The sequence below is a fragment of the Nicotiana attenuata genome, unplaced genomic scaffold, assembly GCF_001879085.1.
Source record: "Nicotiana attenuata strain UT unplaced genomic scaffold, NIATTr2, whole genome shotgun sequence".
Lineage (NCBI taxonomy): Eukaryota > Viridiplantae > Streptophyta > Magnoliopsida > Solanales > Solanaceae > Nicotiana > Nicotiana attenuata.
The window spans coordinates 85,140-157,228 of NW_017670924.1; the positions used below are offsets into that span (position 1 = coordinate 85,140).

Here is a 72,089-nt window from a genome sequence, read left to right on the forward strand (position 1 = left end):
AGAAAAAACCAACAACCATTATTCTTCGAATACGCATTAGATAACTTGCTCACGTGGAACAACTTGCAAATTACACACGAGATATAAAACGTACTAGACAGATCCGATGCGACGAGCTTTAAATCTCAGACTAAGAAGACTGATGGTGAGGAAAATCGATATCAAATCTCACTCAACATTGAAATTGATAAAGACAATAATCTTGCGTAGGTTCGAAGATTTCAGCTTCTTTAAGTTCAGTTTTCTGTAAGGCTGTATGGTGGGCTGGGCTGGGACCGGGACCGGATCGGGCCCGCGGTCTTAACGGGCTAAACGGTCCCGGCGGGCCGGTCCTGGTGGGCCGGTCCCTGGTGGTGTAAAAAGCCCGGGGCGGGCCGGTTCCTTACATCAAGCCCACGAGCCCGGGACCGCTAAGCCCGGGACCGGCAGGCGGGCCTGGGCCGGTTCAACCGGGCCTAACGGGCTCCAACGGCTCTTTTTAAAATCTAGTCGTTGGCCTTTAATTTTCAACCGTTTGCAACTTTAAAAAATAGTCATTTGGCCCCCAAACTTTATTTTAACCCAAACTTTATATAATTATACTTTTCCCCAATTCTCAACTATAAATACCCCCTCATTCTTTCATTTTTACTCACCAATTCATCAATCTCTCTCAATCTATATCTAATTTCTCTTCTATAATTGCTTATTTTATTATTGCAATTTCGTAAAAAATTGTGAAGTTGGTGAATTGAAGTATTCAAGTCTTCAAGTCTTCAACGATTTTCAATTTTCAAGAAGTTGTTCGGCAATTCGGTAAACTCGTTCCAACTCTTAAGTTTTAAGAATATATTTTTGTGTATTTAGTTTGCATAATTGTAATTAATATGGCATTTTCTTTGGAAAAAATGTTTGGTGGTAAGGGAAAAGCTAAAATTGGTGAAAGTAGTCTCCAACCTACTACCCTTCCCCAGGCTCCCCGACCCAGACCTGTTACCCGTCCTGCTGCTCCTATTATTCTTGATAGTAATAACCCTTGTTTTCAATTTTCCGATAGTGAATTTTGCCATAATGTTGCACCAGGTGAACAATTAAATGAAGAAGTTATGAATGCTCTTTATCCTAATCAAACTATCTTAGAAAATGATGAGGAAAATGAGGATGTAGATGAAACCCAACCGGATTTAGATGATACACCTGCTAGTCCTGTTAATAACCCAACTGATGCCCCGCCCGACCCACCTGTAGAAACCCCTACTTTTAATAGACAACCTTCTAAACGCCTAGAAACATCAATAGTTTGGAATTTTTTTACTCAAGTAAGAGAACAAAATAAGGCTAAGTGTAAAACTTGTGGGAAATTGCTGGCACATAAATATACTGGAGACCGTAGCGGTACGGGTAGTTTGGCTAGGCACATACAAACACACCCTAGAGATAAAGTTAAATATTTACAAATGAAAGCGCAGCAAGAGGGGACAAGTGTAGATACTGCGGTTAACCCTAGTACAGGTTCAAATCTAGTTCAACCAGGAATTAACACTGTGACCGGTGGTATTTTATATTACGATCCTAATAAAGATCGTGAAGAATTAGCAAAGATGGTTACCGTTATGTGCTTACCCTATACTTTTCCTTCTAACCCTAATTTTGTGCATTATATTAGAAAAGTTTTTAATCCTACTTATAAAGGTTGGCCTCGCGCAACAGTTAAGAGCGATATTTATAAATATAAACATGAATAAGAACAATATTTGCGGTATTTATTTACTCATATAACTAATCGGATTTTTATACTACGGATATTGGTAGAAGTAATAATGATTGTGATTATCTAACTGTTACAAGTCATTGGATAGATGAGGAGTGGATAATGCAAAAACGCATTATTGCTTATAGAATAATTAATTCACGTCACACAGGTAAGTTTATTGCTAACACTGTTGCAGATATTTGTAGATATTTTTGCATTAGAGATAAAATAATGGCAATTTCTATGGATAATGCTTCTAGTAGCACTAGTGCTATAGGCGTACTTACAACAACACTAAATCCTGCATTTAGTAATTGTTTCCATATTTACCATTTAATCGTCGGTGATGGTATGAGAATTTTAAATTTAGAAATTGAAAAGGTTAGAATGGCTCTTAATTGGCTTTTTTATTCAAACCGTAGAAGTAGACTTAGACAGTATTTTAAAAAATATGATGAATTTGGCCTTAGAGAAAGAAAGGTTCCTAAACCTTGTCCAACTAGATGGAATTATATGTACGAAAGTTTAGTAGTTGCATATGAATATAGAAACCCAATTAATGCAACGTTTAATGCTCGTGTTGGTGGTAAGGATGATGATGAAATCCTTACAAATCAAGATTGGATGAATGTCAAAATTCTTATAGATTTTTTAGAACATTTTCAAATTGCTACAAATGCATTTTCTGGGCAATATTATCCTACTATTTCAAACTGTTTAGTTTATATTGCAGCACTATGTGATTTGTTTGTTGAATTTTCGGAGGGTGGGGAAATTTATAAACTTGCTATAAATGCAATGAAAGAAAAGTTTAAAAAATATTTTTTCTCTATCCCCCTATTTATGGTGTTGCTGTAATGTTAAATCCTACAATGAAATTAGGAGGTCCTCACTTTCGGTACTCAAATATTTATAAGGCTTTAGATCTTTCAATTGAGGAATTTTCTACACTTGCAGAGGCGAAAGCCTCAATTAAAATAAATGCTCAAACATTTTATAATGCTTATCAACTTGTGTTAGATCATGCTAGGCCAAATGTTCCAACCCCTACTTCGTCTAGTTCACAATCGTCTAAAAAAGCTGCGGGCCTAAAAGCACTTAAATCTTGGACGGAGTTTAGGGGTTCTCAAGGTGATAGTTTTGATGAGACTTCACATCTAAATGAGCTTCAGTTTATTTGTCGCATGGACTTGAAAAGGAGAATCCAGACGGCACCTTTGATCTTTTGGAATGGTGGAAGGCAAGGGAAAAATATTTTCCGGTTCTTGCAAGGATGGCTCGGGATATTTTATCTATTCAAGCTTCAACAGTTGCATCAGAGAGCGCTTTCAGTCAAGCAAGACTTCAAATAGGTGATCATAGAGCGTCTATGAGGGAGAGCTTGGAAAAATCAGTACTATTCAGAGATTGGATCCGCTCGGAAAGAAGAAACTTTGGACTTGCAGAATCACAACCGGAGATAGACGAAGCTTATGAAGAAATGATAGAGGAACTTGCGGAGGATGCTGCTTCGCCCGGAAGCGGTGATGAACAAGCTTCTTTTCCGCCACCACCAACGGAACCTCCTCCGAACCTTGAAGGATTTATGAGATTTGTTAGAGATACAATGTAGATTATGGTGTAACTTGTACTTTGGCATATCTTCTTTAGTTTTTTTTCCTTTTAATGGTGGTATTAGTACCTTGTGGTGCTCATTCCATTGGGGGGAAGAAGACTAAGAAAGATATGCCATTTTTGGTAATAAAAATTATAAGACATTCCCTTGAATATCTCTTTGCAATATTCTTTTTGCCTTTAACTTGCAATTCTTTATAAGCTGTAATATATATACATAATATACAAAATATACTACAAGAAAATATATAAGGGTGCGCTTATTTGTTTCGCAATACTATGAAGTGCTTGAAGAAAATGAAGAAGGCCAAATATTAAAGTGCAAGAACTGTGGAAGAGTCTTAAATTTTCGTTCAGGGTGTACCACAGACATTTTAAGGAGGCATATAAAGTATTGTGTTGAGGGTATTTATCCGCAAATTCGTCTTTAAGATTTTTCAATAATTTGTGTTATTTTAAAATTATTAGACGTATTTATGCTTCATGTTGTACTTTGTTATTAATTTATTATGCATGCCAATTTAGTTTTACTATTGTTTTGTTATTTTACTTTTACGTCAAACACTTTAATAATTAGATTTCTATATTATATATACTACATATATTTATATAGCCATGCATAAGAGCAATTTATATATACACATACATATATGGTTTACAAGAAATTGCCTTAAATAAAAAAAATAAAAAAAAAAGCCCGAAAATAAAAAAAGCCCGTTAGGCCCGCTAAGCCCACGAGCCCGGCCCATTTAGCCCAGGACCATATGGGCTTAGGCCCGTCACGGGCTGGTCCTACCCGTTGAGCCCACGAAGCCCGGGACCGCCAAAGCCCGGGACCGCTAAGCCCGGCCCGTTTAGCCCGGCCCGTTTAGCCCATTTAGGCTCGGACCCGGCCCACCGTACAGCCTTAGTTTCCTGACAGCAGATATGACCAGATGAATAAATAAATACATAACACAAATACACATACGCACAAGCCAATCTGTAGATTAAAATAAAAGTAGAAATAATATACCAAGTTAAAATGTGGAAAGCTTTTTCCAGGTAAGTCTGGCATTTCATTAACTCTTTTGTCCATTTTGATATTTGAACTTGAAAAGAAATTAGTACTAGGCAAAAAGGAATATAATTTTTTCTTTTTTTTGGGCCCAAGAGGTATATACAATTCACGATACTACGAAATTTACAAAATAAATAATGACCTTTGAAATTGATCGTTTTAAATATGCCATAGTATTTACGTGGCGATAAGTTTTTTGAAATATGTGATCTTAAATATACTATATAATTTGTGTAAGTATAAAAACTTGTTTTTAAAAATAAAAAGAGAATTTTAAGTTTATTTATTCTAAGATTGATAGAGGAGTAATTATTCTTTTTGCGACAAGCCAAAAAATAAATATATGTAAGTTGGAAAGGAGGAGTATAATATACTAAAGAATTTTTACTGGCTCTTTCTATTTGTTCAAATACACTTCAATTGGTATGAAGAGGGAAATTTCAATTGGCTTTTGCTGTACTCCTCATTTCAAAAGTGTAACTTGAGAGGCAAAAACTTTGAATGAATGATTGGCAACGTTCAAAATATACATTAAATCTTTGCCCCATTTACTTTTTGAGTTGTAAAATAAGTAGATATTGATACAGCTATAACATACAAATGGTCCCAAAAGCAGTTGAAGAAGAGACACTTGGATCGTAATGTAATGAAATAAAAAACCAAACCAACATACTATAACATGGCGCCAGTTGATTGCTCAGCCAAATTTCAACTTTTTTAAAAAATAAATACTATAATATTAAGAAAAATTATGACCTTTTAATACTCTAAAAAAATTGAAAACGATTTAGTAGCAGGTCATTTTAAAACTAGACCCACGAAATAATGGGGGGAAAAAGGAGCAGATATTTATGGATTCAGAAATCTTACATTAATCCAATTGCAAACTATTACATGACTAAGATGTTTTAAAAACCAAGAAAAATTGTGTCAAAAACTATGGTGAAGTATTATGTTTCTCATATTCTTGTATGCTCTATAGCAAAAATGATACAGCTAAAATATTAACTTTCACTAGCATTCTTTCAATTCTGAATGTATATAATTCCATTATTTCACCCAAAACAAACAACAACTACAACCCAGTACAATTTCACAAGCAGTGGGAAAGGTATCATGCGCGCAGACCTAATCCCTACTCTAGTGGAATAGAGAGGTAATTTCTGATAGACCCTCGGCTCAAGAATATCAGAGTCAAATACTTGTGAAGGAATTAAGGCAAAGCGACCCTTGGCAAATACTAGTTGAATTCAACGTGTTGGCAGTCTCGATGTAGGAGCGCAAGGTGTGATGGGATAAGGTCATTGATTTATAGCCCGTTTGGCCAAGCTGCAAAAATTAACTTATTTTGAGAAGTGCTCTTTTTCAAAAGTGCTTTTCTCAAAAGTACTTTTGGTGAAAAGCAGTTTGTGTTTGACTAATTAGTTTGAAAAGCACTTTTGAGCAGCAATTAGTGTTTGACCAAGCTTTAAAAAACTGCTTCTAAATGTATTTTTCTCAAAAAAGTGCTTTTGGAGAGAAGCTACTTTTTTGTGCTTCTCCAAAACTGCTTATGCTTTTCCTCAAAAGCACTTTTTTTCCTTCCAAAAGCTTGGCCAAACACCTCAATTTTTGGCCAAAAGTACTTTTGGCAAAAAAAAAAGCACTTTTGGCCAAAAATAAGCTTGGCCAAACAGGCTATTAGACTTCAGAGTTTGATTTGATGGAAACAAACCAAACCTGCTGCCAACGTTTATCAGACAACATTTCTGGAGATAAATAGAACTAACAGTTAATAGTAGTAAATTTACTAGCTCCAAATAATTACTGACAATTCTAAGATACTAACAAAAATTAAACCGTCTAATACTCTGCATCTGCAGTTGTTTCGATAGTGACAAGCGAATCCACAAGACTCTTTGGTTCGAGAATCTTTATGCTTTACGAGTATTAATTCCAAAAATAAACCTTCTAGTAACTGAAGCAAAACAACAATGCTTCAGCTCTTAATGGTTTACGAAAAATCTTGGTTATGGTTCACGGACAAACGACAAATTTGTGAAATCTGATCTGAATGTCATCAAATATAAAGAGGCTACAAAATGAAAATTTCTAAGATACATTCCATACAGCTGAGAAGATTGAAGATTCGTGCAATAAAAACCCTATAATAACAAGAGCTGAACATAGGATGAAGCATGAATTAACAGTTCAACCTGGGAACTCGAGCTAATTAATCACAACAAAATAAGACGTATCGGAATATAAGAGAGCCAAAACAAAATCACAGGGGAAATAAATAGAAGGGAGAGGACAAGCAAGCTATCAACTCTTGAGCAAAGTCTCGACGGCTTCAAAGAAGAGAGGAGCCATTTCTGGGCTTGGCGTCTTGACGGCACACTTGACACCAGGGGTTCCAATAACTGCTGTCAGTTCAATCAAGAAAGGAATTCCTCGAGGAATTTTGGCAGAAAGATACAACACCTCCTGGTTAGCATGTTTGCGCTTAGCTATAAAGAACATGTTTGATACCGCTAGTTGATCAAGGGTTACTTCAACACTATTTATAACAGCTGCGGGGAAGTCCTTTGATACTTCATTTGAATCAGGTAGTGACTTCCAAGTCTGCCAAAGAAGCAGAGGTATCGAGCGTTAAGCATCCAACTTGGTTAGGTTGTTGTCACAACAATAGGAAATACAATGAAAGAAAGCAGATGAGTAAAATATGGAGAATAAAGAAAAGAGGCAGTGAAACAAATCTATAAAGGAGTGGGAGTTGAGAGGAGTCCAGTCATTTGTTGGAAGCGGAACTCTAAAGAATGCAGATTTAAATGCAGCTAGCTTTCGCATTTACTCTGCATTCTTCTTCTTCAACAAAAAAAAAATGCAGAGTAAATGCGAAAGCTAGCTGATAATTTTTAATAAATAGGGAGCTGCGAGAGATGATAAATAATTTCTCTGAGGAGAGAAAAACAAAGCCGAGGCTTACGCATGTTATGCCCCCATTAACTTTAGTAGATGGTAGTAATACATACATCAATCAACAATCAGTATATGCCTCAATCCAAACAGTGACCAATGCATGAATCTAGATAGGAATTCAACAAGGTTTTGTTACCTCAAGAAAAGTGGAGCGCTCCATCCTCCCATCCTCAGTGAAAAGTACGTGGAAATAGATTTTATCATTGAAATACCATACTGGTTGTTGATTATTTTTTACTGCAACCTGTAAAAGGGTACTTGGAGGGCCAGGGGAAATGTTCTGGAATAAAACCATTGGCAAGAGAGTGCTTGCAGATGTCCCAGGTAGCAATTGAGGAACCTATTGAGCACAAGACAGCAATGAAAACAATCAAAGAGAAGTAGAATTCACGGGAAGGATCACTAGTCAGACCTCCTTTTACACTGGATAGTAATATAAATATTAACTGCAGACAAGTGGCAATATGATACTCACTTGGAGAGGACCACCGGCTGCAAGACCAAATGTATTTTTATTGAACTGAATCATGAAGCCATCAAGAGGAACCTGGGTATTGTTCTCGAACATCATGCTGTAAAATACCTGGCCATCTCTCCGTATCAGCTGGGCACTGATTTGTAAACCTTGACCAGTAGAGGCTGGCACTAAAACAGGTAAAGGAGGGCTGCAATAAAAGTCAACACTTCATAAGTGTTTTCACGAATGTGATCTCAAATAGTTTGAAATATAATGATCAAACAAAAAGGTGGCAAATTTTTTAACAAAAAAAATGTGTGAACTCCTTTAGCATACTTTAGATTCATAATGTAGAGAAATGGCCGCCTTCAATCATTATGCTTGTGACCTTATATAAGACATCGCAAAGACAGTCCTTATAGTACTAACGCAAACGAACTGTACATACCCGGCAGGGGTTGCAGGCTGATCAACCGACACAATAGCACTATTGCTGTTATCCATACCAAGGTCAAGTAAATCAGGCAGGGCTGCAGGAGCTGCAGGTGCAGCTGGTTGCCTTGCTGCAGGATGCTGAGCGCTAGCTGGAGGTGAGGCACCACTTTCTGCAACACGAGCAGGAGAATCAGAAAGGCCCTGTTCACCTGCATCAGCATACTCCTCCTCCTCAGTTCTCTGAGTGGTCTTCACACGAGTAACAAAAGCTTCTGGAGGCTTATGATAGACAGAGGATAAAGTAGCAATATTGGAAAGAAGTTCGTCGAGGAGAGAAGGATCGAGTTGGTTTGAATCATCACTAATCACAGGCTTTTCAGCTAGCACAACATCTTTTGCTGCCTGCAATATGGAAAGGAGTCTGTTATAACTAGATGTCCATATATTAACTCAATCACAGAACTACCTACATACTCATTTTTTCAAATTGAAATTGACATAACTAGGAGCAAAGAAAGCAGCAGCCAAGGGGAAAAAGTTATTAATCCTTATATTAACTATCACCCCCAGGACACAAAGTCTTTCTTTTAATGGAAGATAGAGCTTTTTCAAACTGAAGTCATAAAAAGGTTCTCGGGACAGCCCAAACAGAAGTGCGAGAAGTTGAATTAAACATTTGCTTGCACGTACCTCAGGATCAGTTGAGAGAAGACGCCAATATATGTATGCGCGATCTCGCAAGTCTGGATTGTCAGTCTCCACAGTGGCATTATTTAAGACCACCTATGAGCAAGGTCATATCTACTGAGTCAACTTTATAAATAAATAAGTAAACAGATAGATACTTAGCAGTTAGCATCAATTCTGTAAGAAAGATAAATGAACATGGTTGCTGCAGAAACAAACCAGTCTAGTAGCCTGTTTGGCCAAGCTTCTCCAATTCCAAAAGCACTTTTTTTGAAAAAAAGTTGCTTTTTTTTTCAAAGTTTGAAATGTTTGGCGAAGCTTTTAGAAGGAAAAAAGTGCTTTTGAGCAGAAGCAGAAGCAATTTTGGAGAAGCAGAAAAAAGTAGCTTCTCTCCGAAAGCACTTCTTTGAAAAGCACTTTTGAGAAAAATACGCTTAGAAACAGTTTTTAAAAGCTTGGCCAAACACTAATTGTTGCTCAGAAGTGCTTTTTAAATTAATTAGCCAAACACAAACTGATTCTCACCAAAAGCGTTTTTGAGAAAAAGTACTTCTCAAAATAAGGTGATTTTTGCAGCTCGGCCAAACAGGCTATAACTCCAAATTGTAGTTTGGACTAGGCAAAAGTAACATTTGAACATGAAGCTAACAAAAGAAACGAATAAAATTGCTATCCCGGTTAAATTGCATTTATCTCACTTTCTACTTTAATAATTCGACGAACTTCCCCTCCGTTAAGCTATGTCGCTCAAACTCTCCGGAAATGGCACCGTGTGTGTGTCGGATCCTCCAAAATTAGTGCATTTTTGGAGGATCCGACAATGGTGCGGCAACATTTTGGAGAGTCCATGCAACATAGCCCCTTAAGTGTCCAGAATGATTTGTTGCCTCCTTACATGTCTTCGACCGCCTCATGAGCTAGATTCAGAATCATCTCTTTTCTTGATTTACCCAGTGTTGGGCCCACACGTTGTACTGTTCACCATCTCCTAGCCGTGCAGGGAGAGAGAGTGTTAAGTATCCCACATTGGTTAAGGAATGCCTTATATGGTCTTGGGCGATCCTCATGAGCTAGGTTTTGGGGTTGAGTTAGCCCAATATCCATTTTCTTCACACCCTCAAAATTTTGAATTAAAATAATCCAACTATTAGTACTTCATGACTATCAATATCAGCTTCAAAGGAACGTTATTGAAAGCCATGAAGCAATAAAGCAAGGCAAAGTAAGGGGTTATCACATAACGTGTCAACCCATGCACTTCGCACGACGACGCACAAAGTGATCCTAAAGAGAAGGGTCGATTCTTCTTTTTTTTTTTGAAAAGCAGAGAATGGTCAATTCTTCGAATGTCAGCTATGAGACATTGGATTAATATTGACATCATGCATATTGAATGCCTGGTTGAATGGTCAAGAACTCTCATACCCAGAAGCTAAAAGTAGCTGTGATGAGGATGTTAAGGTGGATGTGTGGGCATACCTGGTTGGATAAGATTAGGAATGAAGTTATTCGGGAAAAGGTGGGAGTGGCCCCCGTGGAGGATAAAATGCGGGAGGCGAGGTTGAGATGGTTCGGGCATGTTAAGAGGAGAAGTCTAGAAGCCCCAATTAGAAGGTGCGAGCGGTTAGCCGCGGTGGGTAGCATGAGGGGTAGAGGTAGGCCTAATAAGTCTTGGGAGAGGTTATTAGGCGGGACATGGCGCAACTGGAGCTGACTGAGGACATGGCCCTAGACAGGAGGGTGTGGAGATCAAAAAAGGGTAGAAGGTTCGTAGTTAGTCAAGCGTTTCTCTTTGTCTTACTTAGTTCGCTAGCATTAGTGTTAGTATGATATCTTTTATTCATAGATGGCTATTACTACCTAGAGTTTGACTGCATTCTTGGATTCGATCTTGTTTCATCTTGCTGTTATTCTTACTTGTTACAATTACCTTTTCTTTTTCAGTCGTTCTCTAGTCGAGGGTCTATCGGAAACAGCCTCTATGCCCTTCCAGGGGTGGGGTAGGGGTAGGGGTAAGGCTGCGTACATCTTACCCTCCCCAGACCCCACTTGTGGGAAACTACTGGGTTTGTTGTTGTTGTTGTTGTTGTTGTTGTTGCTGCATATTGAATGCTTGAATTAGTTATTTTAATAGCAATTTGATTATTATAGTGCTAAATTCATATATGTTTGGTATTTTTTAATTTTCCGTAACTCGTGTGTTTCACTTCTCGATTTTTAGTTCAATCCTCATGGACCTTGTCACCTTTTTGCGTTTTTCACTTTTAAGAACATTGCTTCAAGGTGCATAACCCTTTCGCTCATTGCTTTACATTCAGAAAAACTCAATATGTCTATCTTTTTAGTAAATTGATTACTCTTATTCATGGTCTATATCGAGGAAGCATATAAAAACTCCTACACAAAGAGGATAAATTATGAATTTTTTTGGCCTTAATAAGAAAGGGAATTAAGAAAATTGGAGAACTAATTGATTAGAAAGCTAGATTGGATTCTTTTCTATCTTTAAAATTGATAGGCAGATTGCAAATTTTAACATATTGCATAATATAACAAGAGAATAGATCACTTGATGATGTGGCAACAAGAAATACCTGGATCATTTGTTGTGGTCCTTCAGTTGGCTTCTTGAGGAAGAGTTTGACTGTTGCTGTCAGCAACTGCAATTGCACTTGGGGAGGTTCCTCGGGGAAACTCTCTAGAAAGCTTTCAAGGAGCTCATCTGCATTATCAATTCTTTCAGCATACTCACCGATAATCCAGATCATTGACGCCTGTCAATGAAGAGATAGAAGCAGTTAAAAGATCTGTGAAAAGATTGTAGACCCAACAACTTCCCAGAGCCAACTCCTGGAAAGACCTTCTGTTACCTTTGCCTCTGGCTCATCCAGAGTGTCCAAACTCTCACACAGAGTAGCAATTATGGACTCGTAGCTGAAAAAGAAGACAGAAAGAAAGTTAAATAAACGACAAAGACTCAACTTTAGCATATGAGACTTCGAAGAAACTTACGTGTTAGGATATCTTCTGAAAATGTCCTTGATTACTATTATAGCTTCTTGAACAACATAATTTACTTTTATCTTAATCAATTCAAGCAAGACGCTGATACAGCGCTCAGCAGCCCTCTCTAATTTGATGGCACAGCGGCCTATAGCACGGACAGCTTTTCTGACAAAGTCGACATCCACTTCAGTAGCATATTCTTTGAATTCCAGTAGCACCTGCATACATATAAACCACACTGAATGATGCAACAAACACGAACCTACATTGAAGGAACTAAACTTAATCAAAGCAGCAAGGATTTACCTGGTCTATGTTTCTGTCTGAAGCAAGCTTTATCATGATTTCTAACTTCTCCATTTTAACATATATAGGATCATTATACTTGCAAAAGAATACCTAGCAACAGAACAATATTAGAAGCAAAGCCTACTAGTCCAGCATTAGTTACAGATAAGTCCAACAGTTCTAAGAAATAGAGGTTTTGCCGCCAATCATGCAAGTACCGAGGCAACACCACGAAAAATACCTTGATTTCATGTGCAAGGATTGTTGGACGCTTTTGTACAATGAGGTTTATGTTCCTTAATGCAACATACTGGATTTCAGGTTCTGCTGAAAGCAACGTTACAAGAGGAGGAGCCATCTTCTTACAAAGGTTCCGAACTACATCAGTGCTGGTGATTAGTTCCATCTGTTGGAGTATCATCTGCAACACCGGGAAATGACTATTAGCGGAATGTCTTATACTGGCAATGCTAATCATGCTGAAGCATTTTTAAAAAAAAATTGAGTTTGTAAGAAAGAAGGAAACAATCCCACCTTTACAGCTGAAAGAACAACAGCGCAATTTGCATGCTGTAATCGTGGAGTGACTCGCTCCACTATATTTTCAGCTTCACGAGCATCGGCTGCTTTATACTTGGAAAGAGCATCCAGTATAAAAACTTGACCCCACCTATATCCAAAGAGATCATTATCTCATTCATGAACAAAGGAGCAAACATAAACAAGTTTCGTACAAAACAGATTTAAAAGCGCAATAAGAGGAGGTAATAGAAGACAATCCGTAAAGTTGCATCTAGCAGACAACAAAGCAAATCAAACAATAACATAAAGTGAATGTAATGTCCTGTGACATGCCGACTAATGTTTACAGCAATGTTCACAATTTAGGTAATTTGCCAAACCGTAGCACATTTTACATTAAGAAAGGTAGCAGCATTTGTTTTTCACAAGCTTACTCAGTGCATTCATTCAGAGCAGTTAGAAGCTTTGAAAGTGTATGGCTGGTGATCTCAAAGATGGGTCTGCTACTGCTTTCTTGAATTTCTGCAAGAGCCGCAACAGCATTTGCAACAACCATAGGATTGTTGTCAGATATTAAGTCCTTAAGAGCATCCAGAAAACCCCTATCTTCCACAAGCTCGGCATTTATGTCATAGAGCTTAGCAACACAGATAGCTGCTGTCTTACGAACATAAGGATCATCATCCTGATGGAAAGAGAACAGACAAATTGCATTACTTAGTTAGAAAACCCCGAGTGCTGTTATGTTCCAGACCGTCGTTAATAAATCAAGAAGATCCGACTTCAAAACTAGGAGCAGACAGCGGAAGAGAAAATCTGTAAATTCACCTTAAGGCAACGTTGGAGGGGATCACACAAATACTCGGTGATCTTGTCAACACGAATGCATCCCATAGTCCGTACAGCCAAAGCACGAATTAAAGGATTTGGGTCCTGCGAATCCTGCAAAAAGTGCAAAACACATAAGACGCCATTAATAAGATATCAGAAACAACATGCTAGGGCAGCAAGGAAACCAAATCAAACGAATAAGAAACAACTGCATGATTAAGTGGTATTTGGTTTCTGCAAACCAAATGTTACCATGCAATGTTCCATCCACTAGAAGGAGATGGCAAATGGGAACTTTTTTAAATATAATATGTAAATGCAAAGCAAATGGGATGTGTTCTATAAATGTTGAGCGAACACGTGACAGAATCTGAGCATCCAAATCAAAAACCTTAAAGCAATGGATGGAATCGCGAACAACCTTCATAAAGCCAAGTAGAAGCCCTTATAAAACCCACACGAGACAACAGTATAACTCAACATCCTCCTGCATGTGATCCAATTTTGAATGTTCACACCTGAACTATATTTCAGACTTACACGTGCTAAGACGAGCTTCCCAAAGGTTGGTTCTTACCATGTGAAAGAATTTGAACATTCAACTCAAACGATAAGACAACGGGTGAAGTAGCTAACGACCTTTATAAACCCCCTTTGAATCCCTTACACAATCCATATGGGATAAATACAAGTATACAACTCAACAAAACAAGTTAATTAAACTAATCACATTATTTTTAAACCTCTAATACGCTAGGAAGCACGGACACTAGGTTGTGCAGTCCACACTCTACTGTCCAGCGATGCTCAAGTCAAATTCAAACTGGACAGGTTGGACATCAGCTGGACACCGTGTTGGACAGCCAAAAAAGTTTTTATTTTTCTAGTACTTCCTTGAAATTCAGACTGTTGAAAGACATTATTTGTCCTACTCTCTTTGAAAAAGCTTTTCTTTGGGAAAGAGGAAGGCATTAACGAGGTATTTCTAGTAAGGATGAGAAAAATGTTATAGCCCAGGGATGGCGCAGTGAGAGACAACTTTGGACCAAAGTTGTGATCTTCACAAATGAGCCATCAGGTGAATTCTTTGATCCGCCTAAACTTTGTTTGACAGAGTTATCTGACGTGCTGATGGGAAGTAGCAGATACCAGGTAGATTAGGTAATCTTCGCGCAAACTGGTATGAGCGCTAATATTATCAAAAGAAAAAAAAAAGAAAGAAAGCCTCAAACAGAACCTCTTATTCCCTATGCAACCTATCTTTGTTTTAGTGCCTTATTTCGAACCTACTAAATTGAAAGGCATGAGTTCGTTACATCAAGCAAAATAAGTTTCATGATGGTTCATTATCTGGGAGCTCGTAGAAGAACCTTTATCTCGGCAAAGGCTCATCACAAGGTCCAAGATCTCTTCTCGGTAGATTATGATTATACATTGAATACCTGTCAACAAAAAATTTAGAAGTCTTATTTTGTTCCATGTCCCGCTGATTTTTTAGATTTTTCATGTCTTTGGGTCTATGTCTATGTTAGTGTACTATGTCCAATTGCTAGGCATCACTAACCTCAATATAACATACAAATGAAGAGGAACTAATTAAAATTCTTTTCCTGATAAAGAAGAGGAGCTACTCAATTGAAGAGCAAAAACATTATGGTCTCTGGAAAAGCAAGAAGTGTATACAAAAGGATTAAATCAGATAGAAAAGCCCCTCCAGTCTCAATTCTCATTGAAGACCGGGTAAAGGAGTATCATAAGCGCTCGAGACTCATTGCATTACACAACTCAAAAAGATAGACATAAAGCTTTATCAATACTTCCCTATTCTCAATCATAGGTAAATGAGACAGATTAGTTGAGAAGTCTAGATCAATGATGAACGCTACAGCTTTAATTGTAGTAGCCATACAGGTGAAGATCGACATATAAAGAACAAATCAGCAGGTAATGAGAAGAATAAAACCACAACATTTACAGAAGACAAATGATTAAGGATGAGTTTCATCACGGAAATACCTTCACAAATGTATTTACGGCGAGTATAGCAAGATCAGGCTGGCTTTTAGCATAATTGATAAGATATAAGTATACAAGCTTCTTTAACTCCAAATTCTCTGTTTGCATGCAGTTAACAACATCTGTGAAGAGTGAAGAAACATCTTTCCCAACGGTCATAGCAGCAATCACCTTTTTGACAGCATCTTTTCTCTTGTCCTGCATCGGATACATATATATAAGCACCTACAAAATTTTCAAAAAAAAAAAAAAAGGGAATGGCAAGGCTACAACGAAAAGCCTCACGACTCAGAAACACAACTTAGCCACAGTTGAATCTTCATAAAAAAAAATCTTCCACAAAAAACTTACCCACAATTGAATAACGTCACAATTCAGTTGAGTAAAAATAAAGACAGAAAATGTTGAGTTCATTGTAATAGCAACAATTTTCAACTACAAATGTCTACGATTACCAGAAGCAACCAGTTTTAAAATGACAGGTAAAGAAGTAACATTTCACCAAATGAACGGACATCTAGTTTCTAAAAGCATTTCATCACCAGGAAACATTCTTTCAACCAACCCACATGAATCGAGCCAATAATGCAACTGAGTTCAGATGTATGCAAATTCCAACCAAATTTTCTACCAAACGAGCAGATAAAATAGTACATTTTCGATAACAATTTCAGATACATCCCCAGTTCTTGAAACTATTTTTTTTATAAGGAAGTAAGACCTTGAAACTAAATATAAAATCCCATATAACATATTCAACCAAATCAAACCGCTCACCTTATTGATATCAACCAAACAAATGAAGTACTACCTAACAAATGAGAAGTAATAACTATTCATCAGTAACTTCCCCAGTTTTATAAACATCCCACTGAAAATGGAGTAATTAAATAGAACCTCAAAACTAAACACAGGTGATTAACATAATTCACAAGTGAGATCAATTAAACAACGGAATACTAGAGAGACTCCTCCAATAAATCAAATTGCATAACTAAATACGAATTCTGATTAAGCATTATCCTCCAATTTCAATAGCTATTCTATTCAATAAAAGTTCAGTAACTTCCCTATTTCATAGACATCTCTCTCATTGAAAATGCAGTAAACTTCAATAGGACCTCAAATTAAACATAAAAACCTTGAAAAGGCATAAATTCACATTCAGAAAATAAAAAATCTTAAATTATTGAGATCAACAAAACAAACGAGGACTAATGAGACTTCTACGACAAATCAAATGCGAAAACTAGCCAGATCTGACCACGGCTATCCTAAATCACTATTCAAATGACAAAGTAAAATCATAAATTACATTAAATCGCATCAATGCGAAGCTAATAAATTCCGTAAATTTGAGTTTTTTTGTAGATTCGATATGAATACAGGAAGAAAAGAGTATTTTGTGACCTTGTACTGAGAATTGAGTTCTTCTTTAAGCTCAGGGATTTCTCCTTTCTTCGTAGTGGAGAAGTACTTTGAATCGTGACCGCTCATTCTCTTTGATCGGAATCAGACGGTCGGCGAAGCTGCCGGTGGAGAGAACAGAGCAGAGAGGGAGAGAGGAAATGAGAAGAGAGAGAAAGCAGGAACGTAAGGCTTCTCGTCAAAATTAAAAAGCAGGGAAATCAGAAATGTGGTATTAAACCGGTGGCTTAATCAAACCGGTGCTTAACCGTGGGAATTTTCTATGCCCGAGTTAATTGTTAAACGCTTTGGATAGCGGTAAAATGTTACTCCAAACATCAGGTATATATATTTTTTTGGTAAATATAAAATATTATTACCAATAAATAAATATCTAAAGCAATATAATATCACTATAGAAAAGTTGAGTCAAACTCAATTAATATCACACTGTGACATGATTTCTAATGACAATTCTAATTGGTAAGTGGGAAGGTTAATATATGGAAGATAATGGCTGAACAATATAATTTTAAAAAATAGTGACATACCTCGATTTATATATGTTGTAATCAAGTAATTTTAGAATGAAAAAGTATAGATCATATAAGCGACCCTAACTTATCTGAATGATTTTTGTCGAAGTTTTATATGATACTTCTGTTTCAGCTTATAAAGATTATCCAAAGACTTACTAATTTTTTTCCCCACGGGAACATAGACAAAAAAAGTTAAAACATAAAGAGCTTTCATATACAATGTGACACGATTTCTAATGGCATTTCGGATTGGTAAGTGGGAAGGTTAATATATGGAAGATAATGCCAGAAATATAGTTTTAAGAAATAATGACATACCTCAGTTTATATATATTGTAATTAAGTTATTTTATAATGAGAAAGTATATATCATATAGCAACCCTAACTTAGTTGGAAATAAGACTTAGTGAATTTTGTCATAGTTTTATATAGTACTTCTATTTCAACTTTACAAAAAATATCAAAAGACTTGCTAATTTGCCCTCACATGAACATAGAAAAGAGTTTTTAGACACACACACCACGTGTGTATATATATAGGGGCGGATGTCCGTGATGGTGAAACACAACTACAGGAAGACCAACAGAGTTGCTGACCTACTAGCAAAGGAGGGCACTAATAAGAATGAAATTTTTTTTGTAATAGCAGTTCCTCCGGTGTTTGTCACACATGTTTTTTGGGCAGACATTGCGGGAATTGCTTTTCAAAGACAAATTATGGACTGTAATATTGTTAACTTTGGCCAGGCAGTGGGATTTTGATATATTCGCCCACAAACAATCCGTTTGTACGCCCTAACGGGTAGATTATGTTAATATAATGCATCTAGTTTTAACCAAAAAATAATAAATATAGGGGCGGATGTATAGTGTTAATGATGGGTTCAATTGAACCCATGACTCTCGCCGCTGAGCAAAAATTTATATATAAAATTTCGTTAAAATTACAAAAAAAGTGTATATGAACCTATAAATTTAAAAATATAATAGGTTCGATGCAAAATTTAAAGGTTGTATATATACAATTTTGTACCCCATTTCCAAAGGGGTCGTTTGATTATGAGACAAGCTATGTAACGATTTATAATGAATGGAGTAGTAATATTGAGATTAGCATTTCGAGGATGAGTAATTGAGGGATTATAATATAAGAGTTAGTAGTGTAAGGATTACGACACACATGTTATTTTTTGTTGGACGTTTGTTTTGTTGTATTAAAAAATGATATATATAATTTAACATATGAGTTTTTTCTTTTCTTAGAGTGACAACGTGTTTGTCATTTATTATTTTTAATCCGTATATTAGCTAATATCATTTTCTTAATTCACCTTCTAATCAGGCTAAAACCAAAAATAATGCACAAGTTTTTCTATTAACTTATGCGGGTATTATTTATATATAAAGAAAAGAAGAAAAATTCACGAAACATTGTATATTATGGAGGTTTTATACCAAAATTTACTTTTTTAAAAACACCAGCCAAATAATTACTATATCATGCTGATTTTTACGCCGATATAAAACTCTCTTAAAACACCAACCAAATAGGTTTTATAGCGTCTGATCAAGTTTATTTTTGGCCAAAAGTATTTTTTTGAGCTAAAGTATTTTTTTCTAAAATTAAGGTGTTTGACCAAACTTTTAGAAGGGAAAAAAGTATTTTTAATATAAGTATAAATAATTTTTGAGAAGTATAAAGAAGTAGCTTTTCCTAAAAGATTTTTTTTAAAAAATACTTTAAAAATGCACGTATAGAAGCACTTTAGAAGCTTGGTCAAATACTAATTATTGCTTAAAAATACCTTTTAAATTAATTAGCCAAATACAAACTGTTTTTTAAAAATATTTTTTTCGAATAAGCTGAGGGGCAAACATGCTACTATTTTTTTTTGTTTATTTCTCCGACTTTTTTTTTTTTTTTTTTTTTTTTGGAAAATTCGATTGCCTACTTCGATTCTATATTACAGGATGATATGAACAAATTAGTACAAATTCCTGTAGAAAAAACAGAAACCCAAAGCTCCGACCTAATATTATTGGGCTTAATCTGACCTTTTCTTTCTTAATTTCCTTAGGTATAATAACAAAGTAGGACTGTAGGAGTATTACTTACTTCCCGTTATTTCTCTAAAAATCATTCTCCCTCCCGTCAAAAAGCAAAACCCTCCCTTGCTTCCGCCCCGCCAAACCTCCGCCGTGTCTTCGACCACCAATTTCAGTAAGTTGCTCGTGTTCCAGCAAAAACTGGTTTTTACATCCTTGTTGTTGTTAAAAGTACTGTTTATAATTATTTGTTGCCTTGCAAAAATCTAGCTTTGTCCCAAAAACTTCCGGTCTCTGGCCATTATTAGTTTGCGTTGTGAATATTTTGTAAAAACTTACGGCCTTTGTTCGCCGAGCTGCTGACACTGACATATAAGTTAGAAAAAAAAAAGAAAAAAATGAATACCTTTGGCTTTTAAGTTTCAGTAGTCGTTCAAACGATTTTCCGCTAAATTATTTTCTCTTCAATGAGCTTCAATACTGTTTATTTTTTTTTTTAAAATTCTTTTTTTGAGTATCTTCATAGAATGGGGTGTTAAAAGGTGCTCTATGTTGTCGGGTTATTATCTGAGCTTCTATTCGCGGCTTGTGTTTACTTAAAAGTATTTTTTACTATAATCTTTTATTGTTCTGATTATTGTAGCTTGAACTGCCATTAGAATGGGGTCCATGTTCGACATAGCATGGGAAGCAATCTAGCCATTTAGAGATGATTAGAGTTTATATTTTGCTTTAGGTTGTCATAAGTATTACTAACTCTTTTAAAACCATTTGTGTATATAAATTGAAAAGAGGAGTGCCCCGAATCGTAGCCCAACGACACTATGTTTTTTCTTTAGTCGTTTAAAGCTGATGTAGTGCTGTTGAGACAATTTATGTCATGTTCTGCGTGGAATTTGAGAAGTTTCCGCACTAGTTCAAAAACAGTATCACTAGCTTGAGAACAATATCACTAGCCTGAGCTTTATCAAAAGTCAAAATTAGTTTGGTCTTTTTTGCTTAAGCAGAAGAATAAAGAATTATCCACAGTAGTTTGAAAACAATTAGCCTTCGGCAGCATCCTCATGGAATTTGATGCAGGGCGTTGTGATGTTCCTGCATTTATTAATTTATCGCCATCTTTGCTAGCTTCCTTTTTGCTCCTACTGTTGATACAATCATAATTATTTTAAATTGGGGGAATAATCACATTGAGGGTGACCGAAGTCCTCATTGATTTAGCAGATATCCTGAATGGATATTGATTCGAAGGTACCAGAAGAGGCTGAGGGTTCGATGCAAGTTGACAGTAAGGTAATATTCGTAATTTGGATTACTCTTACAATTATTCAGAATGACTACTGTACAACAGAAGAAGCTAAGCCTTGAGCTTGACTAATATTCTCCTTTTTTTTTTCCTCGATTGTTTGGTCATAGGTTCAGGGGAAGGATGACATATCTAACTCGATGAAAAAGCTTAATATTGAGGGATCATCCTCCACTTTCAAGAAAAAGCCGGTCATTATCATAGTGGTTGGGATGGCTGGTAAAGTCCTGTTTATTTGGATTATGGAGTTGATATATATATATACTATTGGTTAAACACCAACATTGCCAAGTTGTTTGTTGCATTTTATGTTGAAGGGTTGAACTTATAGAACTTGTTTTAATTTGATGACTAGGTAGTGGAAAAACAACATTTCTCCATCGACTTGTTTGCCACACAATGGCATCCAATATGCGGGGTTATGTATTGAACCTTGATCCTGCCGTCTTGACCCTTCCATTTGGTGCAAATATTGATATTAGAGACACTGTTCGATACAAGGAAGTCATGAAGCAATTCAATCTTGGGCCAAATGGAGGAATTCTCACTTCGCTCAACTTGTTTGCCACGAAGTTTGATGAGGTAAAGCTTGATATGATCAGATTTTTTTTATTGAATGCGTGAGAAGAATTTTTCTTTCGTCTTTTTCTTAAACTTATGTGGTCTAGAGAAAGCTGTTTGTAGTTTCCTTCCTCTTTTATCTTTGTGGTATACCGTCTTCTCTTTGGTTGATCACTTCTTGTGGTAGAAGAGATGGATTGGATGAATTTCTCGATATTAGCTAGCATAAATCATAGTGTATTTGCATTTCAGTCAGCTATTGATTATGGGCCTATATGAATTCAACAATAAAATTGCTCAAACACTTGGACAATATTTTGTGTCGGTGATCTGAGTTACATAATTTCATTCAATCCACTTATCCTATCCATATTTTAATCTTCATGTTCTTGTTAGACCTGTTGGAATACGAAGTCCAAATTTAGATCTTATCAATTTTCATTATGTTCAATCATACTCCCTTAGGTTCCAGTTTTCTCCTAAGAAATTTGAAGCTGCTCAACCTAGAATAATCAGCACTTCATTCGCTCTGGTAATCTGTTCCACCTCTTCCCAGTTTGAAACTTGTGGATACATGTGAGGGCACACTCTTTTGAAGTCCAAAGTGCTGGCTGATTTGATTGGCGTGTTTGTGACTAGTTTTATTTTCTGATTGAGTCAAGGAACTGAAAACTCTCCGGCCTTGTATAAAAAAGGAACCGAAAAGATTACCATTGCTTACCAACCAAAGAAGCACAGCTCTTTTTCTGTTTCAAAGGCCACAATATTCATATCATATTGTAAACCATTGCACCCTCGGCCACCGAATGAACAAGATCTCTTCACCTTTACTCAGATGTCTCAAGTTCAAGTCCTAAAAATAGAAATATCCTTACAAATTAGATTAATTGAATAAGTGATTTTCGAATGCCGAATACATGAAGAAGAAAAGAAATTCTAAACATGGCACTAGGTGCCGAGGACTTTTAAATGATACAACTCCACCTACCCCCTACAATCCAAAGAGCCACATCTACTTCTGTGACTAGTAAGGTACAAAAGAGTTTTTGTAGCAATAGCTTAGGTGCTTCTTCCACCACCCAAATCAACAAAGAAATATAGTACTGCAGTTTTTGTATGAAAATACAATCACACATGTTTCATTTTTTATATGCAAACTAAGTTAACCATCATTGAATACCTATCCATAAGGAGTATATCTTAAAATATCTGATGAAGCATAGACCCCAAATGAAATTTGAGGATATTGGTCTGTCATCGTTCTTGGTAACAGCCGTAAAAGAGTTAAGAGCTACCAAATCCAAGTCCAAAAAAAAAACCTTAGGAGAAAGCAATTGCAAATACGAGAAGTAGAAGAAAACAAGAGAGAATATAAAACACAATAAGGATTCTTCAACTATAAGAAGATCTTCCCTTTTCTTTCTTCTTTTTGCTGATAAAAAAGATTCAACCCTTTTCAACAGAACCTATTCACTTCCCAAAAATACTAGGACTATACAAAAACAACAGTACAAATTTGTTATCGTCATTCGTAAGCCATGTTAGTTATGGTTATATTTTGGTGTAAATCTGAACATTATTTTTTTGACATAAAATGGCTTAATATTATTCAGTCACGACTTTTCATAACTAAATATGTGTAAAGTGTTTGAAAAAAATCATAGTAAAACCACTAATTATAATAACATCATATAATATAGTAGTGGAAGAACATGAAAATATTAGTAATATAAATTGCTAGATGGATGTTTGGATACAAGACATGATCGGGAATTACAAATGACTAGGATATAAATAATATCTAGTGTACTATCAAAATTAATATGCTTTATTATATCTTCGTTGTTCAACATATTCTGGAAAACCAACAATAGACTTTGCAAAGATTTCTATCACTTTTCTTGTTCTTTAAACAATGTTGTATGCTGTTGATGGATATTCTAGTCATTCTTTAATTCCCTTGATTCAAATTCCACCATCCACTCTTCTTCTTGCTCATCTTCAATTGCTTAGCTAGGAAATAAAATAAATTAATTATTGAATTTAGAGAGTAGATTTTGAATTCGTTTATCTATAGAAAATTGCATCTTCTACATGTATTTTACACGAAGGAGTAAGGAATAGCAGAGACAGATTCAGAATTTTAATTTGATGGGGTTCAATCTTTAGGTTCTTATTCTGAACTTATTACACTTTTGAAATATGGCTTCAGAATCTATTATTTACTAGACGGGAAAGAAGAAAAACAGTAAAATGGATGGTCGCATGTCTGACAAACTTCAATGCATGGTCAGCAAAGCATGAGCTAGAGAAACTATTTATAATTGAATGAGCAAATCACTAGCATTAAAATGGTAAATAAATAAAGGGTTGTTTGGCAGAATGTTAAGATAATGCGTGGTCAATTGCAGTGTACATGGATTACGAAGTGTGACTAAATATTTGAGGTGATACAGTGTTATAGTATCATAATCTTCGAGAGTATCAGCCCTAATCTTGATCTTTGGTATGATCTTTATATGATTTTATGTAATTCTTAACTCATGCCGTAATCTCGATCTTTTTTATGATTTTAGATAATTCTTAACTCATGTCCTAATTCTTACTGAACGTTTGAGGTTGAATTATACTCAACCAGACCTACTTACATTTACTTCTTTTTTTAATTTTATCCCTACATTTCTATCATCAATGCTTAAGGATAATTCGATTATTAACAATTTTATGTTCCTTTCGTATTGAATAATACAAAAATATAATAGGCATATTACCAACATGGAATTTTTTTGGTCTAAGTACAAACACCTGACTTTTGATTATGAAAGCTAATACCTGAAATGAAGCTCCGTTTGACTATAGATTTTGGCCCTTTTTTTTTTTTTTTTTTTTTTTTTTATATAAAAAAAAACATTGTTTGTTTACGAAATATGATCATGTTTTGGGAAAAAAAATTCAAAAATTTCCAAACGCTAGCGAAATCTTCATACAACTTATTTCATATTTATATCTCATGAAATAACAAAGAAAACACTAAAAAAGTTAAGTAATATATAATATTAGCCGCAAGACTTAATTGGTATGGATTATTTTTGTTCAATTTAATTTGATTTTTGAATTAACTGCATTTTTACAATCTGAAAACAACAATTCTTCTCAATAGCAGCCATAAAAATATCATTATAAAGAATAAATTAGGTCTTTACAACCTCCAGGTTAACTATATAATAGAAGCAATAAGGAATTACTTCAAGGAAACAACTCAACTGATATTTGTGAAGATACTCTTTTTCTTCCAGTTCCTTTCTTGGGCACTGGAACTAAATCCAAGTATTAGTATCCGTTAGATTACAGTTTAAAAAATTGTTGGACTGCTTTTGAACTTTTAGAAGTGCTACCTGGTATTCACTAGATACATAGTACAATAACATCTGTAACAGCTTCGTAAAGTTGCACCAACCAACTTATGTTGGGGTAGTCTTTGTAGGCAAACTAATGCCACCTCCTTTTATAGAAATATTAGGACTTTTGACTGAGCTAGCATGGCTCACGAGATTCGAGTCCAGGAAAACAACTGCGACTGGGAGTGGGATGTCGTCGTGGAATGTCGACAAACTCCACGATCAATTTTCTTCAAGTCTGAATACCTCATCTCCCTTTTCTTTGCTGCTTCTTGCAACGCCGTTTTCACTAACCTTCTAGCAATCCCCTGTCAAGTGGCAAACAAGCCTCTTAAGTTTTGATCCAACTGTTTTTTCTACATAAAGGAGTTGAGACATATAGATATTTTACTACATCTATCTACACCAAAAAGAAGTCAGAAACTTGTGGAAACACTTGAAAATAATAAAAGCGCAGCTTGGTGCAGTAAGCTCTCGCTATGTGCAGGGTATACAAAGGGCCGGACCACATTGGGTCTACTGTACACAGATTCACTTAGCATTGCATTTCTAGAAGATGTTGTTTCTACGGCTTGAATCCATGACCTCCTGGTCATGCAGCAGCAAATCTTACCGTTGCACACTGAGGCAAAATTATTATTCATGCATTTGACACAGTGGCAGCACAATTTAATTAAGTGGCTTCTACTGCTCGGCATATGGGTGGAGAGGAGGCCTAATGCAGCTCCTGGAAACATTTAACAGAATATTCCCCACTGTTCCTCAACACTTCTTCTTTTTCTCTTTCCATAACAAACAGGAGATCCCTTGCATATAAGAAACTTAGAGTTAGATGTAATCAATTTTATGCAAAGTGCATCACCGGATTATTTCACTACCGGCTATATTTCAATAACTCTTATTGTGACCTATCGTGTATAAAAAAGAAGTTAGGATGTCAACCAGTAAAATGAACAGATTAAAAGCCGTCAACAGTCAAACAGTGATTATTCACCTGTATGAGAGGTTAATATTCATGCCATTGATTATTAAGATTTCATTGCTTAAAGGAAATAAGCTTTTTCATGAAAAACAGCTTACATTGCATGGGTGATTTTGTACAATGTCTTCTGCTCCTTGGTTAGTTAGATGCTCCCAGAGACCATCTGATGCACATATGACAAACTGGTCATCAGGTTGCAAATGGTGCACTGAAATTATTTGATCTAAGCTCAATATGGGCTTGCCAAATGGTTCTCGAAGACGAAACTTTGCGTAAAATGGCCCCTGTTGAATTCAGCTTTTTTTAAATACACATCACCAATGGATCTTGAAATCTGCAAAATAAAGTATTCAGTCCATTTTAGAGTGCAGATCAAAGTTTTCTGAGTCGGGCAAGAAACAACCATACTAAACAAGCTTCCTAAAGAAAGTACTACCCCATTAATTGACATCAATAGCCTTTTATTGGCACACAGCTGATTTTGTATTGCTCCTCCCATAAAATAGAAAAGGTAATAAAGCAAAGTAGCAACACTCTGAGAAATTAATCAAGCTCTCTAAGGAGTAGTTGCAGGATCCTTAAACTTGGTGCCATGACGGCAAGTCGGCAAGTTTAATACTAGATGTTGGTTAATCTGAGAAGAGTGGACACTAAAATCTTAAGGACTAAAGCAACACACACCTGCATAACTAGGTTTCTCAAATGAATTTGGAACATTCTTATTGTTTTAGATACTCTCTGCATGAGAAACCCGAGATGCGAAACAACAAAGCTACAGTTGCTGAGCACTGAAGGCAAAAACTCTCCGCATTAGCTTGTAAAGCCTTTTTCTATTTTATTTCCAAGAGTTTCCTTGCAACATGGTGTTGGTATCTCGGAGTGTTACTCATGTTTCTAAGCCTTGATTTTTGACCCTATCTTGTCTTAACAATAGGTTTGATGGCCAGATGGTAGAAATCTCTTAAGCTCTAAAATAGAGATGCTTCTCTAAAGTTCGCTGAAACATTTCTCCTTAATCTTCCCTTCTTTTAGACTCTCAAGCTGCATTCATCCATCTAAGCCTCCTCTGTAGATAATGTTCTGGGATGACGTCTGTATGTATTGTTTATCAGATTTGATGTCTTAAAGAGCATAAGTTAATATTTTTCTGTTGCAAGAATCAGCAACGCCGGTTTTGAAAATATGTGGTGGATAAGATGTGAAAGGAATAAAATCCATATCTGATGTTTGCTCAATTTTCGCTTACTTGTTCTTTTTACCAGGTCTCTCATCATCAATTATTAGAAGAGTAGCTAGCAGGGATTTGAGGGATGAAAAGCTTTACATGCCTTTTTTTTTTCGCTAGCTTTGTTTGAGACAACAACCTCTTCTACTTATTTGCAGGTGATATCAGTCATTGAAAAAAGAGCAGACCAGTTGGACTATGTTCTCGTGGATACTCCTGGACAGATTGAGATATTCACTTGGTCTGCCTCTGGCGCAATCATAACTGAAGCTTTTGCATCTACTTTTCCCACTGTGGTGACATATGTGGTTGATACACCACGGTCTGAAAGTCCAGCTACTTTTATGAGCAATATGCTGTATGCATGTAGCATCCTGTACAAAACAAGGTTGCCATTGGTATTGGCATTCAACAAGACAGATGTGGCTAATCATCAGTTTGCTTTGGAGGTAGTAGAATAAATCCAGACATTTCTCTAATTTTTCCTTGAAAAGGGCTAGGAGTTGGGAGAAAGACAGAGTTGGCTGTCTCCACTATTAGTCCATTTAAGTTTACTATGGAAATTATTCCATTTATGCACTTACTATAAACCAATGACGTCGTTCAAGAAAACGTATAGGTGGATCAGAAGCTATTACCCCTTTATCTCTAATAGCTGTTATATTGAATCAACGAAACAATTATTGATAGTTAACACTGTTTCTGTTGTGTGCTGTATCTCTTGTGACGTAGTTTAAACCAGAGAGTCATGTGTAAAGCTTTACTTATGATGGTTGTCGAGCAATTGCGTGTTTGTTTATGATAGAAGCCATGATCGATCTTTTGAGCTTGTTACATATTCTGTAATGTGGCTATCTCCTGTAAATACTTGCAGCACTTTGCTGCACATTAATATGATGTCTTTTACTAAAAAAATGTGTATTTTATTTATGTGTGTGTTGTGGGGGTGGGGGGAGCAGGATATGGTTGTGGTTGAGTATAGAGTTAAATTCTTACTATTTGGATTCCTCTTACTTTGTGCCTTTACATTCATCAACTGCTTTTCTGGAATTTTGATTTCTTATGATACAATTTCAAATCCAGTGGATGAAAGATTTTGAGGTGTTCCATGCGGCACTGGATGCTGACAGTTCTTACACATCAACTCTGACTCGAAGCCTCTCTCTTGCACTTGAGGAGTTCTACAAGAATCTCAGATCTGTTGGAGTGTCTGCAGTTTCAGGGGCTGGGATGGAGGACTTTTTCAAGGCAATTGAAGCCAGCGCTGAGGAGTACATGGAAACTTACAAGTATTAACTGAAACTTAATGTTTATATCTCTTGAAATAGCACTGATAACTTGAAATGCTTATCGGATGCTCAAACACTATCATGTCCGCTTTCTTATTGTTGCAAAAATTTCCTTTTAGGGCTGACTTGGACAAGAGACGGGAGGAGAAGCAACAATTAGAGGAAAGACGTAGAAGGGAGAATATGGAAAAGCTGAGAAAAGATATGGAGAAAACCGGAGGACAAACTGTAGTACTGAGCACCGGTTTGAAGGATGGAGAAGATAAGGGCAAGGCTATGATGGACGCCGAGGATGAAGAGGAAGAAGAAGATGATGACATCAAGATTTTTAGTGAGGATGATGACGGTGACATAGACGAGGACGAGGACGAAGATGAAGAAGTTGCTGGCTTTTCATTTTAAGATTGTACATGGTGTCTTTTGAGAAACACTACCCTGCTGATCAAAGTGCTAAACCCAAAACTGAGGGACACAAAATCGAATTCACTTCCTGTAAATGTGACTTGGCCAGTGGTTGCATTTGATGTTATCGTTACATAGTTTAAGAGTTAGGTTTATCTTGATTTGTGGGTTTGCTGATGGAAGTCCTTGCTAGGTAATGATTCTCTAACTGAGTTACCTTTCTATTCTTTAACAATTTGCTAGTATTCTTTATTTGGTCCATATTAGCATAATCAGAAATAGTAAAGTATATTCCCCTAAATGTTTCTTCGTTTTACTTGTAAATGAAGGTAGAGAAAATGCAGAAGAAACCTGATGTGAATCAGATTATCTTTTATTTGCACAACTTGGGGTGTTTTACTATTGGGAATGGATTAATTTGAGTCACTCTTGCAGTCATGCTTGAGGGTCAGACGATAATATTTTTATTGTCGTAAAAAAGTCTCAGATGTCTCATACTCTCATTATTTGCTTTTCAACGAGTAGTAGAGCCGATTTTTTTCTTCGAAAACTTTTTACCTTTTTTTTTTTCGAAATCAGTGTATGACCATAAAATTTTCAATTTTCACTTTAAGATGAATTTTGAAATTTTTTGAAAAATTTAAAAGCTCCAAAAAGCTATTTTTCAAAATTTTCACTCATAGCACTCACAAAACTTCAAAAATAACTCAAAATTATATTCTATCTAAAAACACAACTCTAATTTTCAAATACCATTTTCACTTGAATTTTTTTTTTCACTTTTTTTTTAAAGTTTACAATTCTTGTGTCCAAACGCCCACTTAATATCATCCTCTTAAAGCTATTATTGAAGATTATAAATATTTTCCGAAAGTCAGTAAAACAAATTTTATATTATGGGGAGGCAAACAAATATGTAGACCTCTAGCAAATGAAAATTGGAGACATGAATATTTGTTAGTATGAAAAGATGCAATCAAGGAAATAAAGTTTTCCTTGATTCAAGCAATATAGCTTATGACAAATTTAAGGGATATTATCATTTTTAGCTCTTGCCAGGAACTATTTACATCCGGTAGACGAAAAAATATATAAAATTTGTATAATTTTTGTATATTATATATATATATATATATATATATATATATAATTTCTTTTCAGATATTATTTTTATTGCAGCGATAGAGTGTCATTTTTCCAAAATTTTAATATATTTCTATTTTGTATAATTTGCAATGTACCAAAGAAAAAAGGAATACCGGAGACGAGATATTATATTCCAAATAAGACATAATATTGTCTGCGTCTTTAATTTCTTTGTCTGTATCCTCATAATCAAAACTCAAAAGTATCCTCTTTAGGTTTTGAGGGTTTGGCTGTAATATTTTAATAGATCAGGGGTTAAACTAAAAAAAAACTGAAAAGTTTTCTTATTTCCAGTAAGTATAAAGTATAAACTATTTCATAGGAGAAATCACACTAAACTATCTTGCCAATTTGCCTCAAAACCGCCATTACTGTAACAAAGAGAAAAGAGGCTCTCAAGAGCTCATATTTTTTTGGGATTCAATAAGCAAATTGACCCTCTCGCAAAATGGGTCACGGACATGGTATTTGCATTCAAAGATTTTAACTTTTTTACATCATTAACAAAAAAAAAAAAAATCCCCAAAAATTAGTAAAATTTTTTGGAAAACAATTTGATGAAATTATGTCTATTATTGAATGAATTCAGGTGATAAAGGTCGACCCAGCAAAAAGATCAAGTTTTCTTCTAAGGTTCTTCAGTTTCCCAGCTAGTTTCATGTCTTATTTGCTGTTTTATTAAGTAAAAATAAAGATTGTATTTTTATTACTAATTTTTTATATCTTTGTGATGATGAAGGAGGATTATCGGTCTTCAGCTGCCGACGATGATCAGTACTACCCAGAAGAAGGCGGTGATGATTTTCAAGATGGTATTACTCTACCTTTATTAATAGAGGCGGATCCCGAATATAAACACACTAGAACATACATGTGTAAAGAACATATAAAGAATCATTTAAAAAATATGAGTATGTGTTCTATGCACTTATGGTGCAAAAAGTGTTTACATAATGAGGTGACTTATTAGGTAATTACATATAAATCTCTTGTAAAGTATTAATTGGTAATCTGATAGAAATGGTATCTAACCTGGTATTACAGTTCAAATTCACTAATAGTGTAAAAAATCATTACACTGTCGGTGTTTATAACTTAAATCCATTAGTTTTATGTACGCTTTAAGAGCTGCACTCATTGCCTTTTAAATGCTCAAGGTGCTTTTGCGATGCTTTATAGTGTTATACTTGGTGATGCTTTAGTAGGATAAATTTGTGTCATGTTTCAACTCAATTGATGTGGAAGTTTTGAATGACTTTTATATTTAGGCGAGAGGGAAGGGAAGAAGATGGATTTCACTAAACTGGAACTCAAACCCGATCATGCCAATCGCCCATTGTGGGCTTGTGCTGATGGAAGAATTTTCCTTGAGACCTTCTCTCCGCTATATAAACAAGCCTATGATTTTCTCATTGCCATTGCTGAGCCTGTTTGCAGGTACCTTTTGTGTGGTCGATGATATACATTCTACGTTTTTGTTTGTTTGTGGATGTTTGGAGAGGGTTAACGGAATTGCTTTTATTTTTGTAGGCCAGAGTCGATGCATGAGTACAACTTGACGCCTCACTCGTTGTATGCAGCTGTGTCAGTTGGTCTTGAGACTGAAACTATAATAGCCGTGTTGAACAAATTGTCAAAGACCAAGCTTCCCAAGGAGATGATTGATTTCATTCATGCTTCTACTGCTAATTACGGGAAAGTGAAGCTCGTACTTAAGAAGAATCGGTATTTTGTAGAATCTCCATTTCCTGAGGCAAGATAATTAGCTATAGTAACAATGATTTAACTTGAGATATCTCTTGAACTATAAGGTTCACCATGGATTGCCTATAGTAACAATTGATTCATTTGATGTGATTATTTCTAGGTGTTGAAAAGACTGCTCAGTGATGAAGCCATAGCAAAGGCTAGAATTTCCTCTGAGGTTTGTGTTCAATGTGATTGAGTTGCTTGTTTGCTGTCTGTAATGGTTATCAAGAATTTGGCTGCACTGTCTAAGACTTGTGAGGCAGAATCACGGAAGAAAAACCCCCTAACTTTGTTTTGATGCTTTGTATCTCTGTTACAAGTAGATATTACCAAGTGAATTTTAATTGTCTTTTTGGGTTGTAGGGGATGCAAGGAAGGGATGGTTTCACTGTAAGCAAATCCGTAAATGAAATTGAAGGTAGACATGATGAGTTGATAAATGAAGCAGATCTGGCAGCGGCAGCTGAAGAAAAAGAAACTCATGCATTTGAAATAGACCCTGCTCAGGTAATAACTAATGCTTTGTGGCAAGGTGGTCTCGTCTTACACTCTTTTTGGCTGAGGTGGGGGTGTTTGGTGTCAGATGCCGCATTGAAATAAGTTGCAGCATTTGCATGAAATAACTAAACGCTGAATATTCTAATTCTCATGCAGTTCTCCAAATTCACTTGTTCTTTGAATTCGTTTGGTTTCCAGTTTCTTATGTCAAATAAGCATATCCAGATGTAAGCACAACCGTCGTTACACCTATAAAGGATGTTTATTCGCTTGTCTCTCTTTTGCTGTTCCCTTTACTTAGTATGTGGCTGTCTAATTTTGGAGCTACAATTTGCAATAAAGTATGATGTGGGGATTTAGATACTGTTAGATATGAGCTGAGTTGACACCAGTTCTGATACCGTTTTATATTGATTCTCTAGCAGTATGAGTAGGTGGTGGTTTGACTAGTCAATTGGTTAACAGTTAATCTAGGACTAGACACTAATGCAACAGTTTATTTCACTACTTATTAATTAGCGTTACTTGAAGACCTTCTAATAGAGATATGCCTTCTCTGTGCTCATTTTCGCATTGTGTTCTCCACTTAGAAATTTGTGCTTCAGTATCATCCAAATATCTTCTTAGATGGCTTCAATTGCCCAATGGAGTTGCTGTATCTCGTTGTGTGGAGATTTTGCTTCCTGGTGTAGGGAACATGTTTGTGTGTGAACACACTTCAACTTTACTTAGAAATTGACGGTTTACCAATTTGTTTATGGACAGGTGGAAAATGTCAAGCAGCGGTGTCTGCCTAATGCTTTGAATTATCCCATGATGGAGGAGTATGACTTCAGGAATGATACAGTGAGTTGCTTCTTCCTTTTCTTTTTTGGCATCAGTGTGGAGCAGTGCACAGTGAGTAATTTAGCTGAGGGAGAATCTTTCCTACTGTAAATATTGGAATCAGAGTTGAATATGAGTAGTTTTGTCTGAAGGAACCCCTTTGTTTTGTTGTACGTGTAACACCATGAGATCACATTGTTCTATTTTTACCCCCTTTGTACATTTATAGGTTACTAATATGCCTAGAAGAATAAAAATGCAATAACTAGATTATCAACAGAAACTTCTGTTTTCAACTAGACACTTGCCAGAGGAGCTTGCAAAAATGGGATGGTCGTAGTTGCTAAAAGGACCTGGTATTTTGGCTAATATTGAACCTAATGGGAGGGTCCTCCAGAGGGGTCCACCTTCAGATTTCACTAGGTATATACTGTCGACATGGTCTGTTTGACACAGCTTATGTGATGCTCTTTCTGTTTTGTCACGTTCCAAAATATTTGACACAATTCTAGTGTTATTCAGCTTTTAAGAATTTAAATTCATTGCACATAAGGGTGTGATGTAGTAGTCAATGATGTGGGTGCAAACTTTGGAGATCATGGTTCAAATCCAAGTAGGGACAAAAAAAATTTAGTGATCTCTTCTCATCTTCTAAGACTTGGTTGAGACAATTATCTGGTACATGTGCTAGTGGGAGGTAGCAGGTACCCGGTGGACTAGTTGAGGTGCGCGTAAGCTGGCCCGAAAACCGCCGTTATATAAAAAGAAAGAAAGAATTTTAATTATTACACCGTTCACATTTTAACTTTTATGTGATGTTTCTCTCTTTTCAACCACAATTTAATATTTCAATCCATTATCATTAGTATATTTTATGAGTCAAATTAACATCTTAAATTTTGTGGCTAGTCAAACATCGTTACATAAAATGTAATGGAGGGCAGTACTGGACAACTAGGCTTTTGGGGTTTTTAGGTGAGTGTAGATGAAATGAATAAGTTGCTTGCTGTAGTAACTAAAATGGTGTGTGACTAATATTGCAGCATGTGATTCGAGAGCCATTTTCGTGATCCGTAGAGACCAATCAAACTTTTGATCTTGAGTATGAGAAGATTGAGTAATAAATTATCTTGCATCAAGCAATGGCTAAGTAAGTCTGCTTAATGGCCACTGTAAATTGCAGGTTAATCCTGATCTTGACATGGAGTTGAAGCCTCAAGCACAGCCACGGCCGTATCAAGAGAAGAGTCTTAGTAAGATGTTTGGAAATGGTAAGGATGTAGAGACCAAATTTTACCTAGCAAAGGACTTATTTTTTATGCTTGGTGCTTCCTTCTTGTTTTGTTTTGTTTTGTTGTCAATGGATTTTGTTTGCTAAAACTTGATATGTGCTCTTCTGTTCCCTTATTTTTCTTAGTATTAACTTAACATAGTGATTATGCTTGTGTGTATTCCTTTTTGAGTTTCGTCCTTTTCGATAATAAATTACTTTTTTTGATTGCCCAAAAATAGGTAGTTTAAGTGATTTTTAAGTTGATAAAAAATAGAAGGTTGGGGTTGGCATGATGTATTTTGAGATTATAATATAATTTTCAGGTTTCTTGCTAAGTAAATGGGAGAAGACAAAGCATGCACATTTCTCTCTGATTGTCTTTATCAGCTCAATCCTGCTTGTAGTAGACACTAGACAAATAGTTTTCTATGTTTAACAGCAGATTGATGGAGAGTTTCCAATGATAGTTACATTCTTTTATGTTGCAGAAGTAGTAGATATAAACATTTCTCTCAAAGCATCTAGGACGTTGGGAATATGTTAATAGAAAGTTGTTGCATAAACCCCAATTACGTACCGCTTCAAGACGTCAAAAGTAAAAAATATGCGGATCAGGGTAAATAGAAGCAATGGTGAACTGGTCAAATCAAGACAGAAATATTTTAGCTTTGAGAGGCCTTGATTCGTTAAGGGTAAACTAGTGTTATTTTAGCTGTTTCTTGCTGGTAAAATTGGTTATTGCATAAAACAGCCAAAACGGTGCAAAGTTTATTTTTCACTTCAACGACGCAAAGAAGTTTCAATGAGGGTTGCTAACCTTAAGTAGAAAGCATTTTGATGTGAGAAGTGATTCTTCATTAAAGCCATTGATTTGGCGTTTTGGGTGGATTCTTGTTTCAATCTGATTCGTAACCAATATTCTAATGTGGAGTTAAATGTTTCTTTTGCAATCCAGCCAGCCACCATTTGAGTTATAGGTCTGCCCAGGAATTCCTTGTTTTTCTACTGCACATTATAGGCTAGTGAAAACCAATTTGTTGTACATCAAGTTCAGTGATATCTACTCTCACGCACAGGCACACACGGAAATATAGTGAGTGGGATAATTTAGGAGTGAAGATGTAGTTGTTAAAAAGGTAAATAAAGGATTCTGGGGGAAGATTGATTATTGTCACAGTATATTGGAGTCTTAACCTTCACACAGTGAGAAACACAGTCATGCCACAGTTATGATAAAAGAATGCTCAATAGAACTAAGTGTTGGTTGGTGCATTGGTTAAATGGCAGGTGGAGCGTTGGCCATAGTGTTTTCCTTACCCAAAAAAAGAAGAATGCTCAATAGAAAGATATAAAGATGTGAGAAAGCTGCATCTTTGTGCTTGCAAATATGATATCTGGTTTTGTTCGAGTGTGTGCATTGTTATAACAGGGAGAATTAAGGTGTCAGTTTCATTATTTAGCCTACTACTGTTAGTTTTAATGTAGAACTTCATTTAACAAAAAGTTGTGAATCAGAAGGGAAATCATTGTGTAAATATTCTTAGCATAGGGTCCATTGCCCTTGTCGCTTTCTTGCTATTTTTGTTTGGCATGTGTTTCCTGAAGGGGGGATGGCTGGGTAATTATAGGTAATGACTAATGAAAGTTGGACATCTTTCTTGATATTGATCTTTTCAATGGACCCACATCTAAATTTCTTTGGTGAGGGATTTTAAGATGTTTATAGTTTTTGGGTGTTCCAAGAATTAGATGTAATCCAATTGCCTCATCGGTTAAATTTATGTTAAATACTTCAGGAAGAGCAAGATCTGGTATTATTGTGCTACCTTGTGGTGCCGGAAAGTCTTTAGTAGGTGTCTCTGCAGCAAGCAGAATAAAAAAGAGCTGCCTTTGTTTAGCAACAAATGCTGTGTCTGTGGATCAATGGGCTTTCCAGTTTAAGTTGTGGTCTACTATCCGAGAAGAGCATATATGTCGTTTCACTTCTGACAGCAAAGAAAGATTCCGTGGAAATGCTGGTGTGGTGGTGACAACGTATAACATGGTTGCTTTTGGTGGCAAACGTTCTGAAGAATCTGAGAAGATCATTGAAGAAATAAGAAATAGAGAATGGGGTTTGCTCCTCATGGACGAGGTAAATGCTTTGTCTTGCAATATTTCAAATTTTGCCTTACAAATAGGCATCTAATATAGAGAAAATACTATGTCTTTTGAGGTTGATGCAAAACAATCATTTATTTTGAAAACTATCCTTAATGTAGAATTTTCATATCTGCTATGTTGCAGTTTATGAAAACTTATATAATCTGTGTGGAGTGTGTGTGGGGGTTTGGGGGAGGGGGTATATTTACAGAAGAAATTAGCTATTTAGTATTTGTTGGTTTAGTTTCCCATTTCCTTCAACTCTTGTGCTCAGTTGTTACCAATATTTAATGGACAATTTAATTTTATATCTTCTTGATGCCTTTTGAATGAAACATGTTACTTCATAAAAACATAGTAATAAATAATGGTCAATTTCGTCTCACTATTTTCTTTTATTTGGAATTACTAGTGATTGCTGATATGTCAACACTGATTTATTCTACTATGATATATCTGCATTTATTTGAATGTTTAAAATATTATTTTCACTCTATGTTAGTGCTATGTTCAACACAAGAAATTAGTTTTTCTTTTTTTTTTTAAATTTTATATTCTGGTTTAGTACAAAAATTTCTCCTTAACTGTGGATAGATATTAAAGGTAAAGTTTGAATTTATATTGGCATAAATATAGTGGTCTTTTCCTTGGTATTTATGTAGGTGCATGTGGTTCCTGCACATATGTTTCGAAAGGTCATTAGTATCACGAAATCACACTGCAAACTTGGGCTTACTGGTACGTATTTCAAAAAGAGAGTTCTTGCAAATTGCTATGGTAATTTTCTTTGGTATTTCACAAATCTAATGGACTATTGGCTTATTAACAGCTACGCTTGTCAGAGAAGACGAGAGAATTACAGATTTAAACTTTCTTATTGGTCCCAAGTTGTATGAAGCCAATTGGTTGGATTTAGTGAAAGGAGGATTTATTGCAAATGTGCAATGTGCTGAGGTTTGGTGTCCAATGACTAAGGAGTTCTTTGCTGAATATCTGAAAAAAGAAAATTCAAAGAAGCGACAAGTATGTTCTCTTTTGTAACTGTTCCATGCTTAATGCTTAGAATAATGTTTGATGAATTTACATAATGACTTATTCATTTATTTCATTGAGGAACACAGTTTGGACCTTAGAATATAAGTAGATTTTGGCATTTGTTTTTGTGACAGGTCTGTTAAAATGGATAGCAACTTGTGGGACAGTGTAATGAGATATCTTACTGCTGTGAAAACATCATAATTTCACTATTTATGTTACGTGATTGTGTGTAAATCTGTGAATATGAAGGGTTAGTCCTGACAGAATGACCTTGTTCTATCAAAGATTCTGTGAACCAAAACAATGAACTGACCTTGAGTGGAACGAGCCTAGAAGATGAATGAGTACTAAAATTTTCTTGTTCTATCCTCTCCTGACTTCTTGTATTGCCCATATTTTTAAAATCTAAATTTGGCAGTCTCTATTTCTGTTTTTTCGAGTAAGTGGGAATTATATATGAGATTTCTGTGTTGTACTCCACAGAGACGAGTCTCCTGTACTTCCATATAAGCTGGAGTTACATGAGAGATTGAATGTCTCGTCTGCAGGCAAAAGTGTCAGAAGTAATAGATTTGAACTAGTTAACTGCCACAATTACTGACCAGCATTTTCGAGTTCATCCCCCCCCCTGCTCTTTTCCCGTTTGGTAAAACCTGTCCTCAAAACCCCCTGCCCAGGAGGCAACTATGGTCCTTTTCCAGTTTGCTCCCTTGGTGACTTTAACTACCAACCTCTTGATTTGAAATTCGAGTGCTCTTGTAACTTGATCTACCTCACTTGTCTTTCCATGTTCACTTCTTAAAGCATTTACCATCAGAACTCCAGCAGAAGGTACTGAGATGGTCCTTGGCCTGTGGAATGGGACTTGCTATTTCCAACTTTTAATATGTCCCATACGTGGATATTGTGATATGATGGTTTTATCATTCACTATTTCTCTTTTGTAAAATCATGTTTGTTTGACTTCTGTAAGACAAATTTTCATTAATATTCTTGAGTTCACCTCCCTTCCTTTTGGCATATTGTTACTATTCTTCTTTAACTCTTATAACCATGTGTTGTTCCAGGCACTTTATGTGATGAACCCAAACAAGTTCAGGGCTTGCGAGTTTCTAATCCGTTTTCATGAGCAGCAGCGTGGGGACAAGATAATTGTATTTGCGGACAATCTTTTTGCGCTTACCGAGTATGCGATGAAGCTTCGCAAGCCTATGATCTATGGTGCTACCAGGTTTACACAAGATGTCATATCAAAGATTTATTATTTCGCTATTTTAGATTCCTTTTTGTTGTTTCGTCATTTAACATGTCTTAATGGGCAATTTATCTTGCTATGCAGCCATGTTGAAAGAACAAAAATTCTTGAGGCATTTAAAACAAGCAAGGAAGTTAATACCGTATTCCTATCCAAGGTATTGTCTTCAAGCAGATTTTTATATCACCAGTTATGCCGGAGCGTCAAAATATTGCTTGATTTGATGATAATGGCTTGATTATGGACTTGGGGACCAAATATTGCTCGCAGTCTTTCTTACATATGCGTGCGTGTGCATATATATGTTGTATGCATGTTTTTGTGTGTATTCTTCAAGATCTGTAGACGTTTGCATCTGTACTTGTGCGGAGTCATGAATCTCAAATTTGTAATGCCATATTTCATTTGCATTTTGCTTGTTTTCAGTTAAAAACACAGTCTTTTGCTACCTATGCATAAGTGTTACATTCAAAGTTATTCTTAACTTTCTCACAATAATAGTTACATTCCAAGTTTTTCTTTTGGGTATATGATGTGATTTCTGCTTTTATTTACAGGTCGGTGATAACTCCATTGATATTCCTGAGGCAAATGTTATAATACAAATTTCGTCACATGCTGGTTCAAGACGACAAGAAGCTCAACGTCTAGGGCGTATTCTTAGGGCCAAGGTTTGTCTGTTTTCTCGTTCAGAATTGCCTCCCTTGATTCTTATTTCAGATGCTAAAATTATGATACCTGATAAACTCTCTAGTGAGTGATGCTCCAGGTAAATCCTTTGTACAAACAACAAGGTTATCATTGGGTTCACTATGAATTTGACCAAAAGATGGTAGTCGTCTTCAGGGTTTTCAAAGGGTTTTTCGTAAGCAATGTCGACATTTAAAGACGTGAACAAATGAATAAATCACAGTAACGACATCATATTATTTATTATCACCTTACTTTTTACGAGGGGAGAAGGTGGTTTCAATTCTGTTCCTGTATCCTTCTTTAACAAAAGAGGCTTAAAATTTTGCAAACGCACGCATCCAGGTCGAGATCAAATCCCCAACCTCTATTAGGCAAGTGCGGTGCTTGACCGGTGGACACTTTATATTATCAGTACCAACTTTCTTTGCATATTATTTATATGTATACATAGTAAAAAATCGCTTCACTTAAGTTGTATCCGTCCCTGGTCTTCTTCATCCTTTATCGGTGGCTATTAATAGTGTTGGACAATGCGTGAACCTTCCAGTGATGCTAGCTCCTTTAGATGGAAGTTCCTCCTGATATGCTGAGCATTATGGAATCTGTACTTGGCTCACAGACTATTCTATGAACGTCTCTATGCAAGAGGATAAACAAAAAAGCTACTTCCATGGTCTTAAACATAAAGAGTCCAAATAACTTATTTAGTGGATGTCCAAATGGACTTGTGGTTGAAAATGCCTGCATTTCTGCGAAAGAAGCATTTAGTAAGTCGGAATTTCTTAATACTGCTAACTTTATCACACCTACTGGTTTTAAGCATCTCAATCAAGTATCTTTTGGGCGGTCTTATCTTTTGTGGAAATTTATTCGGCATAAACTTGCCAGTGAGAGTCAAAAGGGAATTGTAAATTTGAAGTTAAGCTTGCTTACTCTAGGGAAATGCGTGTGTGTAATCAATATCTGACCTCTGGTAATTTCAAGATCTGATATCTAGATGGGCTGCAACCTTTTCTACACAACATGTGAACTGTTGTTAGTCCTAGTCTAAATTATCACTCTGAATATTGAATCCCCTTGGTTTCTTTGGGTGTTCACTTTTTTTCTTTTTTGAAAATTCTGCCTCCACGACTGATGTTTCCAATCAACCAGTCTTTAATTCATTGTTGGGTTGACAGGGGCGCCAGCAAGATAGGGTGGCAGGAGGTAAAGAGGAGTATAATGCATTCTTTTACTCCCTTGTGTCAACAGATACCCAGGTGCAGAATCTTTTCCTGTTTGCTAGTTTCTGTTGGTTATGATATCTTAATACTCTTATTTGGTAATGACAATTTTAGTAGAGTATGACCTTATTAGCATGTTCAAATGCAGGAAATGTACTACTCAACCAAAAGGCAGCAGTTCTTGATTGATCAAGGTTATAGCTTTAAGGTACTGGCTTTTGGCAAAGCCACTGATAGCATACATGTTGTTCCACCTTTTCATCTGGATACAACAATCGTTCATAGTTGCTGTTCTGACCTGTTCTTGTATTAGGTGATCACAAGCTTGCCGCCTCCTGATTCTGGGCCTGAGTTAAGCTATCATCGTCTTGATGAGCAGCTTCAACTTCTTGGAAAGGTTCTACTTTCTTCTTTTTCTATACATCAAGTAAAGAGTTTTTTCTTTCTGTACTTTACTTCAAAGATGTTGCCAACTCACGTGTTCTTTACCTTCACCTATAGGTATTGAATGCTGGCGATGATGCGGTAGGCTTGGAGCAGCTAGACGAAGACGCAGATGATATAGCTCTTCAAAAAGCCCGTCGCTACGTGGGTTCTATGAGTGCCATGTCAGGAGCAAAAGGGATGGTTTATATGGAGTACAAGTATGGTTTTTGTTTTTTACTTGAATGGATGCTTTATTTACTTGTCTTTGCCATATTGGTTGGTGAGAGTTGGAGATTTGCTACAAATGCAGATTATGAAATGCAAATTTCAGTGTAGAAAAATTCTTTTGACACTAACTACCTGTATGTCCAATGCAGTACTGGAAAGAAGCAAGGAGGCCTTATTAAAAGCAAGCCTAAAGATCCAACCAAGAGACATCAGTTGTTCAAAAAACGCTTTGGTTGATTCATCCATGAGGTTTTCGGATATACTTTCTCCATTTACTTGTTATCTATTTGTGTACCAGTTCACCAAAGCAACCAGGCAACCACTTGTTTAGTACTTCAGGAAGAAAGGTAGGTACATGAGACATGGATATGAATGTGACAAACATACAAATATTTATAAAATTAAATTCAAAAACCACTCTTTATTTGGTTATTACTTAGATTATATTTTTGATTCTAGCCGTAATGATCATAGATTCTGTTTTCATTTTTTAAGCGAATGCTCATCAATTTCACTTTAATCTCAAACTTGTTAGGGGTGGTCAAATGAGTCCTTCATTTCCATTCTGCTTTATCTGGTCAAACTTGTAGGAGCCTTGGTGTAACTGGGAAAGTTGTTGCCATGTGATCGGGTTAGAGGATGTTTCCCTAGTCATGGAAACAGCATCTTGCATAAATGCAAGGTAAGGCTGCGTACAATAGACTCTTGTGGTCCGGCCCTTCCCCGGATCCCGCACATAGTTGGAGCTTAGTGCTCCGGTCTGCCCTTTTTTTTTAATCTGGTCGTTGTTATTGAGCATTTCTTCTGCAGTTTTTTTGGAAGTAGCCGTGCCAATGGATATGTTGGCCAATAAAACAATTGTAGGAGCATAATTTACATGCTAGTGTTCTTACGTTCTCATATTAACATCAAGCTGTATATCTTCAGGTTTGAGAGGTGTATTTCTTCACTGATTCATTTTTATCGTTAGTTGTTATAGTTCTAGGATTCAACTTGCCTCGCTAGTGCTTCACCAATTTTAAGGGTATCGTCTATGGAACACAATTTGCCTTTATACCCTAGGGTAAGGGTAAGGTCTGCGTACACGCTACCCTTCTCAGATCCCACTATCGGGTGGTTGTTGTTGTTGTCATCTATGAAACACAATGTATTGAATTCTTGTTTCATACTGATATGTATGTATGTGTATACACACACATACATCACGATACGGTTCCTAAAATGTGAAAGAACAAATTTGGAATACTAAAATTTATAGCAGGGAGTCGTGATCTAGGAAAGAAATAAAACACAAACCTAAGTACTTGTTGTAGCGTTAAATTAATTAAATCTATACAGAGTATGTCTAATTTTCTTCTTTCAGACTCAGCTTTAAAGTTAATGTCGAGGTGCAAATACCATTGAAATACGAAGGCCTGGCTACCTTACCTGTATGTTGATATTTTCCGTATTAATCTGCGCTACAAGCCCTCTTTTACTGTAAAGAAAAAAGTACAGCAAAATGCATAAATTTTTAATTGCATCATTTGTTTTTATTTTTTTGCTAGGAAAACATATTAGAGCAATTGTAAAGTCGTCTCCGTGTGACCTATAGGTTACGAGTTTGAGCCATGAAAACAGCCACTAATGCTTGCATTAGGGTAGACTGTTTATATCACACCCCTTGCGTAAATCTGGGATGTTTTATGCATCGGGCTGACAAATACTAGGATAGCATAGCCAAAACTAAAAGAAAAATAAACTCGTTACTACTGAATCTGGATTGCAGTGTCAATGATTTGGCATCGACTAGATAAGAACACAATCTTCAAAGTAGAGTTTCTATTCCAAAGTATCATTTGAAAATGATAGTTTGGTTTGTGAAAACTATACGCAGTCAACAAGATTCCACAAACATTTCTTTCCCCTTTTCGGCATCGCTATTTGAGACACAATAGCTCAATTAAATTAGATTCGCACGTGATAGACCAGTGAAATCCTACAAGTGAGATTTGGGGAGGGTAGTGTGTACGCACACCTTACCCTTACCTTGTGAAGGTAGAGATGTTGCTTCTGAATGATCCTTGGGTCGAGAGGAGCGGGATAGACCAACTAAAGAATAAAATAATTCGACAGAGAAGTTTTCTATTTTCAGGATTCGAACTCGAGACATCTGATGGAGAGCAATATTCTACGATTACAAACACACAACTAGCATATTAGAAAAGCTTCTTAAGGAAAATAGAAAGGTGGTGGTTGAATGGCTTCTCTTCAAGTTGGAAATAGCTAGAACAACTTTGTGACCATAGACCATAGGGTTTGAAAAAGAAAGAAATAGGGAAAGAAAATGACCTGCGTAATGGAAACTCTACATGTTAAAATTGGTTTTCGAGACTTGTAGGGACCTAAGTTGTATTCTTGGAACTTCCAAGAATGAGCGGTTCTAATATTAGAGCTTTGCACCCATAGAAGAAAATTATGAAACAAAATTGCAAGGATCGTTCAAAATATATAAAAATAAACATACGAAAAAATCTAAGGAATTCTACATTTACTATATATATATATATATATATATATATATATATAAAAATTCTGAGTTTGTATATATAGTAGTATATATAATTCTCCCGGCCGAGGGGGTTCTTTACCTTCCACCCTTGGCTCCGCCCATGTTAATATCAAGCTATCATTTAAAATATAATTTTAAGTAATTACTTATCATAAGGGGAACTAGTAACTTCAAAAATAAGCCAAGTAATTTTTTGTAACTTATTGAACTCTAGTAGTAGTAGTAGTGTGAAAATACTATGAAGTCGCGCGCACTCTAGCAAAATATGGGAGTAGCTGGGACTCACAAACAAATGCTGAGCGCGAAGATGCATGTTGGTGTGAACCACTTTTATTTGCTTTCTTAATATTTCGCAAAGACTATTTAGGGACTGCATCGTTTGCTGTACTGATACTCCTTAATTTCCTGCTTCAATAATAATCTCTCTGCTTAGCAAAAAAAAAAAAAAAAAAAAAAAAAAAACGATAAAGAATCAATCTAAATAGTCGTTCATCCAACTACTTAAACTAAAAATAGTCGGAACATGTGGCAATTGGATCTTCATTAGCAGCCATAACAAAAAGGAAAGGTCAAAGTACATAATGTCTAATCTCAGACTTGAAAAGGCAAGTTTAGTTGTTATTATACCTATCTATATATACCTATAATAAGTCTCAAACTTTCCTTGACATTACCTAAAATGAGAATATTGCTAGTTACAAACTCAGAAAGCAGTGGACATAAGGTCCCTGTCACACAAAAGAACATAGTCATTTTCCTAAAGAAAGTAATGGTATGATTAATACCGAATACAGTAGCAATTTACATTCTTTTTAACAACTTGCAGTTATTCTGTAAGGATTTAAGTTATATAATTTAGCATCTTTTACTATATGTCTATTTTAATGTGTGATAACAGGTAGTTATTATTTTACGAAGATACTAATTAATGATTATTTTAAATATATTAAGTTGTAATTTATTTTATAAGTGATCTGATTTCATAAATAGAGTTTATATATAGAAGTTAAATTCGAGAAGACTAAAGCTTAAGATAATAAGAGCAAGACCCCCACAAACTTTGCAACTAGCACATCATGGATAGCATTTTTAAGTTAGGAAAAAATGGCTATCTGAAAGTTAGAAGAATTTTATGACCATAGCCTATTTAGGGTTTTGAAAAGTGATAAGATATTGACGTATTTTGTACTTCATTTGGTAACAAGAAAGTTTCTAAAGCATCTCATCCTAACAACTAGCTATATCAAGGTCGAATATTTGTAAGTTTAAAATTTATAAACTGAAAAGGATGCATAAAAAAAGAAGATTTATATGATAGATATTCATTCTCTCTCTCTCTCTCTCTCTCTCTCTCTCATTGCATAAATGTGACTCGCTACGATTTTCTCACTTAATAAATTAACGTGGATTTAATGAAACACATTTACTTGCTATTGCTAATTAATACTCCATCCGTTTCATATTAGATGAGTTAGTTTGACTCGGTTCGAAGTTTAAGAAAAAAGAAGAAGAATTTTGAAACTTGTGGTCTTAAAAGCTTAAGGGATAAAAAGTTTGTGGAGCCATGATATTTGTGTGACTATAAAAGCTTCTCATTAAGGGTAAATGAGTAAAATGAAAGAGTTTAAAGTTGAATTATTTTCAAATTTAAAAATGTATCATTTGTTTTGGAACAGACTAAAAAGGACAGTACCTTATGTAACATGAAACAGAGACATAATAAGATAGAAAGCTGAAGTATTTTTTAACTTTGCAAAAATTTAAGGTTATTGAGTAACATAATTCTAAAACTACACGTGTCGCTGTGATTATAAATCGAATTATATTAATAAATATTTGATGAAGAGAGATTATACTTTAAGATAATAATATACAGAGGCAGATTTAGAATTTTTATAACATGGGTGCACCACTAAAGAAAGGAGAAAAAATAAAGTATTAAGTGAGAATTGATTACGTAAATAACTAAGTGCACTATTTGGCCTTTTTAGAGTATGTGCCATTAAATAATATTAGATCAATTCTAAAAAATATGTACATAAAATACTTAATTAATTTGGCGAAGAGACCATAAGTTCATATACCAATATATTGACTATAGATCTGCCTCTGAATAATAAGGATAAAATTATTAAAATTTTCTCATAATAATTAATATCTTCTTAAAAATATATAATAAAAAATACGATAAATAATTTAAGAAGTAGCTTTGCCAATGGAATCTCCACACATTGAAAATATTTTGGCGACTAGCAAATGAAAGAGCTAGTGTGGCCTCTATATTTTTAGAATTTGACTACTTTCATGACATTCTTAGACATAGTTCTTTTCAGTTTTCCATCCGATGTTTGGTATCGTTTTTTTAGACATAGTTCTTTTCAGTTTTCCATCCGATGTTTGGTATCGTTTTTTGGGATTTATTAATTCAAATTTATATCAAAACTTTTCACTTCAAAAATGAAGTATTTTCTATTAAATGCGATTTGATACTCAGGACATAAACCCAAATCTTTTGATAATTAAAGATGAAGAATGCATACTATTCCACCGTAAATTTTTAATAGCAACTTAGACAAAATTCCACCATAATATATCGGTAACTTTTGCAAGTTAAGAGACTGTTCTCATAGTTTTTAGTCCAGTTTCATTAGTTGTTAATATAATATGAAGTTATGTAAAAGTTACATTGTTTTTGGAATCTTTTGTCCATTTCAGACACAGTGTACCAGTATCACCAATGTGGTTGGGTCAATGATCATTAAAATAGTTAAGCTTGACACAGAATCTTCATGGCACCAAAATAGGGGTAATTAAACCTATTCTTCGTAATAAGGGAGCTTTGGCTTAATTGGTTAAAGTATTGCCATGTGACCAAGAGGTCAGATCACGAGTTCAAGCTGTGTATACAGCCTCTTGCAAAAATGCAGGGTAAGGACGCAAGGCTGCGTACAATAGACCCTTGTGGTCCGGCCCTTTCCAAACTCTGTGCACAGCGAAAGTTTAATTAGTGTACGGAGCTGCTCTTTTTTTTTTTTTTTTTTTTTTTTTTTTTATAAACCTACTTTCCGTAAGTACATTTGTAACTTTGAGTTTTCAAAAAATGAATTTATATTACATGCACTGATACTGTAAATAAGCTTTACACTATATATAGTTGTAAATTATTCGATTGTAATAACAAGAACAAGACAACAACAACAACAAAAAAATTCAGTATGTTCTCATAAGTAAAATCTGGGGAGGATATTATGCATGCAAACCTTAATTATTGCTACCTTCTGAAAGTAAAAAGACGGTTTCTGACAGACCATCGGCTCAGTAAAACCATATTCATAATATCGTTGAAAAGAAATATAATAAATAAAAAAGAAACAATAACGAGAAATAATAATAACAACAGCATAATAAGATAACCGAAACAAAACAAACAACCGATAGTGCTAATGTATAGGAAAGGGGCAAGAAGTAAAGGAACAGTAGAAAAGGTAAATTAACAGAAAATTGATATTTCAAGTGGACATCACTCCAGTGGACAAATAATGGAGACAAGAAAAATAAACAAATAATATGCAGTAAAGGAAGACAAAGTGGACATATAAAATCTATAGAGAATAACTGTGTTATTGTAAAGTTCCATATTGTGGTTTAGTCAACCGCAGGCCATCACTAACTACTACATAGCATATAATTTTTTTTAAAAAAAAAAAAAACTACATAGCATATAGCTTTAGTCTAAGCCTCTCTACGCAACCAAAAAGATAAAAATAAAATAAATAATGTATAGAAAAATAATTTAATTTACATAAAAATGAGAATTTGGAAAAAAAAAATTAAACTATTACTATATTTTAACCTATTATACATAGCAGTCACCTTGCATTATTTTCTAGATAGTACTTTTTTATGAACAATTATACATAATTATTTAAGTCGTATAGTAGTATAAATTTTTTTAGTTTACAATTTTAATGTATAGAAATTAAAGTTTACTTCTATTTTTTGTTAGAATTTAGAACACGATATTTCATTATGGTGACATGTGGATTTTGTGGTTTACTAGCTAAATGGATTTTGGGAATTATGGTTTATTAATTAGTGCCATTCGTGCACATATGCTATGATTATCTTCTGTCATAATTCAAAAGCAAATCATATTTTAAAATGGTTGAATAAACAAGAAAAAGATGAAAATTTTGACAAGAATTAAAGAATCCTTCTTCAGAATAATTAAGCAATCCGAAAATAACCTTTTGTTTTAAAACATTTTTAGTTCACTTTCATCTCATGCCCTCCATAAAGAATTGAGTTTAATAATTTTCTCAGGTATCTTCCAATTTATTTTTGGACCAATCGAACTCCTAATCTATAGCAATGCAATGATAGAACCACAAAAGTACGTGATGCAGTGGATGAGACTGCTCTTCCCTTAACCAGAGGTCTCGGGTTCGAGTCCTGGGTATGGAAATATCCTTGGTAGGGAGCGCTTCCCCCCGAATGGGGCCCTACGCCGCGCAAATCCGAATATAGTTGAGCTTCAATGCGGGTATCGGACACCGGGTGGGAAACAAAAAAATACAATGATAGGGTATTGAAATTGAAACTTACTTATATTTAATGAATGTGAATTATTCTTTCATAAGAAGAGTGTCTTGGTCAAAAGTGATATTCTTATTGGAATCTTTGTTTTGTAATTGGGGTGTTAGTTGATCAATTTAAATATTAATTCTTTTGTATTTTGCTCATTCCATTAACTATAGTTGGTTCTCTATTCAGAATATTCTTTCTCTCAAGAATTAATTAAAGTTAGTAAAATGTTACCATAAGAAGAATCGAGCTAGCAATTAAGAAGTGGAAAGTGTTAAATTCTTCTTGGGATTCGGTTTTGACACCAAGATGGTACGATAAAGTGACTAAAATCCTACTCTTTTTTATATGGTGCAAACTTTATAACATTAACAGGAAAAATTTAATATGTTGCAAAGTGATCTTTTGCTCAAAGTTTTTTACAGTAATATCTAACTTGAAGGAGTTCAATTACACGAATAATAAGAGGCATGTAACAACCATTAACGATATTATGTGTTTTGGGTCAGGGGCGGAGTTAAAGTATTAAGTGCGGATTCAGACGAATCCAATAACTAAGATGAACTATGAGTTTAGTAACATGTTATGAATCCATAAACTTCAAATCCTAATGCTTCTAATCTAGGTCAGCATAGTCATAAAACACACCATTAGGGTTCGTTTGATATGAGAGATAAGGGATAATTAATTCCGGGATTAAATTGAGATGAGTTTACCCACATTTGATTGGGATAAAATCGTAGTATAACTAATTCCAAGATTGGTTATCCCGGGATTGTAATTTTTTTATCCCCCATGAGAGATGGGATAACTGATTAATCTCGGGATCTAACTATTCCCGGGATAATTAATCATGGGATAACTTGTTTCCCAACCAAATGACCCCTTACGGTCTAAGAGTTCCTAGGTATAACATGATCTATTATGTTCTGCCGATGTGAGATTTGCCTAAGAAGTACTACGTATACCCTAAGAACTTAACATTCTTACTAAGGTTTGCACCATTGATGATAGGCTATAATTATGTATTTTAGTCGCTTATTACACTCTAATTTACTGCGCTTTAATTGAGTTTGAGATTTAATCGCTAGTATTTTGCACTAATGGTGTGTTTTATGCCTTGTAGGAGTGATTCCAAGCTATGTAGATGTTATGGAATGAATTCAAGTGATTTGGAACTTTGAAGTCTGAGTAAAAGCCTAAGGAATTAAGCCAGGATCGAGTTCGGGGATCAATGGATGATAGTTTAGAACGAAAAAAGAATCGAGCAAGCATAACGCGCAGTGTTAGTAAAATGCACATGAATTTTCGGTCAAAACTCCATTTGGTCTACACAATATATGGTTGGAAAGCTAACTCAAATGGCTACAACTTTCATGTTTTAAGTTTTCCCAAATTCCAAACAGAACAGGGTGAAAAGTGCGCGTCAAGTGCGCTCATCAGGCAGAATCAAAGTGGATATGCGCGGTCCAACCGCGGCCGCGCACGTCATGTCCGGAAAAAATATCCTTTTCCGCGTAGGAGAAGGTATAATTGTTTGGTCCCAACCCTACTTGGTATATATACATAGAAAAACGGTATTTTGAGAACTTTTGACATACTTTTTGTTGGCCCAAGAGAAGGTTAGTTTGCCCAAGAGAAGGTTAGTTTTGAAGATTGAAAAAGGAAGCTCAGCATGAACCAGGTCCATCCCTCAGGTGTACAAAAACGGGCAGATTCGAGCATATTGGATGCACGTGAAGGAGATAAGCTTAACTTGGTGTATTTAATATCTCCTGATCGAAAAGGTTGCATACTTGATAAGGAGAAGGACTCCTTACTCAAAGAGAACACTATCCAAGATAGGGAAGGAGTTAGAAGTTGAAATCAACTAGAACTCTTCCACCAAGGAAGAGTTGCATCAGAACTCTAGTTATTTCTTCATCTACTAACTCTATAAATTGCAGGATGTTCTCACATTACAGGGGTTGCACAAAAACGCAGAAGTTAAACGTGAATTGAGAGCAAAATAGCAAGGTTTTTTGCAAGCAGTTCGTGTGTGATTCAAGTGTGCAAACCTGAAGCTACATGAACCAGATTGAAGAACCAGCTCCATAAAGAGTTTTATGTGTCTTTCTTTATTTTTAGTTCAATTGTAGTAGGTGTTTCATATTGTACCTTTCAGCTTTATCTAGAAGCAATTGTAATAGGTATTTTGAGTATTCAAGTTAGAGTTAACTTGAAGTTGTCGCAGCAGTTAGAGGTTGGTTGCTACAACCGGATTAGAGTTAATCCTTAGGTTTAAAAAGAGTTTTGTAAATGCTGTTTTGGCTCAGTTATTTTAGTGGAAGTTTGGGAAAATCCTACTGAGTAGTAGGTCGTGGTTTTTTCATCTTTTGAGCCAGGTGTTTTCCACGTAAAAATCTCTGTGTCCTTTATTTTCTGTATTTATTATTCCGCAATCAGTAGTAGTTAGTACACCTAGAAGAACCAGGTTCTTCTAGAGCGAAAATTGGGTACCACACAAATCACTCCCCCCTCTTGTGTGGTATTGACGTTTAAAACATCAATTGGTATCAGAGCGGGTTATCCTTGAAGAGGTTAACACCTTAGAAAAAGATCAAGATGAGTGCACCACCCGGAAACTGAAAAGGGCAATCCACTGCTAGGCCTCCACTCTTTAATGACCAGTACTACTCTTGGTGGAAAAACAGAATGAGAGATCACATCACCGGAGAAGATTATGAGCTATGAGACATTGTCACTGATGGTCCCCTAGCTACCATGAAGAAGATTGCCGAAGGAGTAGAAGTGCCAAAAACAAGAGCTGACTGCATTGCTGAGGATTTGAGGAAATGGGAAAAGAATGCTAAAGCCAAGAAATGGCTTGTATGTGGACTTGGTCCAGATGAGTACAGTAGAATTCAAAGCTGTACCGCTGCTAAGGAAATCTGGGACACTTTGCAAGTGGCTCATGAAGGAACACCTCAAGTAAAGAGGTCCAGAGGAACACTGCTGTATTCTCAATATGAGAATTTCACTATGAAGGAAGGAGAATATATCCAGGAGATGTACACAAGGTTCACAACACTAACCAATGAACTTAAATCTCTTGGTAGAATTATTCTTGAATAAGACAAAGTTGAGAAGATTTTGACAAAGGTTCTGCCAGTCTCTTGGGAAAGCAAAATCACTGCTATTCAGGAATCAAAGAACATTGCCACTCTTAAGTTGGATGAGCTAATTGGAAATCTCACTGCCTATGAACTTAGATGGCAAACCATGAAGATGGATGCACCCAATAAGGAAAGGAGCCTGGCATTCAGAATCACTTAAGGTGCTAAACTAGAGGAGGATGAAATGACCATGATCACAAAGGACTTCAAGAAGTACCTAATGAAAGGAAAGGGTCCTTCAAGAAGTGGAAGCTATAGCAAACCAAGGGTTCCTGAAAAACAAACCAATGAGGGGTGTTACAAGTGTGGGAAGACTGATCACCACATCAAAAACTGCCCTCAATGGGAAATTGAATGGAAGAAGGAAAGAGCTGAACGAAGGAACATGAAGAAGGAACAGGTTCAACCCAAGAAGAATAAAGGATCAACAAAGGCTATGGTTGCTGCCTGGGGAGAAAGCTCAAATGAGGACTCAGAGGATAAAGATGGAGATGAACAAGCACTTATGGCAATTGGAGAATCCGATGAGGAATCTGAATGAAGGGGAGCAACCAAATATGATACATGGATAGTAGCTGTTCAAAGCATATGACAGGAAACAAGAACCAGTTCCTTTCACTTGAGGACCTCAAAGGAGGTAATGTCTCCTTTGGAAATGGGAAGAAAGGTGAGATCATTTGGGTTGGAAAGGTAGGTAAGACTGATTCTCACTCTATTGAGAATGTCTACTTGATAGATGGCCCAAAGTACAATCTAATTAGTGTATCACAATTATGTGATAGAGTGATCACGCCCAACTATGCCTTCTAAAAGACAAAGCGGTCGTTGCAAATATAATCCGGTTTTAAGTCCGGAGTCGAATCCTCAGGGAACTAACTTATCTATTACAACTCTTGGCAATATTATTATCAACTCAACCAATTTCTAGATACAAGATTTTGATCAATAAAGATTGGGTTTTTATTTGTTTAACTACTTCAAATAATATTAAAAACAACAATAAGCTAAAGCAAGGATAATTCAATGGTAAAAAGGTCTAGGGCAGTGATTTCCCCAATTGCTAGTTTAGGTCTTGACTCTTTCTCTATAATCTCGCCGTAATACTCTATGAGGATTAAGAGCTATGGGTTATCGTAATTATCTCTCGATCAACTACAATAATTTACTAGAGCATTCTCTCGAACTACTCTAGCTGACAATATGTGCAGCTCTAAATTATCCCACCAAAGTTTCGTTATCTCTAAACCCACTTTTAAGTTCAAGTAATGAATCTCTTCAATTATCCAAAAGTGGTGTTGTTCAACAGCTTTCTAACCTAATATTCTTTCTCAAGCAATATGAGGTAATTAGACACGATTAATCAAGGGCCCATTCAATTAATCACCATACAAAACGTAGTTGAACAATCATATAATAAATCCGGCTCGATTATAACAAGTTGAGTCAAAACTTCAACCAACAATTGGTTCCATCAACCCTAGATAATTGTTTAGCTACTCATAACAAAATAAGAGAAAACTACTAAATTGTTCATAATGTAAAATTGCAAGAAATAAAAGAGATAGAAAAACTCTAATGTTTGGTTGATCTTCTCACACTTGTTCTTGCCTCCAAAGTATTCTAAAAACAAGCTTAAAAACAATCTTGGGCGAGTTTCTAAAGCTTATAAGGGTTTGGCGCGGTGAGAGCTAACCATCCTGTTTTGCTCTTTTAATCCGCCGCGGTTGCACCGCGATCCACCGCAGTTTCGGCGGAATTTTGCCCAGGCCATTTCCTGCTTCTTTGGACCCGGGTACTCTCGAGTGGGCGTTTTCTTCACATTATTGCCTCCAAAACACTCCGTTGTGCTTCCTCACTTAGACTATTCCCTGCGAAACAAAAGAACACCATTTAGAGCATTTTGTTGGCAATTTGACTATGAAACAACAATAAAGCATGGTAATATTAAGGTGTAAACATTGTCTATATAGCCTAATATCAACACCCCACACTTAAATCATTGCTAGTCCTCGAGCAATCCACCACACTCCATCAAAGTTCCTTCCCTAAGCTTTTCCCTTAACGACTCACACCTTGAACATTTTACCAAAGTTGCACCTAGTAGTGAACAACCTTTATCTCAAGAGTCACATCTTTCGTACCATGCAACATTCGCACTTACTCAAACCACTCTATACAAGAGCCTAGACTTACCTTTCCTTTGTGAATCACATGCCCTCACATCACACAAGAGAGTAGTTCCACATATAATGAGGTTTAGAACAATTAGGAACTAAGATAGACAGAATTCGCTCACTCTCGAAAAGAACATTCACATGCCACAAAGATGCACCATAAGCTTGCCCGTAGTGTAATACTCCACTAATCGAGCCCACTCAGTCTAAGATCAATAGGACTTCACTTGGTTGTAATGTAGGCTAAGGGACGGGTAGGATATATTTAGATATAGTGACTAACCTCCCTAAGTACTTTTAATACAATTACATTAACCTTCAAGATCATACTTGTGTCAACCAAACACTCCACCACATTTATTTACAACACCCCCATCCATTAGGTGCAATTTGTACAAACTACCACTTATCAACCACTAGAATTATTTATAACCCCTTTTCTCTTTTTTTTTCGTGATGCTTCTTCTTTTATGCTTCAAAATTCAGCACCTTTCTTTATTTCAATGGTTCCACTCAAAAACCAAACCACCACCCCACACTTTTGCTTTTGCATATTGTCAATACTATTCAAGTGCTTATTGGGAGGTAAAAGGGTTCAAACAGCAAGCTATTCAAACAATTGGGTAAGGTTCGCAATGTGGTTGCCAAAGAAACAGGCTTATAGGCTCAACGGGGTTAACGAAGATGTAATGCATTCAGGTGGGTTTATTATATATGTCTGCCTCAACAACAAAAATGCCTATATCACTTCTAAAACTGAATAGAACTACTATTTCGCTTTGCAAACACACAAGGCAAGTTCTAGGCATCAAATGTGAATCATGGAATACAGTAAAACTCACTCACACATGGCACATGACTCACTCCGGATTAGTTTATCAAGACATTCTCTTTTGAGTGTTCAAGTTAGATACAAACATACAATTTGAAGGCACTTAAACAAGATTCAACCCTTGAAGCTAAGCGTTACACTCTAGTGTCTATTGTGTTCAGGTGTAAAAACGCTAAAGGTTTTTCCTTCGATTTCAACTTGTAGCCCATTAATCCTAATCTAAAACTAAAAAGAACAAAAACAAAAGCTACCTATACCCGGTTCAAGTCAAACCCTTGGAAAAGAACCGTGGCCCAAAGAAAAACCAAGGGGGAGTTACTACACTACCTAAAAATAAAAATAAAAAATCTATTTGGTCTTTTCTCTAGACTAACTTCCCTCAAGAAAATTGTCTAAAGGATCTGTCATCAGGAAGAGTCTCCATATTCTTTTTTTTTCTGACTTAGTCCCTCAAGAACCCCGTCGAAAGAGATCCGTCGTCGGGACAAGTCACTTACTATTTTAACTTACCTAATGAACTATTACTCAAACACCAAAACAATCAAAACAAAACAAAACAAAATCAAATAGTCAATTGTTACAATTACATACATACAAAGAAGTATCCCCACCCCACACTTAAAATGAAGACATGTCCCCATGGCTTAAAAATTTAAAGACAATGAGGTAAAGGAACTTCCCTGAAGGCTCACTCCTGGTCAGAGACGGTGTCTGGGTTCACATTGCACGCATGACCCAGCGCTCTCAGCCAGCCCAAGAATTTCTTTTCTGACTTCACCTGCCGGTCAACCACCTCATCAACACGGGCACTCAAATCAGTGACTGAGGTACGCAGACCAGCCATGTCCTACTCCAAAGCTGCCATGCGGGTGCTCCGGCATGGCTGTGATGGGCCTCCCTCTTCCACTCTCGGAGGTGCGGTGACCTCAGCTGCCTCAACATCATCATCAGACTCATCAGCAGAGTCATCACTTTCCACCACCGGCTCTCTTCCCTCGAGTCCAATTTTTCTTGCCCAGAATGGGGCTTTCAGAGGCAATTTCCCATAAACTCGAAGGTTTTCAGGGACTTTAGCAAGACAACATAGTTGGGTGATTAGCGAAGGGAAGTAGTGGCCCTTGATTAGCTCAGGTGATCTAATGAACATTTCATCATGGAGGACTCGGGCGACATCAAAATCCTAATGTGTCATAAAGCAGTAGATAGCTGCTGCCCGTGGCCCATTCACATCAGTGGTATTGCTGGAGGGTAGCAGGCGGGTGTTGATGACAGTGAGCCAGCACTTTGCCTCCCAATTAAGGGACTGTGACTGCAGAGTCTTCAGCTTCGTTATCCATTTAAACGACTTACCAGGGATACAGATTACATCAAGAATTGGTGCACACTCAATCCTCGGGCGGTGATAAGCTATATAATGATCCATCTCACCCGCGAATGCTGGGAGGCGATACACCCGGCGGATGGCCTCTATAGATGCATTAACCCGGGTGTTGCGCATAGTCACAACCCCATTCTCATGTTCTGGCAAGTTCGCATAAAACTCTTTCACCATCTGAATATTAGCCTCCTCTGGTACCTCGAAGAAGATGTCCAACTGACACCTCCTCAACTCAGTAAACATATTTGGGCACTCCCTCTCTAAGGCTGTCCAATCAATATGTACCTCATGTAGTAACTTCTTAGATGCTTTCTGATTGTACCGATCCTCCGCAGACTTGGATACGAACCGAGTGCTGTCAAACTGAGGTGCACTGGCTTGGCTCTTGGCTCTCGAGGAGCCTCCCGGTCCACTAGCGGAGGATCCGGTGTTGCATCTCTTGCGAGATGAACTCATTGTACCTGTCAAGCAGAGGAACACCTATTAGTGAGTGCGTGAAATGTGTGACTATGGGTGGTTACTCAGATTTCACCACAACCATGTCACATTAGCTCCTTATAACTCCATTGGGGCAATTTCCCAAACACCTTGTGGGCAGGGCACTATCCTAACACATATAGCCCTCATGGGTATATCAAAACTCCTCCCAAATCAAGTATGCTACTACACCAACACACCCCACACTTACTTTATTCAATCACCCACCAACAAACACCTTTTCTCCACGAGAAATACACAGCCCCTTGACCAATCATTCTCAAAAACGAAATCTCAAATAGAAAAACAAGAAAAACTAACAAAAATCTACACAAAATTTCTGCAACATTACAAAGCTAGGCTAGCATTTACTACAACAAACTACAAAAAGAAAAGAGAGACGAGAAGTGAGTGGCATACCTTAATGGAAGGAAGGTGAGATGAATGGAGGGGGGGGTGTGATTATTGAAGAAGAAGAAGAAGAAGAAGAAGAAGAAGAAGAAGAAGAAGAAGAAGAAGAAGAAGAAGAAAGGATTTGGTGGGTTAGGGTTTAGAGAGAGAGTAAGAGAGATGGAGAATTGGGGTAGGGTAGGTCGGGTGTTTTGATTTTGGGGGAGGGGTTTTGATTTAAGAGGATAGTTATTAAATTAAAAAAAGAGGAAAAATAAAGAGACAAAATAAAAAAATAAAATAAAAATTACCTGGTACCCACCGCGGTCGACCGCGATCGCGGCAGATCGCGGTGGCTTTAAAAATCGGAGGCAGAATAGTTACGCCTCACTGCGGTTGCGGTGGAATTAAAAACCTGAGGCAAAATGCTTGGCTTCCACCGCGGTCGCGGTGTTGGCAATATTTTTTTTTATAGGAAGTTACAAGAACACACTTACAACAACATTCGTGGGTTGCCTCCCACGCAGCGCCTGATTTAACGTCACGGCACGATGCAGGCTTGATCATCACTCCTCATTCGCGTTCTGGGGCTCTTCCAAAGTTATTACCACTCTATCCCCTTTTTCGTCGGCCATCTCAAGGTAATGTTTTAACCTTTGCCCATTCACTGTGAACTTATTTGTCCCATCTTCTGATTCAATCTCTACAGCTCCACTTAAGAACATTTGCACCACTCTGAAAGGTCCTGATCATCGGGACTTCAACTTACCCGGAAACAATCTCAATCTCGAATTGTATAACAACACTAGATCTCCGGGTTTGAAGTTCCGATCCAAGATGTGCTTATCATGCATTAATTTCATCCTTTCTTTGTATAATCTAGCACTCTCAAATGCCTGGAACCTGAATTCCTCCAGCTCATGTAACCCAGTGACTCTGTTAGTGCCTGCTGTCTCCATGTCCAAGTTCAACTGCCGCAATGCCAAAGTGCTTTATGCTCGAGCTCAAGCGGGAGGTGGCATGCCTTTCCAAACACCAACTTGTACGGTGACATACCAATTGGGGTTTTGAAGGCTGTGCGGTATGCCCATATTGCATCATCCAACTTCTTTGCCCAATCAGTCCTTGTTGCATTCACTGTTTTTAATCTCCCTGTTGGACACTTCAACTTGCCCGCTCGACTGTGGGTGGTACGGGGTGGTCATTTTATGACGGACTCCATACTTTTCCATCATCCGTGCGAATGCTCTATTGCAGAAATGAGTTCCGCCATCACTGAGTATAGCTCTTGGGGTACCAAAACGTGTGAAAATATTCTTCTTTAGAAAGCCTGTTACCCCTTTAGCATCATTGGTTGGGAGAGCCACTGCTTCGACCCACTTGGAGACGTAGTCAACTGCTACCAATATGTACTTGTTACCATAATGGACCCATGAAGTCGATCCCCCACATGTCAAAAATCTCCACCTCTTGAATTGTGGTCATTGGCATCTCGTCTCTAAGAGATATGTTGCCTGTCCTTTGGCATTCATCGCAACTTTTAACCCAAGCATGGGCATCCTTGAATAGAGTTGGCCAATACAAGCCCGACCCCAACACCTTAGCTGCTGTCCGAATTCCTCCAAAGTGTCCACCATATGGTGAAGCATGGCAAGCCTGCAAAACAGAATGTTGATCTTTCTCGGGGATACACCGCCGGATCATGTTATCTACACATATTTTAAACAATAGAGGTTCATCCCAATAATAAGACCGACAATCACGAAAGAACTTTTTCTTTTGAATTGAGGAGAGTTCATAAGGTACAAGACCACTTGCTAAATAATTAGCAATATCAGCATACCACGGTGCCTCCTCCATTGTCATTGCCAGTAACTGTTCATCCGGGAATGTCTCTGTTATATCCTCAACCTCTACTTTCTTTTTAGCTCCTTCCAACCTTAAGAGGTGGTCAGCTACTTGGTTCTCTGTCCCTTTTCTATCACGTATTTCCAGATCGAATTCTTGTAACAGAAGAACCCAACGAATCAAGCGTGGCTTTGACTCCTTCTTTTCTATCAGGTACCTAATTGCTGCATGGTCAGTGTAAACAATAACTTTCAAGCCAATTAAGTAAGACCTGAATTTGTCGAATGCAAAAACGACAGCCAACATCTCCTTTTCCGTCACGGTGTAATTGAGTTGTGCACCGCTTAGTGTTCTGCTTGCATAGTAAATCGGGTGCATCAGTTTATCCTTTCGCTGCCCCAAGACTGCTCCTATGGCATAGTCACTTGCGTCGCACATGAGCTCAAACGGTTGCTCCCAGTTGGGTGCAACAATGATGGGTGCAGTCACCAATCTCTTCTTCAACTCCTCAAATGCCAACCTGCAATCATTAGAAAACACAAAAGGGTGATCCTTTTCAAGGAGTTTGCATAATGGGTTAGCAATTTTAGAGAAATCTTTTATGAATCGCCTGTAGAACCCGGCGTGCCCAAGGAAACTTCTCACCGCCTTGACTGAAGTAGACGGTGGCAGCTTTTCAATCATGTCAATCTTAGCATGGTCAACCTCAATTCCCTTACTGGACACTCGATGTCCCAGGACTACCCCTTCTTGTACCATAAAATGGCACTTCTCCTAGTTCAACACTAAGTTTGTCTCCACACATCTTTTGAGCACTCTTCTTAAGTTGTGAAGACAGTCCTCGAATGAATCCCCTACCACGGAGAAATCATCCAGAAAAACCTCCATAATGTCCTCCACCATGTCTGTGAAAATGACTAACATGCACCGTTGAAATGTCGTCGGTGCATTGCAAAGTCCAAAAGGCATTCTCCGAAAGGCGAAGATGCCATACGGACAAGTGAAGGATGTTTTATCTCTATTTTCGGGGGCTATTGATATCTGATTGTACCCCGAATATCCATCCAAGAAACAGAAGTGCGATCGCCCGGCCAGCCTGTCCAACATTTGGTCAATGAATGGCAGGGGGAAGTGGTCCTTCCGGGTGGTTGTGTTCAATTTCCGGTAATCCATGCAAATCTGCCATCCCATGACTGTACGAGTTGAGATCAACTCATTGTTCTCATTTTGTACAACAGTCATTCCCCCCTTTTTCGGCACACATTGGACAGGCCTGACCCAATTGCTATCAGAGATGGGGAAGATGATTCCCGCATCTAACCATTTGATTACTTCCTTCTTCACTACCTCTTTCATATTTGGGTTCGGCCTTCGTTGATGTTCTCTGGAAGGTTTGTGCCCTTCTTCCAAGAGAATCTTGTGCATACAGAAGGCTGGGCTGATACCCTTTATGTCTGCCATGGTCCAACCAATGGCAGTCTTACTTTCCTGTAGTACCTGTATGAGCTATTCTACCTGCACATCTTCCAAACCGGATGATATAATGACAGGCAAAGTAGAATCAGGGCCTAAGAAAACGTACCTGAGGTGAGCTGGGAGCGGTTTCAGCTCCAGCTTTGGTGGTTCCTCTACTGATGGCTTTGCTGGAGGTGTAGCCCTTTTTTCTAACTCAAGGGACTCGAACTGAGGTTCCCTTTTCCAGAATCCTTGGCCTTCAAGTGCCATGACCCACTCAGCTAACCCTTCACCATCCATCTCCTCTAAATTTGTCAGGCATGCCTCCAATGGATCTTTAGCAGTCAGGGTCACGTCATCTTCGTGCAGGATCACATCCACTGTCTCCACTAGGGAGCAATTAGCGTATTCACTAAGTCTCCTCATGGATTTTTGAACGTTGAATATGACTTCTTCATCTTTCAGCCTCATTTTTAATTCCCCAGTCTCACAATCGATCAGTGCTCTCCCAGTGGCCAAGAATGGAGTACCTAGAATGAGAGGTATCTCCTCATCTACCTGACAATCCAGAATAACAAAGTCTGCAGGGAACACAAACTTCCCCACTTGTACCAACACATCATCAAGAATTCCAGTTGGCCTTTTAACAGTGCGGTCAGCCAGTTGCAGTAGCATGAAAGTCGGTCTAGCTTTGCCAATGCCCAGTTTGGTGTATACAGCCAGAGGTATCAAATTTATGCTGGCTCCCAAATCACATAATGCCTTTGCAAAGGCATAACTCCCAATCGTGCATGGAATAGTGAAGCTACCTGGATCAGACATCTTTTGAGCCATCGGTCTTGTCACTACTGCGCTGCAGGTCTGCGTCAGAGTCACTGTGGATAGGTCCTGAAAATCAAACTTCCGTGACATTAGGTCCTTCATCATCTTCGCATAACCTGGCATCTCCCTCAAGGCATCCATCAAAGGAATATTCAACTGAATTTGACGCAGCATCTCCATGAACTTCTTGTATTGATCTTCCTTCTTTTGTTTTACCAGTCTCTGAGGGAATGGTGCAGGTATTACCCTTTGTGCACTGCTTGCTGGCTTTTCTCTGTTGGGGTTTTGTGGCACAAGAGGTGCCACCTGTTCTGCAGCTTGCTCATTCATATTAGCCTTACCCTTTTCATCATGACCCTGTTCAACCACCACTTCAGTAAGTTCTGTTGGTTCATCTACCTCTAGTGGAACTGGAGTGGCTGGCGTAATCTCCTTGTTGGCTTGTATAATTTCCTGCTCTTTGTCTAAATCTCTCCCATTCCGGAGAATTACTGCCATCAACTGATTCGAGTTTTGCTCCTTGGGGTTGATGTTTGTGTCCGCTGGCAAAGTTCCCTGGGGGCGGTTGTTTACCATAGACAGCTGCCCCAGCTGAGTTTCAATGTTCTTTATAGCTGAATCATGCACTGCCAACTTTTCCTGCATTTTACCATTTGTCCCAATGAGTTGCTGAAGCATTCCCCTGATCTCCACCATGTTGTTATCTTGCTGCTGAGGAGGTGGCTGATATGTCAATTGTTGCTGATTTTGCTGTGGATAGCCCTGTTGTCTCTGATATGGTACTGGCACCATTTGGCCTTGAGGTTGCATACCCCCAGGCTGTGGCATGTTTGGTCTGTATTGCTGATTTTGTGCCGGTCTCCACTGCTGTCCTCCTTGTCTCTGACCCCCAAAGTTGTTGACATAATTCATATCTTCTCTTGCCCCTTGATTTTCACCTTCTCCACTCCATGAACACACATAAGACTGATTAACACAGGGTGTACACAGTCCTCCATTTGTTGTGTCAACGATATGCACCTGTTTTGTACCCATCTCATCAATCTTCTTTGTCAATATACTCATCTGAGTCATGAGTGTGGCCATGTTCTCTGCATGCGAATTATTTGGGTCAAGAGGAACTGAATGCACTATGGGTGCCAGTGTTGTACCTCTAGTCATCCACCCCGAATTCTGGGACATCTTGTCAAGAAGGACTTTGCACTCGGTGAATGTCTTACTCAAAAATGCACCTCCAGCTGAAGCATCCACATTGGCTTTTAGATTGTCAGCTAACCCCATGTAGAACCTCTGACCGAGCATCTGGTCTGGAACGCCATGGTGAGGACACTTCACTAGCATCCCTTTAAATCTTTCCCAAGTTTCCTGCAAGGTTTCAGTCGGATGCTGCTTGTACTGCAATATTTCATCAATCTGCCTTGCTGTCTTGTTGGGTGGGTAGAACTTATTCAGGAACTGCTTGACTAATTCCTCCCAAGTGACAATGGAATTGATAAGGAGCGAATTCAGCCAAGTCTGAGCTTCCCTGGTCCCAGAGAACGGGAATAGTAATAGTTTGATAGCTTTCGGGGTCACATTCGGCTGCCTTTGGGTCACACAAATCGACAGAAAATTTTTCAAGTGTTGCTGAGGGTCTTCAATGTGTGACCCGAAGAACAATCCCTTGTTCTGCAGAAGATGCAGCATGTTATTGGTTATCTGGAAAGTCTCCGCTTGAATTGCGGGCACAACTATGGCATTAGCCAGGTTGTCAGCTGTGGGCTGTGCCCAATCATAAAGTGCAGCTTCTGGCACAACAGGTGCCACTACTCAGCCGTTTGGGACAGCTGGCGGATCCCCGACGTTTCCGTTGACATTTTCTGCGTCACCCATGTCAAATTCGAGTTTGTGTGGTTGTTGTGTTTGTTGGATCCTCTTGTTGGCACGGTTCAATGCCCTGAATGTTTTCTCGGGGTCTGAGAGTCCTTCAAGCAGTTCTCCAATCCTCAAAGAATTTCTAGGCATACACCTGAATTCCACAAGAGTTCAAACGTGAGAATTTCAATGAAAAGATTATTTAACACCTTCCAGAATTGATTTAAACTAATAATTCTAACACTACTTCTAAATTGTAATAAATAAAACCGTTAGCTCCCCGGCAACGGTGCCAAAATTTGATCACGCCCAACTATGCCTTCTAAAAGACAAAGCGGTTGTTGCAAATATAATCCGATTTTAAGTCCGGAGTCGAATCCTCAGGGAACTAACCTATCTATTACAACTCTTGGCAATGTTATTATCAACTCAACCAATTTCTAGATGCAAGATTTTGATCAATAAAGATTGGGTTTTTATTTGTTTAACTACTTCAAATAATATTAAAAACAACAATAAGCTAAAGCAAAGATAATTCAATGGTAAAAAGGTCTAGGGCAGTGATTTCCCCAGTTGCTAGTTTAGGTGTTGACTCTTTCTCTATAATCTCGCCGTAATACTCTATGAGGATTAAGAGCTATGGGTTATCGTAATTATCTCTCGATCAACTACAATAATTTACTAGAGCATTCTCTCGAACTACTCTAGCTGACAATATGTGCAGCTCTAAATTATCCCACCAAAGTTTCGTTATCTCTAAACCCACTTTGAAGTTCAAGTAATGAATCTCTTCAATTATCCAAAAGTGGTGTTGTTCAACAGCTTTCTAACCTAATATTCTTTCTCAAGCAATATGAGGTAATTAGACACGATTANTTCTTGGGATATCTTCACATAGTTTAGCTTATAAGATATACAATTAAAAGAACTATGTGTGTGAAAAAAAATGTATATGTAGTTTTTTTTTAACAACATTCTTTCTGAGAGGCAGGAACAAGATAATGAAGAGATTGGGCTAGATAAGAAATTCAAATGGTGAAACCACAGTCCTGCCTGAAGTTGCATCGCAAGAAGGAACAGGTGATGGAACAGGTCCTTGCACCCAGGGCAACATGACAGGGGGAACTGACTAGAGAGGAACTGATCCTCAAACCTCGAGGGAACCTGTCCATGAGCCTATTCCTCAGTAACAAAACCAGGAAGGAACATCCAAAGAAATTGACACTCCTATTGCAACATCCACGAAATTGGATATAGATGAACCTGGTTCATCTGTTGATCAGAAGTTGTATAGGGAAATGATTGGTTCTCTTTTGTATCTTACTGCTAGCAGACCTGACATTGTTTCAGTATAGGTCTTTGTGCTCGATTTCAGGCAAATCCAAAGAAGTCCCACTTGACTGCTATCAAGAGAATATTGAGATACTTGAAAGGCATCACAGACCTTTGCCTTTGGTATCCAAAAGGTAGTAATTTTAACCTAGTGGGATATGCTGACGCTGATTATGCAGGTTTCCTTGTGGATAGGAAGAGCAACTCAGGTATGGTACACTTCCTTGGTTCATGTCTTGTGTCATGGGCTATCAAAAAGCAAAATTCAGTGGCCTTATCTACTGCTGAAGCGGAGTAGGTTGTTGCTGCTTCATGTTGTGCTCAATTGATGTGGATCAAACAGCTATTATTGAACTTTGGAATTGATGTGGTTGCATCCCTATTTTTTGTGATAACACTAGTGCTATTAGTATGACAAAGAAACCGGTTCATCATAAGAGAACTAAGCACATAGATGTTAGGCACCATTTTTTTGAGGGACAACTATGAGAAAGGCTTGATCACTGTGGAGTTTTGTGCTACTGACAAGCAAATTGCTGACATCTTCACAAAAGCCTTAAGTAGAGATCACTTTGAGAGGAACATGTTGGAATTAGGGATAATTAAGATCACCTAAAAGGACCAGTTCAAGGTTAAACGGAAAAAAATTTGGAAAAATTTGGTTAGAAAGTCTGTAAATTGTGTATAATTAGATTAAATCTTGCTCAGTCTCATACTTTCCATAGTATACTCTTGTTCCATGTGTTAAAATGATTCATTAATCTCTAATGATATTTTCTCTATTTTGGCAAATTTAGACTCACACAAGAGAATTATCAGTGAAGAACATGATTCATCAAGATAATACGGTATGTTTTCTACACTCTGCATAATTTGAAATAACTATATTTGGATCATGAGCAGAGTCCTACCAAATACCAAACTCCTTTTAGACTTATCCGTTACAAGTGAACCAGTCCCATTCAAAAGAGTCCCAACCGAATGGAAGTACCTAGATTCTAGGGATACACTCCAACGTCTCTTCAAAATTGAATTTCAGTTTGATTGAACTTCTAAGAGTCTGAAAAGCTGTAGTTACCCCATCAATTATTCCCATGTATATTAATCAGCTTTAGTGTATTCCTTACATCATCTCTCTCAAGCCGTCAAAAACTCTCATTCTTCTTTCATCTTTCAAACACAATCTAATTCTCATTCTCTTCCATACCCTAGCCCAGATATGTCAAACACCTCTGAAAATCCTTCATCACTACCACAGAAAACCACTTGCACACCTTCTACCACTCCTTCAATCACACCAATCCCTAAGAAAAGTAGAGTAAAGATGATGGCTCGTAAGATTGTCGCTGAAGGAGAGCAGATCAAGAAAATAAGCAAGCAATTGAAAGTAGGTAGGGAAGAAGAATCCTAGAAATCTGAAGATTCAGTTAAGTCTGCTACTAAGGGGGAAGAAAGTAGGTCTTCCAAAACTGAGCAGGTATCTTCTGATTCTAAAGTTACTCCTGAGATAATTTCTGAATTTGCTACAAATTTGGAGAATAGATTTGTGCTGGTAGGATCTATAGCAGGTGTTGAGACTACAGAATTTGGAGAAGTTGGTGGTAAAAATAAAAAGGGAAACGAAAAAGAGAGCAAGGGTGCTAGGAGTACTGTGAGGGGAAAAGGTACAAGAGTGTTTGATTCTTCACCCGCTCCTATTGGCCTAACAAAAGAAACTGGTGCAATGGTTGTTTGGGGAGAGGAATTTACTGAAATAGAAGAGAGTGTGAGCAAAATAGGGGGGAAGTGGGTCTGGCGAAGCTGCTGAGGGGTTGGTTCAACTTGGGAAAAATATAGATGAACCTGTTCCATCTGAACAGGAAATCCTCGCGGACCTACTGATAGGGTTATCAATGGCACCCAAACTCATTCCATTCCCTATGGTTTCATTCTCACAACTGTGCTTGCACATTTCAAGGTACCTATGAAGAAGTGGGGTTAATACTCTGCTTGCTTGCGATTATGAGGTCAATGTCATTCCCAATGAACTTGGTTCATCTAAAAGGACACCTATCAATAGCAAGGTTAGAGCTCCATTACAGGAGAGTGAGGCAAAGGATGCTGAGATAGCAAGGATGAAGACACGATTGGTAGAGGTACAATCTGAGAGAGATGTTCTTAGAACTGAACTTGCAAGGGAAAAGGAGAAGAATGATAGAATTCTTCAAGACATGTTGAAACTTCTCCAAGCAAATAACCCATCCCCTACCTCTTCCAAGCCTTAAATCCTAGCCTAGTGTAGATCAACCAGTAACAAAACCAGGAACCCAACACATCAAAGAGTTGACTCAACACATCAAATAACTCTTTCAATTACTTTGTCATTGTGGAACCCAAACTCACACATCCTCAACTCTCCCTAAGCACACCTCACCTTTAAAATAATGAAACACATAAAACGAGGTTAATGGGAATTCACTCATCTCTCTCAAGGAAAGGTCATAAATCCGGCTCTAGGTACCATATGCTTGCCCCTTATGTAAGTATCCACTAATGTAAGCTTCATTCAACTCAAGATCATATAGGGCTTTTGTGGAGTCATTGTGAAGGCTTTTGGTTCAGGGTAGGAAATGTTTTGGTTTAAGTGGGTTCCACCTTCCCTTAAGCACTTCTTTTGATTGATTTGGCACAGTTCACTTGACTCTTTGAGTCATTTCACCTCTTTTCAAGGGGTTAGAGAGACACATTGTCACTCTTTCTTATGCATTTCAAACCTTTTTCTCCTTTTTTCAACTTTCCACACCTTTCTTTCTTTTTCACTGCTTTTCTTGAATCCCTTTTATTCTTTTTAACATTGAACTTTCTTTTTGTCTTTTTGCTTTTCTTTCTTTTTTATTGCCTTTCCTTTTCTTCATGTTTGTGCCTTTTTACCACTTTGTTGCACTCCTCGTCTCTCCAAACTTATACTTTTGCCATGTGCTCAAGGAAAGATCGGGTTCCAAGAGAGGGTATCTTTTCGAACGGGTATAGGCTTGTAACATGGTTCTTGAAAGAAAAAGGTCTAAGGCTCAAAAGGGTTAACTAGGGATCATATCATTGGTAGGCTATGGAATTTGTTCAACTATCATGTGGATCAAGGAGAGCCTATAATCACTTCCAAGTCAAATTTCACTTAAGATTTCGCCTCAACAAACATTCAGGACAAGTTCTAGACCAATGGCTCGGGACTTGGACTCGCAATTCGATTTCTCACCACACAAGCTAGGGGATTGCTAAAGATATAGAGTCGGGGGCCCATGACGACCTTAGATATGATTTGAGCACACAATGGTCCTGAAAAAGCACTTGATGATTATCGGCCAACGCAAGAGTCTCAAGGCCACAACTTTCACCATCCTAAACATAACATTTTGTCTTTGACCATGGGATCAAAGGCAAATGTGCTAGGCCCAAGTGAAGCTTTGCTTGAGGTACCCTTAACCATAAACTACCAAAAACAAAAACAAAAACGGACTCAAACCATTAAGAAGGTTGTCACGCCATCTATCATTGGGAAGAGCCACCCGGTTCACACAATACTCCACCTTTGGAAAGAACCGTGGCATTAAGAAAACCAAAGGCTTATTACAAGCGTCAAAACAAAGCAAAAAGCTACGAGCCTATATAAGAAGCTAAAAACGATTTTTTTTTTTTACGAAAAATAGAAAATAGAATGAATGTGTACAAACGGGGAATGAATATACAACGGGGGATAAATATATACAGTAATGTAACTTTATATACAGACCAAAAGGAAGATAAAAAGTACGATGAAAGTAACTAAATGTAAAGTTATATACAGACCAATAGAAAATCAAAAGAAAGCATAAAATAGTATCAATATTTACAGTCATCCAGAAATGAAGGGCGCACCCCCTCGAATAAAAGCTGGCATTGTCCCCACTGCCAACTAACCAAAATAAGCATCAAAAAGTATAGGGAAAGGATATGAAGACTCCCTAAGCCTCGTCCGTCTGCATAGGAGCATGTGTGGTCCCCGGGTCCTCTGTATGCGCGGGAACCTCAGACTGGTTCCCGGTCTCCTGCTGCTCAGCTGCTGGGACTGGGGCCTGGACCTGGACGGGCTGAATATCAGGAACATCCTGTGGCTGACTGGAGGAGGCCTCCGGTGGGTCTGCCAACTGGATGATCGCCTCATCTGCACTGGGGAGCTTCCTCTTCTTCCTAGGAAGCATCTGTGTCTGCTCCTGCTGTGGCTCTGCTGCTGGTACTGCTGCTGGAGCTGGATCCCCAAATAGCAAGTCTAAAGGTAATGGTCCGCCTTCAGCTTGTCCACATCTGCTCTAAGCTCCTTCACAGACTCCTTGGAAGCCCGTGTTTTGCGCAGTTTCTTGTGCTCCCTGGCAAGCTCCTTCAGAGCCTTGCCGTGTGAATCCACTGCCTTAGACAAGGCATCCTTAGTCCTGATGATCTTTTCCTGGTTTTCCAGGATCTTCAATGTGTCCTCAATGGACTGTGGAATCTGTGGTGGTTGTGGTGCTGACTGAGCCGCAATGGTAGAAGACAATGTAGACAACTTGGATGACACAGCTGACATCCAGTTGTTCAAGCTATGAAGTGCCTGGCTCAGCTGGTGGGCAGTGATAGGATGGGCCCGGGAAGATGGAATCCCCGAGCCAGCTGAAGTAGAAGGACCAGCAGTAGTGGAAGGTCCCAGAGGTAACTCAACAGTGGTGGAGGCAGGCTCAGTGGAGGGCTCTACCGCAACCGGCTCTTCAGACTGGCCAGTTGGAGCAGAGGCAGGCGGCTTGTAATTCTTGTCCTTGGGGTTGTCTGGCCCCTTCAAACTGTACCACGAAAACGGAGCCACAGGGTTGACCTTGACATCAAAACCTCTCTTCTCCACCTTTAGGTCCCGGAAATACATGGTGAGGGTGTTGGGAAAAGGATAGTTCCGGTCATGCTCAAGCCCTACTGCAGAAATGATGCGGGATATAACATTGCCCACGTTGAGAGGATATCCTGCCATAATAGATGCAACAAGAACAGCCCGGGCAAGTGGAATAGTCTGATCATGGGTAGTGGGGTCAAGCCGACTGCACACAAAAGTCAACCACCCCCTAGCCTCAATGTTAAAGGTCTTCCGAGAAATTTTGGTCCCTGCTTGCAACCACTCTGGAACAGTACCCGGGATTGCCAGGTATGAAGCTAACCACGGACGAACCTCTTCGCCCATTGCCAACTTTTCATTGTAAAGGGTCTCATCTTCGTCATCGAACCCCAAGTATTCATTAAGTGCCTTCCCAGTAAATACCACCTTTTTGTTCCGCACTTTGGTCACTTTAGTGCCCTTCAAGATGTGGGCCACATTGCTAAAGAACTCCTTGACCATGTGCTCATTTGCCTTTCCACATTCACTCCGAAAATGCGCCCAACCCACTCGAGTGTGAAACTGCCTATGCATATTTAGGTGTAGGGGAAGAAGGTCTCGCTCAATAAAACTCCTCTCAAGAATCAGCTTTCGTATTGGCCACCATTCCCTAAACTTGTGGAACGCTAACTGACTGACGAACCTATCCTCCCAAGCTGTGGGATTTCTAGTTCGGTCAACACCCCCAACCTGAGGTTCACCACCCCCCTGTGCCTCCTCCTCGCCTCCTTCTGCACTCTCCCCAGACAAAGAAGTTGTGGGGGAGGTGGAGTAGTCCCCACTACCGGATGCCGAGCCCTCAGATGACTCATTCACAACATTGATTGGCTGTCGGACAGTGGGTGGTGGCGGAGGAGTATCATCAGTCAATCGAAGGTCGGTGACGATATGAGTTGGGACTGAGTCTGAGGAGATGTCTTGAGAGGGCACATACTCACTCCCCGAAGAATGGGAAGTAGCTCTATCTGCGACTTTTATCAGCTTTCGGGTTTTCTTTATGTTTTCCCGAGCTTGGGGAGTGAGTTTGACTATTCTCTTTCCTTTGCCCCTTCGGGAGGAATCACCTCTCCCGGGTTATTTTGATCCTTTGCCTCCTCGTTGTTTAACCATTATCTGCAATCACACATATCTAGCGTTGTTAGTATCAGCACATGCAGTGAATCAATTGTGGGAAATGAATTGCAAAACAGAAGCCAAAAGTTGCAGAAATAGTGCACCACGGCCCGCATAAAAAGGAGTGCGGCCACACTAGTATAAGGTCACCCAAACATACTCTCTGAATCTCACCACCACGGCCCGCACAAAAAAGGTACCGTGGTCGCGGTGGGCCAGTGCGGACCGCACAAAATGGAGTGCGGCCGCACTAGAATATGGACACCTCTCTGAATCTCATCACCGCGGTACGCGGAAAGTAGTAACGCGGCCGCGGTGAAGCCACCGCGGACCGCACAATCACGACCGCGGTCCGCGGTGGTTGTCCAATCCCGACACTGAGTTAGGGTTTCCAATTTTTGCAAATTTGTTCAAGTGTTTACCTAGAGTTTGTCCCTACTCAATTACCCAGTTCAACAAGTTCACCAAACATACAAAAACCAACATTTACACTAACCTAAGCTAATAATTAAAGACAAATGGGAAGAAAAAGAAGCTATGGGCTACTGGACATGAGAATAAAATGAAATTATAAAATTAAACAAAGAAAAATGGATGAAATGGTACCAGATGTGAAGATGGAATACAAGAATTCAGCCTAGGCAAAGATTTACATGCAATAGAGAAGAGGAACAATAACTTTTAGGGTTCTGAGTGTTAAACTTTCGAAAAGTGTAACTAGTGACCCCTGGGGTCTATTTATAGAAAAACAGTGGGACCCAGCCTTACCTACCAGCGCGGCCACACAAAACGGACCGCGGACCGCGCTGGGTTAGTTCAGAAGAAGTCTGAGAAGGCAACCTCCGTGGTCCGCACAAAATCGACCGCGACCGCGGAGGTCCACCGCGAACCGCACTAAATGGGATGCGGCCGCAGTGGCAAACTTCAGAGAGCCCCTCACTTGGCTTTCACCAGTGCGGACCGCACAAAGTGCAATGCGGCCGCACTAGCAACTTCAGAGACTGTTCTATTTTTTTCAAAATGTCTTGCACTGCATCAACACAATCCCTGCAACATCTCACAACCAATTAGTCCAACAATCAAACCTAAACTACAAAGAAAATCAAAGAAAACAAGAAGAAAAAGACATGGGCTGCCTCCTAAGAAGCGCCTGATTTAACGTCGTGGCACGACGCATGTTACCATCACATCACTTCAAATGAAGAAGCGCCACCACGTGGCTCTCATTAAGCTATCCAAGAAGCAATAACAGGCACGCCCAGCAAGTTGGGTTAGCATCCGATCAATGAATGGCAAGGGATAAAGATCCTTGCAGGGCACTTTGTTCAATTGTCCATAGTCTATGCAACCTTGCTAACCTGTGACTGTTCTTGTAGGAATCAACACATTATGAGGATATGTCACCATTGCATGCACTGCTTCATTTAATCTTCTTTGATGCTCCATGAAAGGCGTTGCATCATCCTCCAAGATAATTTCGGGCTTAAAGATTGTGGGGCTGAGGTGTGGAAGAAGTGGTTTCAACTCCAACACCGATGGCTCCTCATTGTTGGCTTTGTTGGTGGAGTTTCCCAGGTTGCAAAAGTTTCCAAGTTTTCAAGATCCAAAGACAATTTACTGGGCTCACAAGATTCCATAACATGTAGAGCATCTATGCACTTTACTCTACTAGCATCATCGTTGGCATCCCGATTTAGAGGCACGACCACAAGGGGGTCTTCAACATTAAGCATAGAACTTGTATCATCCACAATCACAGCTGTGACATCGGTGCGATTGGGTTGCTTCATAGACTTGCAAACATTAAAGACAACCTTTTCATCACCCACTTTAAAAGTTAGTTCACCCGCTTCAACATCAACCAATGCTTTCCCCGTTGCAAGGAAAGGTCTCCCTAGAATAATCGGGACCTCATAGTCCACCTCACAATCCAAAATCACAAAGTCCGCCGGTA

At 37.7% G+C, this 72,089-nt stretch overlaps 3 protein-coding genes and 1 pseudogene across 4 annotated transcripts; 2 read left to right on the top strand and 2 right to left on the bottom strand.

The window, feature by feature from the left end:
- Window positions 1-6,440: 6,440 nt before the first annotated feature.
- On the bottom strand, window positions 6,441-17,291 carry LOC109244515 (beta-adaptin-like protein B). The gene is made up of 15 exons (XM_019411618.1): window positions 17,020-17,291; window positions 15,610-15,807; window positions 13,591-13,704; window positions 13,197-13,447; window positions 12,775-12,910; window positions 12,482-12,661; window positions 12,259-12,351; window positions 11,959-12,170; window positions 11,817-11,880; window positions 11,541-11,720; window positions 8,950-9,042; window positions 8,273-8,661; window positions 7,843-8,032; window positions 7,504-7,707; window positions 6,441-7,010 (listed from the first exon to the last, which is right to left on the bottom strand). Exons 1-15 carry the CDS (start codon window positions 17,104-17,106, stop codon window positions 6,711-6,713), a joined length of 2,691 nt encoding a protein of 896 aa, XP_019267163.1. The 5' UTR covers window positions 17,107-17,291; the 3' UTR covers window positions 6,441-6,710.
- A 2,300-nt stretch (window positions 17,292-19,591) lies between these two features.
- LOC109244516 (GPN-loop GTPase 1-like) lies at window positions 19,592-29,066 on the top strand. Of its 2 annotated transcripts, none has more exons than XM_019411620.1 (7): window positions 19,592-19,777; window positions 20,824-20,895; window positions 21,019-21,127; window positions 21,264-21,490; window positions 27,233-27,523; window positions 28,158-28,363; window positions 28,483-29,066. In XM_019411620.1, the coding sequence occupies exons 2-7, from the start codon at window positions 20,836-20,838 to the stop codon at window positions 28,763-28,765; spliced, it is 1,176 nt and encodes a 391-aa protein (XP_019267165.1). In that variant the 5' UTR covers window positions 19,592-19,777; window positions 20,824-20,835; the 3' UTR covers window positions 28,766-29,066. The 2 variants fall into 2 exon arrangements, with proteins under 2 accessions (XP_019267165.1, XP_019267164.1); XM_019411619.1 differs by having other exon boundaries at window positions 19,593-19,777; window positions 20,827-20,895.
- On the bottom strand, window positions 24,668-27,218 carry LOC109244517 (annotated as a pseudogene).
- A 1,163-nt stretch (window positions 29,067-30,229) lies between the features above and the next one.
- Window positions 30,230-41,714, top strand: LOC109244519 (DNA repair helicase XPB1). Its single transcript, XM_019411621.1, has 20 exons — window positions 30,230-30,375; window positions 30,501-30,544; window positions 30,651-30,723; window positions 31,180-31,348; window positions 31,442-31,664; window positions 31,779-31,835; window positions 32,024-32,167; window positions 32,924-33,004; window positions 34,167-34,254; window positions 36,053-36,390; window positions 37,061-37,136; window positions 37,228-37,421; window positions 38,504-38,667; window positions 38,776-38,848; window positions 39,249-39,362; window positions 40,563-40,643; window positions 40,756-40,815; window positions 40,921-41,004; window positions 41,109-41,251; window positions 41,411-41,714. Exons 1-20 carry the CDS (start codon window positions 30,360-30,362, stop codon window positions 41,496-41,498), a joined length of 2,310 nt encoding a protein of 769 aa, XP_019267166.1. The 5' UTR covers window positions 30,230-30,359; the 3' UTR covers window positions 41,499-41,714.
- The last annotated feature ends 30,375 nt before the right edge of the window (window positions 41,715-72,089 follow it).

What these genes read in the sequence shown, in the direction of transcription:
- LOC109244515 (XM_019411618.1), bottom strand. Translation starts at nt 17,106, where the DNA reads ATGAGCGGTCACGATTCAAAGTACTTCTCCACTACGAAGAAAGGAGAA. An exon ending in TTCAGAAGATATCCTAACAC is followed by an intron (nt 11,881 to 11,958) that starts GTAAGTTTCTTC and finishes CTTCTTTTTCAG; the next exon opens with CTACGAGTCCATAATTGCTA. An exon ending in TGGATGAGCCAGAGGCAAAG is followed by an intron (nt 11,721 to 11,816) that starts GTAACAGAAGGT and finishes CTTCATTGACAG; the next exon opens with GCGTCAATGATCTGGATTAT.
- LOC109244519 (XM_019411621.1), top strand. An exon ending in AGGCTAGAATTTCCTCTGAG is followed by an intron (nt 31,836 to 32,023) that starts GTTTGTGTTCAA and finishes TTTGGGTTGTAG; the next exon opens with GGGATGCAAGGAAGGGATGG. An exon ending in GGCGTATTCTTAGGGCCAAG is followed by an intron (nt 39,363 to 40,562) that starts GTTTGTCTGTTT and finishes TTGGGTTGACAG; the next exon opens with GGGCGCCAGCAAGATAGGGT.
- LOC109244516 (XM_019411620.1), top strand. Translation starts at nt 20,836, where the DNA reads ATGGATATTGATTCGAAGGTACCAGAAGAGGCTGAGGGTTCGATGCAA. An exon ending in CATAGTGGTTGGGATGGCTG is followed by an intron (nt 21,128 to 21,263) that starts GTAAAGTCCTGT and finishes TTTGATGACTAG; the next exon opens with GTAGTGGAAAAACAACATTT. An exon ending in GAGTACATGGAAACTTACAA is followed by an intron (nt 28,364 to 28,482) that starts GTATTAACTGAA and finishes ATTTCCTTTTAG; the next exon opens with GGCTGACTTGGACAAGAGAC.